The following is a 69587-nucleotide window of genomic DNA, read 5'->3' as shown; positions in this document are numbered from 1 at the left end:
GGGCAGGTCAAGGAAACCAGCTATACCAACCAACACATGAATTGTAAGAGTTCCAGACACAGTATCTTTTCACCTGTGGATATTTTAATATGTATTTCTAAAACATACTGAAACTCTATATCCATAATACCATTAGCACACTTGAAAAAAGTAAAATATCCAGTGTGTTCAAAATGCCAGTTATCTCAACTTATTGTTTTTTTTTCCTTCTTTTTTCCTCCGTGAGTCTGAATCGTCAATTTATTTTTTATACAATAGTTCATTTAACTCCAGATCCAGATAATATCCACATATTGCAATTGGTTACTATCTCCCTTAGTTTCTCTTCATCCTCCATCTATTTTTTTCCTTCCCTCAAAATTTATGTTGATGAAACAGACATAATGCAAAGACAAAAATCTCAGTGTGGAGTTTGCTAATTTCATCACTCTGATGTCCTTTAACATGTTTGTCTGTCTCCTGTATTTTCTGTAAAATGGTAGTTGGATCAAGGGGTTTCATCAGGCCAGGCGCAGACTTCATGCCTGTAGTCCCAGCTACTTAGGAGGCTGAGGCAGGAGGATCTCTTGAACCCAAGAGTTTGAGGTTGCAGTGAGCTATGATGATGCTACTGCACTCCAGCTTGGGCGACAGAGCAAGACTCTGTCTCTAAAAAATAAAAAAATTAAAAAAGGCAAAAGAGGTTTGATCAGATTTTAGTTCAGTTTATTTGGTGGTAGTGTGTTCTGGCATTTTTATTTTCTCTGATATATCACATGTGATAATAGTAGCCCTCTTCTGGTGTACAATTTAATGGTTTTTAATATGTTCACAGGGCCGTGCAACCATCACCGCTCTCTCATTTCAGAGCATTTTCATGTTCTGAATTTCATGCCCATTTCAGCCCCAACCTTGTACCCGTTAGTAGTCACTCTTCATCCTCCCCCGGCCCCACCGCGATGTAACTACTAATCTGCTTTCTGTGTCTATGGATTTGCCTATTCTGAATATTTCCTATAAATGGAATCATATAACAAGCCTTTTGTGTCTGGCTTCTTCCACTTAGCATAGTGTTTTCAAGGTTCATCCGGGCGGTAGCATGTACCAGCAGTTTATAACTTTTTAATTTATTTTTATTTATATTTTATTTTTTAGAGACAGGGTCTTGTTCTGTTGCCCAGACTAGAGTGCAGTGGCATCATCATAGGTCACTCCAGGAGGGCTCCAGCTATCCTCCTGCCTCAGCCTCCCACATAGCTGGGACCGCAGATGTGCACCACCACGCCTGGCTACTTTTTATTGATGGATTGATTGTAGATACCAGGGTCTCACTATGTTGCCCGGGCTGATCTTGAACTCCTGGCCTCAAGCCATCCTTCTGCCTTGGGCCCCCAAAGTGCTGGGATTTTAGGCATAAGCCACTGTGCCCGGCCAATGGCAACTATTTATTGAATGCTTATTGCAGGGGCTGTGCTAAGCACGTTATAAATAAATCCAATGAGTGAGGTTTTATTATCTCATTTACAGAAAAGGAAACTGAACAGGCCCAGAGAGGTCAGGTTATTTGTACAAGTCACTGAACATCTTTAGCTAGTAAATTTGCACAGTCTGATTTTCAAATCAGTGCTTGGATAGCTCCTATATGTACCAGGCTCTGTTCTAAGTATTTTGCCCATTTTAACTTAGTTAATCCTCATAAAAATCCTGGACAACTTTCTGACCCCAAAACCATTTTGAAGAAAAACTTTTAAGGGAAAACATATACACCAGGACGTCAAATAATATTGTTTCATTTAACATGATTTTGTGAGAAAGAAAAGTCGCTGCCTGGTTGGGGCCACTGTGATGTTTGGATGTTCTCCCCACGACCGTGCGGTTTTCTCTGGGTGCTCCGTTTTCTCCCACAGCCCAAAGATGTGCACGTTAGATTCACTGGTGCGTCTACATGGCCCCAGTGTGAGTGAGTGTGGGCGTGTGTGAGCGCCCTGAGATGGGGTGGCGTCTGTCCAGGGCTGGTCCCTGCCTGAGCCGCTGGGTTGCTCCAGCCACCTGCAACCCTGAACTGGAATAATTGGTTAAGAAATTATCTTGTTTTTCTTACTCTTTCTTAAATGTATGGATAGCTCCCATTTATTTCCATGTTTAACGTTAGAACTGTTTTGGTCTTTATTTAGAAGTTTGGTGATATTTTTGTGATCAGAAACATGCCGTAGGAATTCTTGTTTCTATCAATTAGCCTGTCGTAAAATTGGTTTCTTCAGACAACGTTTGAAAAAACGTTGCACTTTCCAAGAGCCTGTCACTGACGTGAAGTGAGGACGTACTGTACCTGCTTAAAAAAGCAAATACGCAAAAGGATAGACGGTGAACATAAGGTGTTGCCAGGCAAAAGCCATCGTTTCACTCTCCCCCTACCGCACAAAGGTGACGTGTATACAATGACAAACCGTACATGTCAATGCTGTATCCAACTTGAAGCCAAACTGTGTCGCACAGTCAGTGGCTTCCTGGGGGAGCAGGAGCCAGAGGTGCAGACAGGAGAAGAGAGGCTACAGCCACGTGTGCGTGAGTCAGCAGACTGAGCCCCTGGTGGCCGCAGTGGTGGCGGGGTGGGGGGGGGGCGGGGGGAGCAGAGGGAAAAGGAGCTGGAGAGGGAACCAGAAATGGACCGTGCGGCCAAGTTCACATTAGCTGTGGTAGGAATGTCGTCTGACCTCAGGCACATCACGGAATCTTTCTTTGTCTCAGTCCTTTCCTTGGTAAAATGGGAACAATCTCAACCATACCTACCTCCAGGACTTTTGCGGAGATTAAATGCGTTAAAATACGGAAAGTGTTTATAACACAGGCTAGCACAGACTAAGAGCTATGTCGATGTCAGCTATGGCTATTGTTATTATTGTCACGACGCTTACACTTGCTGTGATTGTTCCCACTGATTTGTTTCATTCAGAACAATGACATCATGGACTTAACGCCTGTGTCTGCTTGGTAACACGGAACAACTATTTAAAGACTATGGGCTTACTGAAATATTTATGAATAAAATAATATAATGTTTGGGAATTGCTTTAAAATAGTCCACTGGGAAGGTGGGATGGTTGGGATTATAGATGAAATGGACTAGCCATTTTGTTAATAATTGTTGAAGCTGGGTGAAGGGTGCTTGGAGGTTTGTTATACTATTTTCCCTCTTCTGTAATATTTGAAAATTTTCACAGTACAAAGAGGTTTTTTTGGTTTGTTTTAATAAAAACTATGGGCTTGAAGGCGTGGTAAAGTATTGGCGTGCCTGCGATGACCACAAGCCTTGCTTCAGCCACAGGTAAAAGAAGAGAGATTTGATGTCACCAAAAGAAATAGAAGAAAAAAAAATAAAATAAAATAAAAAAAGAAATAGAAGATTTGGAGAAAGGACAAGCTCTTGGGGAGAGTGTAGGGAGAGGACTCTCAGGACTGGGTGCCAGGGACAACCACGGTTAGGGTAGGAGGAAGAGCTGTGGGCAGATGACAGACGGTTCCTCACTTGGGCAAGGCACGTGGCAGAGAGAAGCAGTGATTCTGTGGAAGGAGAAGTCACTGCTTCCTGGAAAATCAGGCCACAGGGGCCTGAGAAACCACACTGGGGCTACAAAGGCGACTTCAGGGCACTCGAGTGTAGCTGGCCTGCGCTGCCACCAGTGAACTTTTTCACGAGCAGCAACATTTTCAGGAGCCTGAGCAGTCACCAGCCGAGCTCTGCCTCACCTGTGCTGTCCCTCAGGCGAGATCCCCAGGTCTGACAACCTGAAACAGCCTCGCACCCAAATACTCCTCGACCCACGCCGCTCTCGCAACTTTCTGTGGTTGTTGTTGTGACTTCTCATTTCTCCTCCCCCATCTCCCCCTGCTTCTCCTCTTCCTCCTCCAGTATCACAGACCTGAGGTGGTAACGGATCATTTTGGTGCCATCATTGTATCTTTACACACCAGGAATGTCCCTCAAGACTCATGTTCTGCTCTGCACTCACTTCTGCTTGATAGTACCCACTTGTACCAAGGGCACTGAGAGAGGATCAGCCTTCCCATCGGGAAACAAGAAGATCAAACCTCAGCAGCAGGAGTTTAACCGCATCGGGCACAATCTCTGAATTTCAATGTCAGTTTCTTCCTGAAGAGAAGCATTTGCCCACCTGCAAATGCCAGGTCTGTGCAGGTTTTCCATTACAGCTGCGTGAACCTGGCACTGCCTCTCTGCTGCAAGATTCTCATCCACTTAATGGTTGGGCGCTTCATTAAAAAAAAAATGTTTAGAGAAAAATGTTAAAAAAGCAAAAAGTCACCCATTGCCTTTGGGTTCCCTAGAAAACAGAGCCGGAGGTAAAGTCTATGAGCTCAGGCCTCCCTGGAGAGCAGAGTACTGGAGGAGCTGGCCTCAGGGAAGAAGGGAAGTGAGGCGGGGAAGGAGGGGGAACAAGTTCAAGGTGGGATATTACCAACGTGGCTCAGCTTTGCATGAACTCAGCTGGTTGCTCGGTTTTATGGGATGTCTCTGTAGAGGACATATGAAACCAAAGAATCTCATAATATTCTGGAAGGGGCCACTGGAAAAATGGGGAGGGGGTACGTGGGGGAATGTGAGCGATGGGTCTGCCACTCCTTCATTAGTCCTCCCCCCATTTCCAGATGAACCCTTCTGGTTCTAGATGGTTCCCGGGTGCTGAGGCGGCTGCGGTCCTTTGCCCTGTGGTCTTCTGAGACAATCAGAAATGCTGGGAGCTGAAATGACCCTGGCCCTGGGCAGGGCTTTCCAACCTTGGGAACAGTGTGAGCTGTCGCTGTTCATGCAGAAGCAAGGCAAGACCCTGAGGCCGGGGTGGGGGGTGGCGTGCAGGTGGGATGATTGAATCCAGGTCTGCCATTCCCATAATCCGACTGCTTGAAAATTATGTATTTAAAAGAAACCCCTCCCGCCTCATTTCAACCCCCAGGTAACTACTGTTGACAGTTTGGGCCGTGCGCTTCCTGATCTTTTTTCCTGAGAATATGGGTATTTATCTGCATGTACGTAGTGTATATCTAAACATACATTTGTTTTTTTAATGAAAACAGGACACACATATGAGTATGCAATTTGCTTATTTCACGTAATAATACCCTATAATCATTTTTCCAACTCAGCACGTATAGACCCACTTGTTCTTTTCTAAAAATAGATAATACCTGCCTTATTCTTTTAAATGATTGTAGAGCTTTCTGTTTTATGAATGTGCTGTAATTTACCTGATCACTGCTCCCTTGGTGTTCATTCAGGCTGTTTCCTGGTTCGGACTTTTTAAAAAAATTATTATTTTTAGAGACAGGGTCTAACTCTGTCACCTAGGCTGGAGTGCAGTGGTGTCATCATAGCCCACTGTAACCTTGAATTCCTGGGCTCTAGTGATCCTCCTGCCTCAGCCTCCCAAGTAGCTGGGACTGCAGGCATGCACCACTACGCCCAGCTAATTTTTCTACCTTTTATAGAGACGGGGTCTTGTTGTGTTTCTCAGCCTGGTCTGGAACTTCTGTTCTCAATCAATCTTCCCACCCCAACCTCCCCAAATGCTGACAGCTACTGTCTCTGGCCTTATGAGCTATTTTAAACAATGTTGTTGTGCAAATCAACACAATTTTTGGTTCTCACAACTTTATGAAAAGTAGCCAAAACATGTTCCATCCTCATCTGCCCAGTACCTCCGTTCCTGCCTATAAATTAGGCAAAAAGGCGGAAGGCAGAAGGCCGCAGCCCACCACTGCCGAGAGCAGGGCCCGGGAGCGTGCTGGTGCGTGCTGGAGGCGCCGCCCTGCAGCCGTGCATCTTTCTAAAATGCACTTTTGCCCATGTCAGTTTCTGACTTAAATCTTTCCCATGATTCCCATTGCTCGTTAGGGGCTGGGGCTGGGGAGGGATCTGGCCCTTCTTCTTCTTCAGCCTCATCGTCTCTTGTTCCCCACATGTCAACCACACTAGCCCTTTTTCAGTTTTCAAAAAAAATCTGACAAATAGAGCCCAGGGAAGCCCAGGAAGAGAGGGTCTTATACACAAATGCCTGATAAAAACTATCCCTAAAGACCCTGCAAAAACCACAACCTTGCACAAAGGCCCTTGCAACCTTACCCAAGAAAATAATCCTGCAAGAACATCTGCCTAGCAACTGCCTGTCAAACCTTGCACTGGCGGCATCCTTGTTTTTGATCTTTGTAGCCAAGGATCATTATTTCCAAACCGTCATGTAATCCTCCTCATTTTCCTTTAAAAACCTTTGTCTTCCTTTACCTCCCTGAATATGCACATAGTTTACTGTGGTATGCCTATTCCCAGTGCAGTGCCTATTCCGAAATAAAATACCATTTTCTTTTAGAGGGCCCCTCTCTGCTATTTACGCTGACACTGGCAGTATTTACTAAATCTAAACTTACACCTCTCCTATGACCCAGCAATTTTACCCCTAGATTTAAACCCAACAGAAAGGAGAGAAAAATGTCCATAGCATCTTTACTCAAAAATCATCCGGAACAAGAAATAAGCTGAATATCCATCGGCAGTGGAATGGAGAAATAAACTCATACGGTGAAATGCTATGCAGCCATGAAAAATAACAAATGATTCCTATATGCAACAGCATGAATGACTCTCATAGGCATACTATGGTGAGAAATAATCCGGTCCGGACACAAGGGAGTACACGCTGTAAGGCTCCTTTTGTATGAAATTTTTGAACACGCAAAACTAAGCTACAGGGGCTGAGTGCAGAGCAGCAGTTGCCTGGGGCAGGAGGTGGGAGTAGGACTGAGTGCAAAGGGGCACAAGGAAACTTTTCCAGAGCCAATATATTCCTTTTATTTATGCTAGTTTAGGTGAAGTTCGCAACCAAAGGTCTTAACTGTCAAATGCCTGTCTCACCATCTATTAGACTGTTAGCTCAAGGGCAGGGTCCTTGCCTGTCTTGTTCACCACTGTTTTCCCTTCCTGCTAGAACAGGGTCTGGTGAATAATTTTACTACTTTAAATATTTCCTCCAACAGGTACATATTATTAATGGCGTCAGCTAATTCAGGTTTTATTCAGATTACTGGTAAATTTATCACCAGATGAGGAACTCTACATAGTACTCTTAGAATTGCCCTCGGGGCCCCCAAGTTTGAGTTGTCTTGCAGACTTAGCTATAACAAGCAGCCGTGATCCTAGCAGGAATTAGTGCCTAACAAGTTAACAAGTTGAGGTCATGGAGAATACTACTGATAGGGGCTGATGGAGAGGTAGTGGATTGGCTGGGTCTCAGCCTGTGGAATTTGGAGCTTGACTCCTTGAATTCACATCCTTCCTCACCTTATCAACTTCTCTAGGTCTCATTTCCTCATCTGTAAAATGGGAACCATGACAGTGCTGGCGTCAAGGGCTATTGTTCAGTGTAAATGAATGAATATATGCAAAACAGCACCCAGCACATATTAAATGCTATAAGAGTGTTAGTTAATATCAGCTAACATACACTAAACAGTCACATTTATCACAAGCACTGTGATAAATGCTTTGCATGAATTATCTCATCAATTTTCCCAATAACCCTATCAGGTTGGTACTAGTTATTCATTAAACAAATATTTACTGAAGACCTACCATGTGCCAGGCCCTGTTCTGGGCACTGGGAACATAATCTCTGTCTTTGAAGAATTTTTATTCAGGAGGGTTGACCGGGTGCTGTGGCTCACACCTGTAATCCCAGCACTCTGGGAGGCCGAGGTGGGAGGTTTTCTTGAGCCCAGGAGTTTGAGGTTGCAGTGAGTTATGAGGCCCAAAGGGTTGAGGACTAGAAAGGAAACAGGAGAGGAGTGGGACAGGAAAGGAACCCTGTCCAGACACTCAGAACTGAGATGTGGAGACCCTCAGTTTAGAAAGACATTGGTTATTTTTTACTTATTTTACTTTACCCTTTCATGAAGTTATAACTTAGATACAATAAAATGCACACATCTTAAGTTACAGCTCAATGAACTTTTACATACGCACAAATCCTTCAATCCACTACCCAGACTAAGATATAAAAGATTTGCAGAACTTCCAGAAGGTTCCACCTGCGCATTCACAGGTGGCGCAATCAATTGCCACCTCTCACACAAAGTAACCACTGCTCTGACTACTATCACTAGACTGGTTTGCATGTTTTTAAAATATCAACTTCATTGAGGTATACCTTACATATAATAAAATGCACCCATTTGAAATGTACAGTATAACGCATTTTAGCAGATAGGTACGTGCATAATCACAATTCCAATCAAAATAGGAACTTTTCCTTCACTCTGGAAAAGTTTCCTTGTGCCCCTTTGCACTCAGTCCTACTCCCAACTCCTGCCCCAGGCAACTGCTGCTCTGCACTCAGCCCCTGTAGCTTAGTTTTGCGTGTTCAAAAATTTCACACAAAAGGAGCCTTACAGCGTGTACTCCCTTGTGTCCGGACCGGATTATTTCTCACCATATTGTGCCTATGAGAGTCATTCATGCTGTTGCATATAGGAATCATTTGTTATTTTTCATGGCTGCATAGCATTTCACCGTATGAGTTTATTTCTCCATTCCACTGCCGATGGACATTCAGCTTATTTCTTGTTCCGGATGATTTTTGAGTAAAGATGCTACGGACATTTTTCTCTCCTTTCTGTTGGGTTTAAATCTAGGGGTAAAATTGCTAGGTCATAGGAGAAGTGTAAGTTTAGATTTAGTAAATACTGCCAGTGTCAGCCTAAATAGCAGAGAGGGACCCTCTAAAAGAAAATGGTATATTATTTGGGAATAGGCACATGCTAGACTACATTTCCCAGCCTCCTTTGCTGCCACATAAAATCATGTGACCGAGTTCTCACCAATGGAATGTGGGCAGAGGTGATGTGCACCACTTCTGGGTTTGGCCCTGGAACCTCCTACGTGATCCTCCACCCTCTTCCATCCTTTGCTTGCGGAAGGGATGCAGTGGCTCCAATGGAGGACCCTGAAATGATAGGGAATGGTGGAGTTACTAGATGGGAGACTCTTGAGTCACTGTGAGGAAGGCTTACACTGGGCTGTGCATGGGACTGTGACTCAAGCAGGAAATAAACTTTAATTGTGCTGAGCAACTGAAATGTTAAGGTCATGGTTACAGCAGCTGGCCTAAGTATTAGGCTATGCTAGAATAGTTGCGGTAACAGCCTACCCCCAAAATCTGAAAACAAGATTTACTACTTTATTACATCGGTGTTCTTCATGGTTATTCAGAAACCCAAGCTGAGCAAAGCTCAACTTTTTTTTTTTTTTTTAAGAGACAGAGTCTCACTCTGTTGCCCAGGCTGCAGTGCCGTGGCATCATCACAGCTCACTGCAGCCTCCAACTCCTGGGCTCAAGTGATCCTCCTGCCTCAGCCTCCCGAGTAGCTGGGACTACAGGTATGCCACCACGCCAGCTAATTTTTAAATTTTTGTCGACACGGCATCTTGCTATATTGCCTAGGCTGGTCTCAAGTACAGCTTCTGATTCTAAACAGAAATATTTTGTCCACTCTAGGTATATATGCAAGAGAATTGAAGACATACGTCCATACAGAAAATGTGTGCATGAGTGTTTATAACAGCATTATTCATAATGGTGGAAACCTAGAAACAACCCAAATGTCATCAACAGGTGAATGGATAAACAAAATGTGGTGTATAGATACAATAGAATATTATTTAGCCATAAAAAGAAATGAAGTACTGACACATGCTACAATTTAGATGGATCTTGAAAATAGTAACAGAAAACAGTTACAAGAGGCCACATATTGTAAAATTCCATTCCTATTCCATGGAGACAGGAAGTAGATAGTGGCGCCCAGGGCTGGGCAGAGGGGAGTGGGTTTAAGGCTTCTATTTGGGGTGATGAGATGTTTTGGAATTAGGTAGTGGGGATGTTTGAACAACTCTGTGAATGTACTAAAAACCACTGAAGAATACATTATTAAAGGATGAATTTTATGGCATGTGCACTGTATCTCAATAATGAAGTAAGTTCTTCTACTTTGGCGACCTTGAAAAAAAAATAATAATGAAGTAAGAAAAGAAGGGAGGGAAGGAGAGACAGCCCATTTTGTGTTGCACTTGAGTGACCACGGTTGGTTCTGGGCCAGACCCCAGTTGAAAGGTTTGTTCACCATCCATCAGATATTAAGTATCCAACATGTGCCAACTGTTTGTCATGTTGGATGTATTCATGCACATGATGGCACATGACCTCATGTCAATCAATCTGTGTCGATAACCTTAAATGTGCATGTTTCCTGTGGGTGACCTGTCAAGTCCTGAGAGCCTGTGATCCTTTAGATTAATTTGATGTCCAATCCTGAAATAGCAATGTTGAAAGACACCTGATTAAAAAGTTATAGCTACAACAAGGCTACCAAAAAACCCCCAAACCAAACAAACTGAAAAGAAATATATCAAGTGGTTGATAATGATTATTTTATAGTACTGTGATTAGTTACCTTTGTCTCTTTTCCAATTTTAGACATCATAGTTAATTACTTTTATAATATAAAACATAAAGTTACAGATGGTTTCTGGCTGCATCTTCGGTTTGACCACCAGTGTGTTTTCAAAAATTGGAATTGAATGTATTTAGCTATGGCATCTATGCTCCAGTTTGCCACAGTCCTCCCTCTTCCCTATTGTCTAAGCTAGTGCCGTCTCTCATTCACATAAACTGCCTGATCACTGAAGGCATTTGAATGTGGGTCCCCTGATTTATATAATAAAACCCTACAATATACACTTCATTGTGTTCCATTAAGATGCTAAATGCCCACATTTCAATCCCTGACAGGTGGAGTTATTATATTATTCAGTTCAAAAATGAGAATTAACTTTGAATTTCTAGATAAAAACAAAATTGTTCTTGGCATTTTTCTATAGTTGGGTTTCTTGGGAAGTCAGAAGGGCTGTATCAAAAAAAAAAGTGGGCCAGGCATGGTGGCCCACATTTGTAATGCCAGCACTTTGTGAGGCCGAGGCAGGAGGATTGCTGAGGCCAGGAGTTCGAGGTTGTGGTGAACTATGATTGTGCCACTGCACTCTAGGCTTGATGACAGAGACAGAGACCCTGTCTCTTTAAAAAAAAGTGGGGGGCTGTATCCATTAATTTAATAGGAAACCTCTGTAGGTATTATCAACAGAAAGGGATTCATTATGGAGAAATAGAGGCTTATAAATGTGTTGGAAAGGCTGGAGGAGCAGGCTCTCGGCTGAGTCTCCCTCCAGTGATGGCACCCAGAGTAATACTACAGAACTGACCTGCCAAGGAAGGCAGGACCCCTGCCAGTCTGGAAGATGGGGAAGGAGGGGACCACTACCAGAACTCTTGAGCTCAATAATACAGTTGACTCTTGAACAGCACAGGTTTGAACTGTGAGGTTCCACTTACATGTGGATTCTTTTTAATAAAAGTTACACTGAGTCTCTTGCCTCTCCTGCCTCCCCTTTGATGACCTCCACCTCTTCTGCCCCTGTCACCCCTGAGGCAGCAAGACCAACCGCTCCTCGCCCTTGTCCTCTCAGCCTGCTCAATGTGAAGACGAGGGTGAAGACCTTTATGATGATCCACTTCCACTTAATGAACAGTAAATATATTTTCTCTTCCTTAAGATTTCTTTTTTTTTTTTGAGACAGAGTGTCACTTTGTTGCCCAGGCTAGAGTGAGTGCCATGGTGTCAGCCTAGCTCACAGCAACCTCAAACTCCTGGGCTTAAGCGATCCTACTGCCTCAGCCTCCCGGGTAGCTGGGACTACAGGCATGCGCCACCATGCCCGGCTAATTTTTTCTATATATATTTTAGTTAGCCAGATAATTTCTTTCTATTTTTAGTAGAGACGGGGGTCTCGCTCTTGCTCAGGCTGGTCTCGAACTCCTGACCTTGAGCAATCCACCCGCCTCTGCCTCCCAGAGTGCTAAGATTACAGGCATGAGCCACCGCGCCCGGCCTCTTAGGATTTCTTAATAGCATTTTTGTTTTTCTAGCTTACTTTATTGTAAGAGTACAGTATATAACATACATGACATACAAAATATGTGTGAATCCACTGTTTATGTCATCAGTCAGCTGTAGGCTACTAGCAGTTATGTTTTTGGGCAGTCAAAAATTATAAGCAGATTTTTGACTGCGCAGGGGTCAGCGCCCCCATTGCCTGCATTGTTCAGGGGTCCAGTGTACATTGTCATAACCAGGAAGCCTTCATCACCGCAGCTGCACCTGGTTCTGGAAACCTGCGGCAGGAAACTGGATATTGGGCCACTACTGCCCCCTATTGCCGATTGGTCTCTGAAGAAATAATCGCTTAGACTTGTAAGGCATGTGGTGTCACTCCCCTTTTGCAGATGAGGAAAGTGAGGCCAGAGAGGTGACGGAAAATAATCAAGGTCACACAGCTATGTGCAAAAGTGGAGTAGCAACCCAGGGCCCTCAGTCTCAGATGGGTTCAATGAACCCAATTACCACGTAATGAGTGGGGTCTTTTGTGGCCTTGTGGTAGGGCCTGAGAGGACAGTGTACGTGTGACAAGGCTGGTGCCTTATGAGTGAGGCAGACTAGTAAATAACTATAATTCAGGAGGAACAAGTCTGCACTGTAAGCACAGAGGAAGAGACCAGTATTTGGCAGAAGGATGTCTAGGAACATTTTAGAGATGTAAGAAGTGACATTTGAGTTTTGAGGGATGAGTAGGAGTATGCCAGGAGGCAAAGGGTGAAAAGACAGTCTTAGCAGTTGGCAAGGGGATAAGGGATATGGACAGGCAACAAGACTTCGGGGAACTGGGAGAATTCAAATTTTGAGGAATTTGAACAGGTAATTTTTTTTTTTTGTAGTTAGGGTAGGTATTACATATATACAGTAAAATAAGGTGCATTAGTCTTACGTATATAGCATCTTCATTTTCAAAAAACATGTCAACACCGCATGTATCCATCACTCAGGTGAAGACAGAAGGCATTTCCAGCACCCCAGGTGGTTTCCTCACGCTCCTCCCCAGTCTGGGACACCAGAAGGGTAGGGAGAAGCCAACATAAAACCTCAAAACCCTTGGCTTCGGCCCCCACCTCTCAGTCCCCCACTCCTATGCTGCCTCCAGATCTTTCGCCATCTTCCTGGACAATCCTAAGAGGGCATTACGCTGGGTGGGGGAGGCTTCTGGACATCGTCACTTTCTTGGGAGGGCCACGTGAACTTTAGTTTGAAAACGAAAGCGCTGGGGACAAGGATTTTTGTTCCTTTGGAGCCACCGTCCAGGCTCGGGCCGCGCGTAGCCGTCATGTCCCTCGGCGGCCGCCGTGCGTCCGTTACGTGGCAGCTGCCGGCGCCCGCCAATCCGCGGCGCCCGCATCAGCCCCCTCGGGTGGCGCAGCCGGAAGGGGCGGAGCTGAAGCGGTGGCGGCTGAGAAAGCTGCGGGGCGGCAGCGGCGGCGGTGGCTCCTCTGGTGGCCGCAGTCTGGGTCCTGGCTTCGGCCCCAGCCCCACCATGGTGACGCTAGCTGAACTGTTGGTGCTTTTGGCCGCTCTTCTGGCCACGGCCTCGGGCTACTTTGTCAGCATCGACGCGCATGCCGAGGAATGCTTCTTTGAGCGGGTCACCTCGGGCACCAAGATGGGCCTCATCTTCGAGGTGGCCGAGGGCGGCTTCCTGGACATCGACGTGGAGGTGCGGGCGCGCTGCCCGCGGCCGAGGCGGGGTCGCGCGGCCGCTCGGGGGTTGGTGGCGCGCGGGGCCTTCCGGGGGAGAGGGCCTGGAGGCCGCTGTCCGAGTCCTGGAGGAGCCCAGGCCGCCACCCTCCTCCCGTCCCGGCGACCCCCTAACGGCCCTTTTTCCCGCTGCTTGTCCGTATTCCAGGCTTCAGAATCCGTTCGGGATACGGAGCCATTGCTCAGTTGCCTTGGGTTCTCGTCTTGAACGACGGGTTCCCATTGGAACCTCTCGCCGAGCTTTGTCAACCAGGCGACGCGCGTGTCAGCTCCGGGGTCCGAAGGCGCTTCTCAGTCGCGGTTAGCTGGTGGCAGATCTCGATCCAGTCAGCGGCCGCTTTCCTTCGTGTTACGGATTAATGTTGGAACGTGGCATGGAAACTTTTGGAAAAGTAGATGGAAAGCTATTGAGAAATGCTAGGCTGACTTTTGCGTTGTGATTATTTTTCGGGAAAAGAACCTTGATGTTTACCCACTTTTACACAAGGGTCATCATTTAGTCCTCTCTGCTTAGGAGACACGTGGAGTTGGGTCATGCACTTTAGAAAGGATTGCAGTGAAATCTGGAGAAACAGGAAATTATGAAACAGTCCCTTGATCTCCACCCATATCTTTTTTCAAACCAAAAAAATGATTTGTTGCTATTTTTTTTTTTTTTGGAAACCAAATGAAATATTTTAGCTCACCTGCTAGCCTGACTAATTGAGTCTAACGATTTTCCATTTGGCAAGCGTATGTCAGTAGAGCTGGGCACAATCTACACACTACAAGTGAAATGCAAAAATAAGGGGATGATGGATCGGAGAGAGTTAGAATTAGCTGAGAACTTAGATATCACCTATTCCAGTCTTCAAGTTTTACAGGTGACAAGGCTTTGAAAGGGAAACTTGACCACAGCCTAACATCTGATTTGTAGCAGACTGGGATGAGAATTTGAGTCTCCTAATTTCCAGTCTAGTCCTTTCCCGTAAGCCTTCAGGCATCTCAGATAAAGCAGATTCCGTCACTGTTTGGCAGTAATCGGGAAATCCTTGAAATGTGACTTTATAAAAAATTCTTTGTTTTTCCTTAAGGTTTGATATCAGCCATGTTTGCATGTTTGTTGTTTATATTAGGCCAGTTGGAGACCACGTGTAAGATGCGGTTTCAGTTTTCAAGGGGTTTATGTTTAAATTGAACAAATAAGACATAAAAGTAGTCAGAACTGAAAGGTGCTTTAGAGAGCCATCTAGTCCACCCTTGTTTCGTTATGTGGAAGAATTGCAGTCCAGCGTGGTCACTGTTACTTACTGAAGTGGAGCTAAGTGAAAGGTTACATATTCTTAGTGAATTTCCTATTGCCAATGAACAGAAAGTTTACGATACTAAATCCTTCATGACATTTTTCTGTATTTCTCTTCTGCCTCCAGATTACAGGACCTGATAATAAAGGAATTTATAAAGGAGACCGAGAGTCCAGTGGGAAATACACATTTGCTGCTCACATGGATGGAATATATAAGTTTTGTTTTAGTAACAGGATGTCCACCATGACTCCAAAGATAGTGATGTTCACCATTGATATTGGGGAGGCTCCGAAAGGACAAGACATGGAAACAGAAGGTGAGCTGACCGTTCAGAAGATTTATATCACATTCAAAGAGCTAATTTTAATTCTGTACATTTTTACACATCTGAATAGAGTACTTACTTTTTTCTTATTCCAGGTTCATTCACTGTCCTTAAAACCAAAAACCTTTTGTGGAATATGCTTTTTATTATGCAAGTCTCCTAATTAACAAAAAAGTTTCTGGAAGTTAATGTTTATTTTTTCATTCTTTATGGTTTCCCGTTTGGACAGATTTTCTTAGTCCTTTTGTGGACTTGTGAGCATCAAGATTACATGTATCTTAGTGTGGTGGTTCTGTTTATTTGCTAGTCGTGGTATATACATCTTTATTTGCTCCTTTGTGTACATGACTAGTTTAGCTAAACTTTTTGTTGTTATTTTGTGTTTATATCTTGTGCTTTTCTGTAGGTGGTGGAGATACCTGGGATGGTATGTGAATTGCTTTTTGACAGTATCCTGTCTTTTTGCATCTTTTTGTTTGCTAATGTCTAATTTCTGCTTTTCTTTTTTCTAACCTCAGCTTATTGGCACAAGAGTGTTTTTTGTCTTAAGAAAACCCTACAGTTAATTACATTATTTTTTGGTGGTTTTTAATTTGGTTTACAGGAGATACAGGTTATTTAATTTCATTTTTGAGCCTGGGCTAGAGTGCAGTTGGCATCTTCATAGCTCACAGCAACCTAAAACTCCTGGGCTCAAGCGATCCTCCTGCTTCAGCCTCGCAAGTAGCTGGAACTACAGGTGTGTGCCAGCACACCCAGCTAATTTTTCTATTTTGTTGTAGAGATGGGATCTCACTATTGCTGAGGCTGATCTCAAACTCCTGGCCTCAAGCGATCCTCCTGCCTCAGACTTGCAGAGTGTTAGCATTACCATCATGAGCCACTGTGCCCAGCTTAGATTATTTTAAATTAATAGTACTGAGAACACAGTGATTGACATTTTGGTGTAATGGTAACATCTTTGTTCTTTAAAATGCATACCGAAGGATGGAGAGATTCAATTATAAGTGGGCAAGTAAAAGTTGTAATTAAACATAGCTAATAGCAAATAGTGCCTTTGACTTTGTAGAAACTATTTTGTAGGCTTGTTTTACCATTATTAAATTTTCTATCCTAGAAAAGCCTCCTAGAGAAAAGAAAGTTTCTAACTTGAAGCTTGGTTGGGTATGGAATGCAGTTCTAGGAGCCATGGATAGATACAATGACAAAAATTCTTTTGGCCATATGTTACAATTAGATTTTTTATGGCTCAGGTGACCAGTAATGAACCCTAATTGGTTCTTACCAGGAGCCAGTGCATTTGGTGTTTTGTTGGTTTTTTTTTTTTTTTTTTTTTTTTTGCCACAGTGCATGCCAGGAGTTTGGGAAGGTAGCTGTTGTTTAACACATTCCATAGTATTTTATTAGCATGATAATGTTTGTCCCAGATATTCAGCAGTTAGTAGAGTGCTCACATAAAGAAGGGGAAATGTTTGGTTATATCCTGAAAGCTTTATAGTTTAGAGAACCATACTACTTAGTAATTTCTGTGCTCATTTTTTAGGCCATTTACAGGGTAGGACTTGGCAAATTCTCAAGAGAATAAGGAGTTTTGAAGGGCTTTTTCTTGTTGATTTTCTGGAAATTGGTCCTGTTTAAATAGTTAGAAAATGTTGGCTGATGAATGTGAATGTTAAACTTCTTAATCCTTTAACACATCATCTAAAATTCTTGTTTTTGCTTGTTTAATGTCAATGAATGGGACCTGTCAAATCAAGCTATCCTCTAAAGCAGTGGTTCTCAAGTTGGGATGATCTTTGCCCCCCAGGGGACATTTGGCAATATCTGGAGACATTTTGGATTCTCAAGACTGGGTGGGTAGGTGCTACTGGCATGTAGGGACTGGAGGCCATGGATTCTGCTAAATGTCCTTCAATACTTCACATAGCTCCCCACAACACACACACAGCAACATTTGGTCCAAAATGTCAGCAGTGCCACTCCTCAGAAACCCTGCTCTAAAGTTTCCAGGTAGTGCATGGGGCTTCCAAAGGGAAACTGGTAAGGGATGACTTGTGATTCAGCTACCTTCAGTGATAAGGTCCCTTGGCTTCTCCTAAGAAATTGAGGATTATTTGTGGTAATCTAGAAGCCCAGATGAGGTCCAGCCTTGGGTAGAGATGAAGAGATTACCCCACCCCACTCCACCCCTGGGAATTTTCCCTTGTGCTGCTTGTTTGTTCGTTGTCATAATATAGCACCACCTAGAAACATATGCTTACTCTTCAGAGCAGTACCTTGTACTTATTTTTGGTTAAAGAGGATACCTGGTTGAAAACCTTGTGCAGCTGTGAGCTTGTCTCTTTACTTACAATGCCTGCTGTTCCTCACTGCAGTGAAGCCCTTGCTATGACTGTCACAGAAGAATGTTCGAATTGCTGTGGCTTTTCCCAAGAGTGTCTTAATGGTTTTCCCTGCTTGGCTTCATAGAGTTTAAAAGTCAGTTTAGGTGCTGCTCCTAAATTAACATTAAAGTTATGTGACTCTTAAGGGTAGATTTTTATTATTTGTAGGATTAGGTTTTTAAAAATAAATATTTATTTCGTGCTGTTTTTTTACCCCTCAATGTTTTACTACTTCTGTGTAGTTAGTAATCAGTACAGTGAACAGCAGCAGTTCATGAGAAATTTCTTAGGGTTCATTGTTTTCTTTTGGTTAGTAAGCACTGTATAGTTTCTTAGTCTGAAAGGAGTTTCTGGAATACTGGAATGGACTTTAAAAAAATGTTTTGAGAATTAAATTGTCATCAGTGGTTCACATCAATGGTCCAAATTGATGTCTGAGCCATTTCTAAAAATAGCTTGTTTTGTATGCCTTCCCTGAGGAATTTTGTTCTAATTTAATAAATAGTTTTCAAAAAGGGATAGCCAGATTTGTGCTAATCTGTTTTCAAATCCTTCTGTAGCTCACCAGAACAAGCTAGAAGAAATGATCAATGAGCTAGCAGTGGCAATGACGGCAGTAAAGCACGAACAGGAGTACATGGAAGTCCGGGAGAGGATACACAGAGCCAGTAAGTTGACGCTTTAACTTTGCAGCAGTGTCTGGTGGCGAAGGTGGGATTACCCGACAGCTTGTGTTTTCCTCATTTGGAAATTTTGTAAACACCATGCTAAAGCATTGACTTTAAAAATGCACTTACACAAAGATATTTTTTGAGTATGTCCATTTGTAAAGCTTTGTAGTTTATTACTGGGATGTTCTTTCCAAACCAAATATGCTATTAAGAGTCAGCACAAGCTTTTAAGAGGTTTTTCTTTTCTTTTTTTTTTTTTTTTTTTTTGAGACAGAGTCTCGCTTTGTTGCCCAGGCTAGAGTGAGTGCCGTGGCATCAGCCTAGCTCACAGCAACCTCACACTCCTGGGCTTAAACGATCCTACTGCCTCAGCCTCCCAAGTAGCTGGGACTACAGGCATGCACCACCATGCCCGGCTATTTTTTTCTATATATATTTTTTAGTTGGCCAGATAATTTCTTTCTATTTTTAGTAGAGACGGGGTCTCGCTCTTGCTCAGGCTGATCTCGAACTCCTGAGCTCAAACAATCCACCAGCCTCGGCCTCCCAGAGTGCTAGGATTACAGGCGTGAGCCACCACGCCCGGCCCCTTTTTTTTTTTTTTTTTTTTTTGAGACAGAGTCTCACCATGTTGCCCAGGCTAGAGTGAGTGCCGTGGCGTCAGCCTAGCTCACAGCAACCTCAAACTCCTGAGCTCAAGCGATCCTCCTGTCTCAGCCTCCCGAGTAGCTGGGACTACAGGCATGCGCCACCATGCCCGGCTAATTTTTTCTATATATATTTTTAGCTGTCCATATAATTTCTTTCTATTTTTAGTAGAGCTGGGGTCTCGCTCTTGCTCAGGCTGGTCTCGAACTCCTGAGCTCAAACGATCCGCCCACCTCGGCCTCCCAGAGTGGTAGGATTACAGGCATGAGCCACCGCGCCCGGCCTCTTTTTTAAATATATGGTCAGCTAAGGAATAAGCTAATAGTTTTCTTAAACCAGAAGGGGAAAACATTGTAAATGGGTTTTATGGTGGTTTTTAGTCACATCTCTGAAACTTATATGCCAGTGTGATTAATATTAACATATTTGCTGAGATGTAACCTTTTTTCTAAAATGGAATAGAAAACACCAAAACATATAGGCAAGTCACCAGGTGAAGATCAGTTTGGGTTCTCAAATTTGTAAGTTGGGAACTTGTAAAGTATTTTTCTGTGTAAATAATGATTATTGGAATCTTGTAGGATGCAAAAGTGTATTTAGTACATGATAGAGCATTAAATACTATGCTTTTGCATTTTAAATTAAGAAGTACGATATTGACATGTAGACCAAATACCATTTCTTAGGTCCAGGCCCACATTGGTTGTTGATTGTCTTTAATCCTCCAAGTAGCTCTTGGGGGTAGATCTCACTGGAAACAAGCTCTTGTCTATAAGTGCAGGTTGATTTTATATCAGGAATCTTTGTTCTGAGCTGGAATAGGGAGTGGAGAGAAGAGTGACTCAAGGAGATAAACACACTTGAATTCTTAAAGTTGTGTTTTCTGTTCTTGGCACTCTCTTACATCTATTTTTTCTACTCTGAGCCTTCAGGACCTAGAATACAGGGGTTACCCGCCCTTGGCAGGATGAGGTATGCGGGTAACAGACTGGAGAACCCCCTTGCCAGCACCACTTTTGTGGGAGCGGAGTATGAGATGGACTTAACTACACACACACCAGCCTCTCCCTCACGATCCCTTCTCCTTGCCTCCACTCGTAACCTCCTCCCCCTCTGGGATCTCCACCTTCTCTCTCTCACCTTGTAGGGACCCATTTGTTGGTTACCTTGCTCCCACGTGGGGTCAGGCCATTCTGGGGTTAGAAGCGTACTGAACTAAGAGGGTTAAGGGCTTCCATTGCTTTGCAGTTTTAGCTAGTTCAGACCAGATGGCTTTAAAGTTACAGGAAGTTCTTGGAAACACATCAGCCAGAGGAAGCACATCTTCCAGCCTGTAGGGACTTCCAGCCTTGTTTTCTCACCCTTAATTTGTTTGGAGATACTCTCATATTTGTTTCACAAATAGTGGGCTTAGTATGTATTTATGTTTAATAAAAGTGTTAACAGTTTCTAGAACTGCATTTTCAGGTATTCAGTTTAATTTTGCAAATTAAATCGTTCCCACAATGTTGTTTGGTTTTTCCTACAGCACCCACTCCTCAGACATAGACATAATGAGAGACTTTCTCTTTACTACAGTGTTGTAATAATACCGTGTTGCTTCTAGATCAGGCTAATATGTGAGTGGCACGAGCACAGGCTTATATACCCGCTTTCCTCTGTGGCTACATTCCTGTGTCACTATGCTTCAGCGTGTTCTGTTTTAACTTAAAGACACATTTTCCTACAAGTACAAGATGAGAAATATTTTTCATATGCACAAGTAAGAGAGCATGTGGCAGATGATATTTCTCAAGTATAATAAACTTTTATAATTAGGGAAAAAAGGGTTACCATATTCAGTAAGAAAATTTGGAAAATACACCTTAAAGAAATAGAAATCACTCATAGTCTGCCATTTAAGATAATCACTGTCAACATTTAAGTCTGTTTTCTTTCAGCCTGTTTTTTTCCTGACAAATAGGAATTTTAACATAAATGAGTAAAGCTGCGTGTGTGTGTGTGTGTGTGTGTGTGTATATACATATTTTTTTTTTTTTTTTGAAGAGATGAAGGATTTTGCTATTTTGCTCAGGCTGGAGTACAGAGGCTATTCACAGTCGTGATCATAGCGAACTGTAGCCTTGAACTCCTGGGCTCAAGCAATCCTCCCACCTCAGCTTCCTGAGTAGCTCTGTCACTTCAAGAAAAGCATTTTTCCATGTCTCTAAAGTATGTTTTAATGGTTTCTTACTATTTTGAAGTATTTATTCCACCAGTCCCCTTTCAGACACAACCTTAAAATGATAGTCATTCACATTATGCTAGAAATTTGTTAGTAAGTCTTTAGCAGAAGAAAAGTTCATGTCATGGAATTAGTACTAAAATTTTGGTGATTTTGGTGGTTTCTGGAGTTCTAGTTAATGTTTTTTTTTTTCCAGCATGTGTCTACTCTTACTCTGGAAAAAAATCACACAGGTTTTAAGTAATTTTAAGTTATTCTCTTGGAAACCTGTTAATTGCTTTTCACTTCTTACTGAGTGATCATTAGTATAGTAGCTATTACATTTCTAGTTAATCTTTTTTGTTTTGTCTATTTTTTTTTTTTTAAATAGAGACAGAGTTTCACTCTGTTGCCTAGGCTGGAATGCAGTGACATGATCACAGTTCACTGTAACCTCAAACTCCTGGGCTTAAGCAGTCCTCCTGCTTCAGCCTCCTGAGTAGCTAGGACTAAAGTCACGTGCCCCTGCTACTGGCTAATTTATTTTTATTTCTTCTATAAAGATATGGGGTGTTGCTATGTTGCCCAGGCTGGTCTCAAACTCCTGGCCTCAAGCAATCCTCTGACCTTGGCCTCCCAAAGTGCTGGGATTATGGGTGTGAGCCGCCGTGCCCAGCCTAATTGATTTTTTTATAAATGATATACATACATCTAAAAATATAGCAGTCACTTATTCAGCTGATTAATACTGTTATTATATTGCTAATTATAATTGTTTTAATATTGACCATTTGCATAAAAATAAAAAACTACATAGTAATTTTAAGAAGTTAAGGGTTTTTAAGAGTTTGACCAGAAACTTGAGTGTGACAAATTGAACAGAGTAGATAGATAGAGTAGTCATAGCCTTTATTTTAAGGATCAAATCCTTAGCTGGAGAGTGGGATAAATGTCTTGTGTTTTAACAGTCTGGTAGTAACTGCCAGTATTGGTCCACGTAACTGAGAAACCTCTCCCATCTAGAACAAATGCCAAGTACATATTAGATGCTCAATAAATATTTGTTGAATAAATATTTAGACTGCCATATTTTGACTTAGTAAATATTGCTTTTTGGATAACTGTGATGTTGAAATAATCCCTTAATTTTTTTTTAAAGTAGTTTTCTGACTTGGCCAAAAGGATTATAATGTGGGACATCATAGTAGTGAGGGGAGAAAGAAGGCTGGATTGGGTTTTAACCCTAGAAGTGTGACCTTAAGCAAGTTACTTTCTTTCTCAGTTCCCCATGTATAAGCAGAATGGGTTTGGCTATATTCAGCTAATTTTTAAGCTCCCTTTTAAATCTAAAAATCTCTACTTCTGAATATGTTGAGTTGCTTGGGGACAAAACACAAAATTATTTAGAGTACAGATGGACTGCAACTTACCATGTTTCAACTTAAAAATTTTTTGACTTTATGATGATGCAAAAATGATACCCGTTCAGTAGAAACTGTGCTTCAAGTACCCATACAACCATTATCTTTTTTACCTTCAGTACAGTGTTCAGTAGATTACATGAGATATTCAACACTTTATTATAGCCTTCGTTAGACGCTTTTGCCCAACTGTAGGCTAATGTAAGTGTTCTGAGCACGTTTAAGGTAGGCTAGGCTAAGCTATGATGTTCAGTAGGTTAGGTGTATTAAATGCCTTTTTGACTTTATATTCAACTTATGATGGGTTTTTAGGGAAGTAATTCCATTGGAAGTTGAGTAGCATTTATACTGTAAATGGTGTGCAAGATATTACTTTGACACAGAGTAAAGACGAGGAGATAATTTATGATGCCTATGCTTTTTTTGGGGGGGTTGTTAAAATTTGTTTGTTTGTTTGTTTGTCCTCAACAGTCAATGACAACACAAACAGCAGAGTGGTCCTTTGGTCCTTCTTTGAAGCTCTTGTTCTAGTTGCCATGACATTGGGACAGATCTACTACCTGAAGAGATTTTTTGAAGTCCGGAGGGTTGTTTAAAAAGCCTTTTCCTGATGATCCCAAACTCACAATTCACTGTTTACCAAACACCTTGGTCACAATAATGTCGTTAGTTTCTACATTTTTATTTTCTGAACTGTACATTCACAGCTTATGTTTCTTTGTGATTAATAGATTTTGGGGGAAAATACCTTTTTAGGAAAGTTACAGTGAAAATTTGACATTTGATTGGCATAATTTCTTATTTGAATGCTGCCTCCATTATCCAGGTCCTTCCAGAACTCAAACACTGTAAATGAAATATAGGAGTATAGTCTTTATTATGTCTCTTTTTCCTTTTGTTTTTATAATAAAATGCAGTTTGTTCAGGAAGTCAGTGCAAAGCCTGATAGTACTTTACTAAAATGACTGCGTTCTTTGGATTCCCTCATCCTGTGGTTCAAATCATTAAAGATTCATTGTGTCAAGTCCTTATAAGAAGCAACAGTCTGAATCTAAACGTTTTCTACCCATCCTAATGACAGAGCTCTCTGACTGGAGTATGATACCAGGTTGGGTACTTTTATACTTTGTTAGCTTGTTTTTCCTTTAAAGGTAAGGCTTGCCCCAGTATACATTTTCCCCCATAAATTTTTACATTGAACCTTAGGACTCAATCACCTCCACTTAAATTGAAGACACAAGCAGCTAATAACCATTTTTTGTTTTGTTTTTGCCTAACCTTCCGAGAAGCCTCTGTTAAAGCCAGTTCTCTGGGTGTTCCAGCGAATGGTAGCTTGTTTTCTTTCCACGCTGGCACATCCACTCTCCCGACTCTTGGCACGTAGGAAGTGTGCATTCACAGAATTGGAAAAATCTGGATTTCTGATACCAAAGGGTTAAAGCCTCTTGGATTTCATTGCAGTGATACACAGCCACTATTTTATTTTTGATCAGTGGCATTTGAGCCACTGACTAGGGCACTGAACATCCGTGTCAGCACTAGGGTTTTTGTTTTTGTTTCTCTTGGATCTTTTTTTTTTTTTTTGGCACATGTGAATTTTGTTTTGTATAAAGTGAAATGACTTTCTCTTGGTCTCTGATGATGGGTTTAAAATTAAAGGAGCCTCTGGTTTTGGTGTGGGGATGATCCAGGATTATGTTGTGACTGATGTATATTAGTTACTTGTACATTTTTTTTTGGATCTTTGGAAGGGGAAAATGAAAAGTAATGAGTTTTATATAATTAATTTAAATTTGTTACAGGTTTTCATGTTCAGGTTAAACAATTTTTCAACCTTGGGTAAAAATACTTGCAACAGATTATTGATAAGGTGACTGTTTCACCTTAGGATAACTGTTGCATGCCAATTTGTGTGTGTGTGAAAACATTTGAAAATTGAATTAAAAGATGTAAATTTAAAATTGGTTGTATATCTAATATGCCCCAGGTTCAGTAAATAAACGGTTTTTAAAAACAGTCAGTACTCTGTGTTTTATATATTGATGTTTAATTCACATTTGTTAAATAGCAACTTTCTGTTCTTACTTGAAATGAGACATGTCCATGTTTTCTGAGTAATTATGCCTGTTACTTTTTATTTTTATAAACTTGAGGATAGGAAACAGAAACCAAATTTTAGTTTCCACACAGGAAACTCAGATGGGTTGGTGTTAAAACCTTATGCATTTTTTTTTTATTTGGGGGAAAAAAAAGTTTGAATTATTTTCACGTCAGCCACCTGGTTTATGGATGTGGGAAATAGGTTTAAGAGAGATTAATGATTTGCCCAAGGCCCCCACATAGAGTGAAAGTGAAACCAGAGACGAGATCTCTGCCTATCTAAATTGTTTCTCTTCTGCTGCTTCATTAAGGGCATGCTAGTAACAAAAGTAGCTACTGTTAATTGAGCACTGTGTAATGTCCCGAGTTGGTGCCAAGCACTTTACATGGTCTATCTTATTTATGCCTCAAAACGGCTATTACCTTGGATGAAATCATTTTATAATTGAGGAAACAGGCTTGGAAAGGGTCCCAAGCTCAGAAGACTAATAAAAGTAGGAGAGCCCAAAAGGCAGACACAACTATGCAGTTTCCCTATGCCTTTACTTTTAGAACTGTCTGTCCCGTTTTATTTTATTTTTTGAGACAGAGTCTGGGTAGAGTGCAGTGGTGCTATCATAACTCACAGAAACCTCAAACTCCTGGGCTCCAGCGATCCTCCTGCCTTGGCCTCCCCTGTAGCTGGGACTACAGGTGCATGCCATCATGTCTGGCTAGTTTTTTCTATTTTTGGTAGAGATGGGATCTCGCTCTTGCTCAGGCTGGTCTAAAAACTCCTGAGCTCAAGCAGTTCTCCTGCCTTGTCCTTCCATAGTGCTAGTATTGCAGGCACGAACCACTGCACCTGGCCCTCTCTGTCCCACTTTAGATAACAATTGTCAAAGGTGTTTTGAGGATGTGATGGTTATTTCAGTGAAAATGTTTCCTCAGGTTTTTATCTTTTTGTTTTTTTTTCCTTTATTCTCAGGACTCAGGCTTTTATCTTAATTTAGTTTGAGATGACTAGGGTCTGCATGAGTACTATTTGTTCTTGTTTATTCATCCCGCAAATATTTGAGTGACCGTTGTGTGCTACAGTACAGTCACTGGGATAAAGAAAATACAGAAAAGACCCCATTGTGGGTTTTATCTTTTAGTGGAGGAGATGAATGTAATAAATATGTAAATTATATGGCATATTATTGGTAAGTGCTAAGGAGGGAAATGAAGCGGGCTAGGGGTTTTAGTGATTAGGAAAGGAAGGCACCACTGAGAAAGTGACATTTCAGAAGTTCTGGGGGATGTAAGGGAGTGTAGGGATGAAGGGAAAACGTCCCCTTTGCCCTCTGAAGTTTGCTGAAAAATCAACCGACAAAAGGCAGATTAATAGGAGAAAAGGCATACAAGTTTATTTGATCATGGTTTTACGTGACACAGGAACCTTCAGAATGAATACCTAAAAACACAGGGAAAAGTATTCATTTTATGCTTAAGTTCAACGAAGCATGGACATCTGTGTAGACAAAAAAGGGTGTGATCTAATGCTATCAGACTGGGGAAACCCAGCAAGGCCTGTCCAAATGCTTCTTGGCCTCTGTGTGCAGCATTCCTTCCTTCTGGGTATGTGCCAGGATCCTATCTGGAATGGGGATCTTATGACCTACAATCCTAACAAGGTGGGTTAGGTAATTTCTTTATGGCCAGTTTTTACACAGAAGGGTGAGGGAAAGTTATAGAGCAATATTTTTAGGTTTTAATGGCTGGCTTAGGAGAAAAGGAGGTTCCGGTTTCTATGACCCTCCTTGGGTAAGAGGGATTCTAATTTCTATGGCTAGCCTTAGCATGAGGGGGAAGACACAGGAGGGCAGGAAACGGTCAGAGAGAAACTTTTGCTTCTGAGGCCTCCATTTTGGGGAATCATTTTCTGAGCCCCAACAGGAGCAAGCTCTGCACATAGCTGGGGGGAGGGTTATGTCCTCAGAACTCAGCCCATAATGAGTGGTCAATAGAAGCTTGCCGAATGAATGCATGCGTGGACAAATGAATGGCCCAAGAGCCAATGGTGAACACAGGAATGGGAAGACAGTGTTCTCGTTTAGGACGTTGATCATAACTTCCTGGAGAGTAAACCAACATTTATTATGTACCAGCCATTGGATCCCCACTATCAGCCCTATTTTGCACGCCTGCTAAACTGCGGCTCTGCGGCTGGGGTACGTTTCGCTGCCCAGTCCAGCCAGCTCTGCTGTCCTTTGGCCTGGACGCGGTGTTGTGCTGCCACCTGCCTCTGACTGGCGGAGAAAGTTGGGGAGCCGGGCAAGAATCCTTCCCGCCAAAATTCCTGCTTGGTGTGGAAAGGCGCCGAGAGCCAAAGAGGCTGCGCAAGGCGGGTGGAACTACTCGGGCCTGGCCCCCGCCGCCGGCTTTCACGCTCCCGCGGTCGACTTTTCTTCCCTCCAGCGGTGAGGCCGCCTTCCGAGCCCTCCGGAACTTTGCCGCTGCAGTGCGGTTTCCGGCGGGCGAGGGGACCTGCCGGAAGCGGAAGTGCTCGCTGGCAGTGCACTGGAAGCGTCCGGGTGGCGGCGGCTTCGCAGACAGTGGAGTAGCGAGCCATGGAACACGTGACGGAGGGTTCCTGGGAGTCGCTGCCAGTGCCGCTGGACCCACGGGTGCTGGGCGCGCTGCGGGAGCTGGGCTTCCCGTACATGACGCCGGTGCAGGTATCCGTCCCCAGGGCCCAGTTGTGAAAGTGAGGCTGGGAGCGGGGCAGGCACCCGCTTGTCGGACGCGGCCTGTAGGTGGTCGGACTAGGACTCGAGCCCTGGGGTTCTCGTCCCTCCAGCTGGGACTCTGCCCCGTCGCCAGGCTGCCCATACTCCCGCGATGAGAAGCGGGATAGTGACCCGGCGGCCGCGCACCCACGCCGGGATCTCGCCTCCACCGCACCCCACCTCGCCTTTGGGTGCTGGGAACTTAGTGCCTGGTTCATATCCTGGCCCTGCCCGCTCTAGCTGTGAGACCTCGGGCAAATGACTTAACCTCTCTGTGTTTCATTTTCCTTCTCTGTGAAGCGATGAAAATAACATTACCTGTCTCGTAGGGTGGTTGTGTAGATGAACTAAACCAATGACGGCACATTATAGGCGCTCAATAAAAACGTTATTGTTACTGTGTCGCGAAGTGAAGCACCCTGACCCAATTAATTCATTTGTTCAAGAAATATTTCTTGAGGACCTGCTATGCGTCAGGTCCTTCTGGGCCTTAGGCAGTGTTGGTTCCTGTTCATGGGCTTATTTTCTAGTGCAGGAGCTACAGAAAGAAGTAAAAGAATAAGATAATTTCAGCTGATGTCATTATAAAGGAATAAAACAGACTGATGTGGTTGTGTGTTAGGGGAGGCCTCTCTGAGGAGCTGTCATTGAGCTGAGACCTGAGTGATCGAGAAGGAGCTGGCTGTGGGGTGACTGGGGGCAGGTGATACCAGCTTTAGCCAGTGCATATGCCATGGGGTGGTCTGGAAATGAGCTTTGAGCAACAGAAAGACCTTTGTGGCGTGGAGAGTAGTGTAAGAGCTGAGCAAAGCAGGGGCTGCACTGTGCGGGGTCTTGGAGGAGTTTGGATTTTATTCTCAGTGTAGTGGGAAGCCATCTTATATGGGTTTGAAACGTACAAGAAGGGAAGAGCTGTGATCTCCGTGTAGAGAATGGCCTTCAAAGGGGTAGGAGGAGAAGGAGGCAGGTCGGTTTGGAGGCCATTGTGAGGGGAGAGATGGTGGAGTGGAAGCAGTGGACATGGAGAAATCAGGTTCAGGGTAGCGTTAGGGTTGCTGAGAGACTGGAAGAGGTGGAGTCATGAAAGAGGAATCTAGAGGGACCTGAAGGTTTTGCTCTTAGTAGCTGGGTGTTTGGTGTTACCGTTTCCTGAGGTGAGGAAATCTGGGAGGGGTGACAGGTTTTGGAGGGAAAACCCAGGCTTCTGTTTTAAACTGTTGAGTTGGAGCTGTCCGTAAGAGTCCCAGGAAGGATGTGCTGCAGAGAAAACTGGGGGTGTCGTGTGCCCTGCCTTGGGAATAGTAGTGCAAACAAGACCCAATCTCTGCCCTGGGAGTTCACTGCTTAGAGCTCTCCCTCCGCTACCGTGGTCACCACACACACATGTGGCTACTGAGCATGTGAAACACAGTCCAAATTCAGATATACTCTAATTATAAAAGAATACACTGGATTTTGAAGAGTTCATATGGAAAAAGAATAGAAAATAGCTCCTTAGTTTTTTAAATAATATTGATTAAATTTTGGAGTGGCAATACTTTGGATGTATTGTATTAAAATTTATTTCACTTGTTTCTTTTTACTTTTCTTACTGTGGCTATTAGAAAATTTAAAATGATGTATGTGGTTCACATTATGTTTCTGTTGGACAGCAGTGGTCTAGAGCAGGGTCCTCAACCTTGCCACTTTTGACATTTGGGGCTGGAAAACTTTTTGTTGTGGGAGCTGTCCTGGGCATTATAGGATGTAGCAGCACCCCTGGAATCTACCCACCAGATGACAGCATCCCCCTACCGGGGTGTTGACCACTAAAAATGTCTCCAGACATTGCAGTGTTCCCTGGGTTGTTGGGAGGTTAGAAATCACCCAGGGTGAGAACCACTGGTGTAGAGGCAGTTGGAAAGGGATGACATCTGCTGTGATGCAGGTGAGCTCAGGCTTTGGGGACCAAGAGCAACCTTGAGACCAAGACCTGAGACCAAATGGCCAGGCTTCTCAAAATCTGGAGGCACTTCACAATGCTTAAAATGACAGGGTTTATTTGAATCATTCTTCTGTGATACTAGAGCTACAAGGGACCTTAGCATGCAATGTCTTCAACCGCTTCCTGGTCCAGAGTGGAAAAGCAGGAGAGACGGGACTAGAATCCAGGACTCCCAGCTAGCTCCCAGCTCAGGTTGCTGTCCCCACCACACCATCCGTGTTGCACGTTTGATTCAACTTCTCAGTGGTGCCTTGGTTACTCAGAGCCCTCTTTGTGGCGGGGTCTGCTGTGACTTAGACACCCAATATGTGCCCAGGGCTTTGGGTCTCGCCTGTGAGTTCACAGCAGTTTTTAACCGGTGCTTTGCAATCTCTCTCCAGTCTGCAACCATCCCTCTCTTCATGAAAAACAAAGATGTCGCCGCAGAAGCGGTGAGTACCTCCTGTACATCAGCCTGTCCTCATGTTTTCCCTCGAATGAACTGTGAGAACAAAATGCAAACGAAAACTTCCTCTCCCTTTGCAGGTGACAGGTAGTGGCAAAACACTCGCTTTTGTCATTCCCATTCTGGAAATTCTCCTGAGAAGGGAAGAGAAGTTAAAAAAGAGTCAGGTGAGGAATTGCAAAAGTGATTTATTTTCACTTAGTCATCAGTCCGTTCACAGCCGGGTAGGAAGCTGGTTAAAATCTTGAATAACTAAAAGGCAGTCAACATCATTATTTGTGGATTCTGCATTTGTAAATTTGCCTGCTCTTTAAAACGTGTAACCCCCAATCTGATGCTTGGGGTGCTTTCACGGTCATTCGGTCATTCGTGGGTGCGGCCAGAGCTGCCTTTCGTTTCAGCTCTCAGACTGTACAAGGTGTCCTTCTTGTGGTCAATTTAGTGCCATGTTTTTCACATTTTTGTGCTTTTTCTTGATGATCTTGCTGTTTAAAATGGCCCTGTAGTACTGTAGTGCTGAGGTGCAAGATAGTGTTTGTGAGTCCAAGGAGGTTATGATGTGCAGACGAAGTGCGTGTGTTAGATAAGCTTCGTTCAGGCTTGAGTTATGGAGCTCTTGGCCACGGGTTCAATGTGAATGAATCAATACGTGTAAAACACGGTGTCTTTAAACAAAACATACAGCGAGGTTATGTATTGATCAGTTAACAAAAATGTTATGCCCAGAGATTGGCAGGAACCTAACCCTGTATTTCCCCTAGGAGCAATGTCTCAGTATTCGCCAAGTCAGTGTTTGCAGTGACTTTACAAAGCATAACTGCAGTGAATAATGACCAGTGACTGTAATTCAAAGTAGTTGGCATATGCTATGAACAGATGGTGCAGCTAAAGCCCGGGAAGGGCTGTTTCTCTGGGAACTTTCCTCCGTGAGGTGGCAGGAGCGGGGCTTGTGTGTTCAGCTCTGGGAGTCCCTTGTGCGGCTAACCATGTCCGTTCCCTCCACGTGGGTAGGTTGGAGCCATAATCATCACCCCCACTCGAGAGCTGGCCATTCAAATAGACGAGGTCCTGGCACATTTCACGAAGCACTTCCCACAGTTCAGGTGAATTGGATGGGGTATTGCTGTCAGCCGTGGCTATTGTTTTGCCCAACTTGCTCAAAGACCTGTTTCTTGTCTCAGCCAGATTCTTTGGATTGGTGGCAGGAATCCTGGGGAAGACGTTGAGAGGTTTAAGCAACAAGGGTAAGTTTACTTGCTTCCGCTTCTTTCTTTGCTTGTTCTTGGCACTGAACCCAAGAGAAATCGTTGTGTGATTTAGGCCTACCTGTGAGTGTAAGGGGGGGGCAGCTTGTGCGGAACCGGCCAGCAGGTGCCCTCAATACTCACCTCCAGTTTGTAGTTACCTGGCTGGACTCTGGGCTCAGAATTGCCAGGTTTGGAGTTTTCTGAAAAGAAGATTGGATTCCAGGTTTGTACATGTAATCCCCTGATTTATTCTGTTGGCATCTGATCCACATCTTAAAGAAATTTCTTGCAGGTCAGCCAGTCTGTGGGGCCACGTCTGGCCCTCGGTCTGCCAGTTTGTGGCTCTCTAATTCTGTCAGCCTTTCATTTTATTATACAGATGAGTTACCCAGGACCCAAAGCGGTCGAGTAACTTACTGTAGGTCAGAGGTTGGCAAGCTTTTTCTGTAAAGGAGCAGATAGATGGTAAATATTTTAGGCTTTGTGGACCATATGGTCTCTGTCACAATTACTCAGCTGCTGTTGCAGTGTGAAGGCAGCGACAGACAACATGTGCAGGGCTGGGCGTGGTTGTGTGCCAAGGAAACGCTTGTCAAAGACAGGCGGCAGGCTGGGTTTGGACTGGGGGCGGAGTTTGCCTGTGGGTCCTGGATCGTAGCCCGGAACCCAGTCTCGACTCCTCATGGCGCTTGCTGTCTCTACCCTGCAGCACTGTCTCCCAGCCTCCTGGTCATCTTTCTCTTCACTGGGACTGAGATGACTTTTAGGGGTATGAAACCTGGTATATTGGTAACCATCACCAGTATTCCCAAGATCTTTCTTTTCATAGCGGGAACATCATTGTGGCCACGCCAGGCCGCTTGGAGGACATGTTCCGAAGGAAGGCCGAAGGCTTGGATCTGGCCAGCTGTGTGCGCTCCCTGGATGTCCTGGTGCTGGATGAAGCAGACAGACTTCTGGACATGGGATTTGAGGCAAGGTAACTGGATTTTGGACTTCACTGGCTTTGGGTGGGTGGGTGATTCCGGTAGAAAAGTGGAACGAAATAGGATTCCGTTACCACTTCCTGATTAAGTGTTTCTGTTAACCACATTGGAGTTTCAAACTATTGTGTAGTTTGATCCTTCAGATTCTACCACACAAATTTAATTCCAGTCCCTCTATTTTCGATATTCTTAAAGTGCATGACTTCATGGTTTTGTTTTGCCTTTGGTGCTGGTGTTCTTAATAAACAGCTTTATTGGGTTATAATTTACATACCACACAATTCACCTAGTTAAAGTATTGGCCAGGTGTGGTGGCTCACACCTGTAATCCCAGCACTTTGGGAGGCTGAGGTGGGAGGATGGCTTGAGCCCAGAGTTCGAGGCTTCAGGCAGCTATAATCAGGCCACTGTACTCCAGCCTGGCAATAGAATGAGACCCCATCTCTTAAAAAAAATATATATCTATATTCAGTGGATTTTAGTCTCAAAAAGTTTTGTCTTAATTTCACTCTCTTCTTTTAATTGTCTCCCAAGATATAAATTTATGTTTACATTGGAGAAACCTAGGAAAAATGAAAGTATGAAGAAGAAACAAAAATCACCCATAACCTCACTTCCTAGTAATATCTGCTGGAAATTTTTTTTTTTTTTGCTTTGAGACAGAGTCTTACTCTGTCGCCCTGGCTAGAGGGGAGTGGCATCATCGTTGCTCACTGCAACCTCAAACTCTTGGGCTCAAGCAATCCTCCTGCCTCAGCCTCCTGAGTAGCTGGGACTACAGGTACGCACCACCATGCCTAGCTAATTTTTTCTATTTTTTGGTAGAGATGGGGTCTCACTCTTGCTCAGGCTGGTCTCAAACTCCTGACCTCAAGCTATCCTCCCATCTCAGCTTCCCAGAGTGCTAGGATTACAAGTGTGAGCTACCATGCCCAGCCTATTGTAAATGTTTTGGTGATTTCTTCTTCAGTCTTTTTAAATACCTGTTAGTATCATGAAGCACTGTTTGTTGATTATTCTGGTAAATGAGGGGTTAAGTGTGAGCCTTCTTTTCTCAGCATAAACACCATCCTGGAGTTTTTGCCAAAGCAGAGGCGAACGGGCCTTTTCTCGGCCACTCAGACGCAGGAGGTGGAGAACCTGGTGAGAGCAGGCCTCCGGAACCCTGTCCGGGTCTCGGTGAAGGAGAAGGGCGCGGCAGCCAGCAGCACCCAGAAGACCCCCTCCCGCCTGGAGAACTACTACATGGTGCGCACCTGGGCTGGCTTCGTGCTCAGGCCTGTGGCTCAGTAGTGATGGGACGTGCTCTCGGGGTTCACTTGTGGTTTACAGGAAAGTGAATTTATATAATGAGATCCTGTGGCACATTTAAAAAGCATTTGAGGACAGAGATAGGACAAATAGTCTGGGTGGTCCCACTTGTTGAATGAATGAATAAGGAAGTTATCTTGGCCATAAATGTATTTTAAGCACAATTTCCAAGGCCAGTGTCTCTGGCCCTCCTACCCTCAAGTGACCAGTGACCAAGTGTTTGGGGTTTCTTTTTTTTTTTTTTTTTGAGATAGGGTCTTGCTCTGTCACCCAGGCTAGAGTGCAGTAGCCTCAGAAGGCTGAGGCAGGAGGATTGCTTGAGCCCAGGAGTTTGAGGTTGCTGTGAGCTAGGCTGACATGGTGCTCTAGCCTGGGCACCAGAGCCAGACTCTGTCTCAAAAAAAAAAAAAAAAAAATTTGGTTTTGGTAAAAATGGGGGGGTGCATTCAGGTAAATTTAATGGCACCAGTTTGGGGGTTTGAATGGAGGACTTGATTGCATTTTTAAGAGAAACAGTGGGGTCTATCTTCATGGAGGCCTTTCAGATAATTATGTACATTACTTTCTGGAAATCTGTATTTACCTTAGAGTAGTGACTTCCGAACTTGGCACCAGAATTTCCTGGGGAACTCTTAAATCATAGATTCTTGGGTCTAATCCCAGATCTGAATAAGAATCCGTATGCTGTGCCCAGGAATCTGCATTGTGAAAACCTGCGCTGGAGCTGGTGTTACAGCTGCCGTGTATATTGGGATTGGGATTTGGAAACTGTTGCATTAGGTGACTATATTTCTCCGAGTTCCATGATTTTGTGACTTAAAAATTAACCGTTAGAGTAGCACATATTAACGTTTATTCTGAACTAGGTAGATTAACATTCTGACTAAAGTCTGCCCTATTCATGGAAAAAATTAGATCCCTTAAAATTTAAGACCGAAACTAAAAATAGCCATGGAGATTATTATTGCCAATAAATGTTTTTGTTTTAGTAGTTTCCCTTTTCATTTTGCAGGTATGCAAGGCAGATGAGAAATTTAATCAGCTGGTACATTTCCTTCGAAATCATAAGCAGGAAAAGCACCTGGTCTTCTTCAGGTAATCCTGTGGTCTCTGGCATGGGAGTCGGGTTCAGCCACACCCAGAATGCACAGGTGCGTGTGGCCCTTGGGTTTGGATTCCATGCAGGATGGTTCTCTCATGAATGCTTTTGGGTGCAAGTAACTAAAAACCCAACTTGTGTGGCTCAAACAGGAAGAGTTTATTTTCCTCCCATAAAAAGAAGTTCAAAGGTAGGCAGTTTCTGACATTGGTTTGATGTCTCAGTAATTTCAAGATCAATGTTTATGTGATTGTCTTGGTCCTTTCCCTCCTGTGTGTCACCTCATGGTTTCCAGGTGTCCACTATAACACCCTGTCACGTGTGCGCTGGTGGTAGGTAGAGGAGGAAAGGCAGAGAGAGTGGAAGGCAGTGTTAGCTATACCCATCCCTTTGGACCAAAAAAGCAAAAAAGGTTCTCAGAAACCCCTTCGTCCCAGCTGACTTCAGCTATGAATTCATCTTAGAGCCCAAAAGTGGGTCACACAGAACCCTTCACCTCAGGAGCGGCAGAGAAAATGAGTGTGGAGCTTCCCTGCCTCTGGAGAGAAATGTTCGGGAATGGCATTTGATCAGCCACCCACGGAGTCTGCCACAGTGGGGTTTTGTCTTGTGGTTGGAAGGCAAGATGGGAACAGATGTGTGTATTCTTTGGGCTGCTGGTTTGTTTTTTGTTCCTTCTCCTCCAAATATGAAAGTGTTGATCTTTGGCAATACCAAGAGCATTTTATGTTTCTTTTCTGTCATTCTACAAACAAAATACATTATCTGTATTGACTCACCCACAGTGCACACACAAATACACACAAACAAAACAAAGGTTTCACAAAACTGTGCACTCTACTCGGGATGCATTCTGATGTTTTCTGTTCTGTTCTACTCGTTTAACTTTCAGACATGCTGGTTGAGACCCACCAAATCGCTTTTAGGATCTGTGGGGTTGTGACCCTTACTGTGTGACACAGCACTGTATTATATACTTGTGTGACTCGTGGCAGAAAACAATGGCAAATCTGGTAGCAGCCACTTAGCACAGTGGAGGTGTTTACGTAGACGAGAGTTAGTCCAGCTTGGGGTACTGCAGCTGGGCGGGACAGCAGAGAGGAGTCCGACCTCGGTTCTGGCTCTGCCACTTGCTCTTTGCCCTGGGAAAGCCTCAGTTCCCTCATCTGCAAAAGGACGGGAGTCGCTTTGGAATCCTTCTGAGTAAGAAAAAAAGGTGTTCTGGGTGAACTTTATTAGAAGGCTGCTGGGTGAGGAGCTCACAGACCGAAAGGGAAAGTTGAGTGCCCAGTCCCCAGGGAGGACAGGATCCGGGGCGCCCCAGAGAGTTCCTGGGCAGGAGTTCCTGGGCCATCTCTTTAGGGCACAGACTCTTTGGGGTGACCCTGCTCTAGCCCCCTTTAGTCTTTGGATGTCACCCCCAAGTCCCAAATATCTAGGAGAAGGGATCTCAGTGGTCTAACTTGGGTATTTTGCTGAGCCCTTGGAAATCCTGCTAATTAGGGCAGAAGTTCCCCAAAGGAAAAGCAGGAGTGTTGTAAAATTTTACAAGACTGTTTGTGTCTAAGATGTCATTGTTTTGTTCTGAATGACTGCTTCAGTTTAATTCCTTTCTCAGGGGCCCAGGGAGAGTCCACTTGCTAGAACGTCTTTAGACAGTAGAATATATCTTTGGTGTTTAACTCATGTTTGAGGGATTTTTGTCAAAAGATTGACCTTTCATTGGCTGAAAGGATTTCAGGCCTGGAGCTTAGTGGTGGCTGATAGTCGCAGCCATTCCCCTCTTCATTCCCCCAAGAGGGGCTCATAGCTAGGTCACGTCTGCTGCACCTGTCATTCGCTGCTTGCTCCCCCTAATTGTAGAAGGACCTAGATGGCCAATGACACTGAGGCCTCTGTCCCTTCTGACAGCACCTGTGCCTGTGTGGAGTACTACGGGAAGGCTCTGGAGGCCCTGGTGAAGGGTGTGAAGATTATGTGCATTCATGGAAAGATGAAATATAAGCGCAATAAGATCTTCATGGAGTTCCGCAAATTGCAGAGGTGGGTTGGCTTCGTTGGAGATGTGGACCTCCAGCTGCACTACACTTTTCAGGTCCCCAAACTTACCCTGTTCCCCCTTGTCCTTATCCCTCCACATGTGTTGTCTTTCCTGACTCGAATCTGCTTATCACATCTCCTTGGCATAAACACCCGAAGCACCCTTTCCTCAGCCCTCACCCGCCGTACGCTTTGCTGTGTCGCTGCCTTAGTTGTGGGGCCTCCCTGTTGGAGTGTAGGCTCCGTGAAGACAGGAGTCTTGGGTATTGCGTTCCTTCCCGGGTTTCCCTGCGCCTGGCCCAGTGGAGGGTTGTGATGACTATTTGTCAGTTGGATGATTGAGCAGAAACGAGCAATCTGTTAGTCTTGTTGGGATGGAAACTGTCTGTCAGTTGTCAGGCTTGAGACTACATGGCAGGGAACTTGTCGTCTCTTAGGCGACCATAACTTGTTTCTGTTTGTACACATAAATAATAATTTTCTGTTTTTCTTAATCATTGAGCATCCTGGCTATATTAAAAGTACTCTTGGCTGGGCACAGTGGCTCATACCTGTAATCCCAGCACTTTGAGAGGCTGACGCAGGAGACTCCCTTGAGGCCAGGAGTTCAGGACCTGCCTAGGCAATATAGTGAGACCCCATCTCTACAAAATATTAAAAAATTAGCCAGGCATAGTGGCGCATGCTTGTAGTCCCAGCTACTCAGGAGGCTGAGGCAGGAGGATCACTTGAGCCCAATAGTTTGAGGCTGCAGTGAGCTGTGACGACGCCACTGCACTCTAGCCCCAGCAACAGAGCAAAACCCTGCCTCAACCAAAACAAACAAACAAAAAGACCGATGGTGATGAAGAAGACTGTGACCTCCTTACTCAGAATGCTGTTTTCTCATTTTCTAGTGGGATTTTAGTGTGCACTGATGTGATGGCCCGGGGGATAGATATTCCTGAAGTAAACTGGGTTTTGCAGTACGACCCTCCCAGCAATGCAAGGTACAGTGTGGTACACTGCTGCTGCCCTTTCTCTGTCTGGGAATGTAGCTTACCACAGTGGGAATTCTGAGAAGATAAACGTGTAGTGGTACTCTTCAGAACATTACTTTAGCTACTTGGGAGGCTGAGGTGGGAGGATTGCTTGAGGCCAGGAGTTCAAGACCAGCCTGGGCAACATAGTGAGACCCTGTCTCTAAAAAAATTAAAAAGTTAACTAGGCGTGGCTACAGTGAGCTGTGATTACACCACTGTACTCCAGCCTGGGTGACAGAGTGAGACCTTGTCTCTTAAAAAATAAAAATAGCAAAAATAGGCAAATGAATGAATAAGCCACTCATTTCCCTGGGTTATTCCCTGGGTGAAAGTGATATGATATTGCAGCAATTAAAGGTATTTTCAAATACTGAAATTTCTTACAGAAAATGCACGATAGAATGTTTAAATGAAAAAAGCAATACTTAAAACCATATATGAAAATTGTAATTATTTTTTCCAAAGTAAATATATATTCCTAATATATGCTTCCAAACGTAGCAAAATGCCTATAAATATAACCCCCCAAATGAAAATAATGGTGACTTCTGAGATTATAGATCATTTTTATTTTATCCTTTATACTTTTGTTTCCCAAACTTTCTACTCTTACAGAATCTTATCTGTTTGCGAAGTCTTTTTAATTTGCCAGCTATTCTGTTTCTCACACCAGTAGGTGGCTGAGTCCACACTGAGCTGTGGTGTCTGGTGGCTCCTCATAGCATTTGAGCCGTGTGGCTGGAGCCTGAGCTCTGCTCAGCCGTCTTCACCTGGGCGCCTGTTCCCATCCTGTGTCCTCACAGTGCCTTCGTGCATCGCTGTGGCCGCACAGCCCGCATTGGCCACAGTGGCAGTGCCCTGGTGTTCCTCCTGCCCATGGAAGAGTCATACATCAATTTCCTTGCAATTAACCAAAAAGTAAGCTGTCTTCCCTTTTTACCTAGAACACCAGGGACAGAGTAGCTGCAGAGTTCTCTGGCATATGGTCAGAAACTTAGATTAGGGATTGCAGACTCACAGGGGCTGGGCTGGTGATGTCAGTGTGGGACCCTGGCAGCCTTAAGGCTGTGGGGGCAGCTCAGTTGTGGGGTGACTGAGTCTCTCTTATGGGGTTGCAGCCACTGCTGGGCCCCAGGCATAGTTTCTACTTGAGAAGAAGGACCCAGTGTTGCCATACTTTCCTACCAGATCAGAAAGATTTATCATACAAAATCTTCTTTTGAAATTTTCTTTTAGAAATTTAAAATACTTTTTGGACCAAGTAAAATAGTTGGGTTGGATTTGGGCTCCAGACTTCTGATCTAAGATTAAAATGAACTGTTTTGCTTTTCAAGACTGGGGAGCACTGGGGTGGCTGTGATGGGGAGCACTGGGGTGAGGTGATGCCAGCCAGAGGTGAGGATGTGGTCTCTGTGCAGTGCCCCCTGCAGGAGATGAAGCTCCAGAAAAGCACAGCTGACCTTCTGCCAAAGCTCAAGTCCATGGCCCTGGCTGACAGAGCTGTATTTGAAAAGGGCATGAAAGCTTTTGTGTCGTATGTCCAGGCTTATGCGAAGCATGAATGCAACCTCATTTTCAGATTAAAGGGTAAGTTGTACTTTTTCTTCACATAATTGTGTCTTTAACTACCCGATGCTCTTTCAAAGATGAAGTTGCTTTGTCTTATAAAAATGTTAGGCATTAATATTTTCTAAACATTTAAAAGGGAGTGTTTCTAAACTTTGAGTAGACACAGGATATACCAGCCACTGGCTGCTGAATATTCGCTTTTACCTTCTAAACATGTAATCATTTTAATTCTAATTAAAGTGAATCCGTTAAATCTTTTTGTAGAAAAATTATATTGTGAGGCTGAGTGTGGAAGCTCACACCTGTAATCCTAGCACTTTGGGAGGCCAAGGCAGGAGGATCACTTGAGGTCAGGAGTTTGAGAGCAGCCTGGGCAACATAGCAAGACCCCATCTCTAAAAAAAAAAAAAAATTTAAAAAATTAGCTGGGCGTGGTGGTGCACACCTGTAGTCCTAGCTACTCGGGAGGCTGAGGCAGGAGGATGGCTTGAGCCCAGGAGCTGGAGGCTGCCGTGAGCTATGATCACACCACTGCACTCTGCTAACTCTTATGTTTTGATTTAATTAGACCTTGATCTTGCCAGTCTTGCTCGAGGTTTTGCCCTGTTGAGGATGCCTAAGATGCCAGAACTGAGAGGAAAGCAGTTTCCAGACTTTGTGCCCGTGGATGTTAATACAGACACCATTCCATTTAAAGATAAAATTAGAGAAAAGCAGAGGCAGAAACTACTGGAGCAACAAAGAAAAGAGAAAACAGAAAATGAAGGGAGAAGAAAATTCATAAAAAATAAAGCATGGTCAAAGCAGAAGGCCAAAAAAGAAAAGAAGAAAAAAATGAATGAGAAAAGGAAAAGAGAAGAGGTGAAGTTTGCAATTTTCTTTATTTACATTTTAACTTGGAATTCTGAACACATTTTATTGTAATGGAATCTTCAAATAGGAATTGTGTGGGGCTCTCAGATTTCTTTATTATGTTAGCAACAAGGGCAGGGAACTTGCTGTATTTGTGGAAACTTATAGATCAGAGAGCTTATAGTTCCCGATTAAAAATTGCTGGTTTGCGCCAGGCACGGTAGCTCATGCACAGGCCAAGGTGGGAGGGTCAGTTGAGGCCAGGAGTTTGAGAGCCACCCTGAGCAACATAGCAAGACCCCATCACTACTCCAAAAAAAAAAAAAATTAGCTGGGCATGGTGGCTTGTGCCTGTAGTCCCAGCTATGTGGGAGGCTGAGGTGGGAGGGTCACTTGAGCCCAGGAGTTCATGGTTACAATGAGCTATAATTGTGCCACTACTGTCAAGCCTGGGCAACAGATTCTCTGCCTCATAAAAAAATTTTTTTGATTTCACTAGAACACTGTTGCTAAGAAATTCAGTAGTTTGCTGGTTTCTTCTGCACTTAGGGTTCTGATATCGAAGATGAGGACATGGAGGAACTACTTAATGACACAAGGCTCTTGAAAAGGTTTAAAAAAGGCAAAATTACTGAAGAAGAATTTGAGAAGGGATTGTTGACAGGTGGCAAAAGAACAATCAAGACAGCAGCTTTAGGGATCTCAGATTTGGAAGATGACGGCTGATGCCAGCACCACAGATAAGGCCACCAGGGCACAGCTGGCCCCAGACTTGGCAGGTGGCTCCCGTTTGCCTTTACTGCTAATGAGAACTGCAGGAGACATCTGAGAAGAACCCTTCCAGACCAGGGAAATGAGAGATCTCACACTCGTGAGTATTTTACTAAAAACATAGCAGTCTTAAAGAATTCCAACAGAAGAAAATGTAAAATTATTTGAGTATAAATAATAGATGTCAATATTTATTTATCTTGATGGATCACTTAAAATTAAAGAGCTCATTTTTCCTGAGGTTATATTATAATTTTTTTACACATAGATACTGAAACATACTTGATTTTAGGCTTTTTAAAGTTCCTTAGTACTTTTAGGCACTGACCCCAGGGTGTCCCTGCCCGCCCCCAGGCTTCAGCTACCTTGCCACGCCCTGCACAGAGCACCTGCAGAGGTGGCCGAGGTGCTGGGGTCTTCTAAGAATAGTCCACGTACTGTTTACTGGGGAGTGGCTGCAAAACAGGAAGCAAGTGATTTTCTGGGAAAGAAAGTTACTGTAATTTTTATGCCTTCTGTTGAATAAACTGTGTAATCTTCTAATTGGCTGCATCTTAAGTGTGTGGATGTGGCTGCGTGGTGTTGTCACGAAGATGGCCAATACACTGTAGGGGTCAGCTTGCAAATTGATACAACACTGTATCAAAAATCTTTCATATAATTTATTTGAAAAGATGCTGAATTTGTTCCCAAGTATAATTTTAAAAAGCTGTTTAGGTCCCAAACATGTTTAAAGTTAAGTGCACATCTTTTACAGATACAGAATTTCAGTTGACATATTCTGGAAGGCATCTCCATTAGTGCTGAGCCATGCAGGTTACGACTGCTGAATGCTGTTTCTGCTTTCCTCGTGTTCTCTCAGTTCCCGGTTTTTCCGTTTGGCTTGATCCTGTTGGGACGTGTTCACCACTGGAAGCCAGATGCAAATTCAGCAGTTGCTGCTTGCCTTTCTTTAAGGCACCAGGTGTAACGTGTCCTGGCCAGCCATTAGCCATTTATTGCAGAGGATGTGGCTGTAGTTAGGGACACCTGCTTTTTGGCCTGTATCTCTTTTATGGATGCTTTTGGCAAATCAGTCTGGAGTGCAGGGCAGCTTGAAGGGAGGTGGTCTGGGGCACACCTTTCATTAAGTAGCCAATAATCTAACTTGTATTTTTGGAAACTGAAAATGGAAGTTTCTGGAAACCGTAAGCACAATTTAGGTTGGGTTATAGAACCACGGCCACGGCCACATTTCAGATGGGACTGAAATAAGTAAGAAAGATTCTCCAAGTCTTCACAAAAACCAATTCAGTTTGGCCTGGCTCATTGGGAGGTCACGTGGCTACCCACTCTGCCTCAACTACATTAGGTGTACGGTGGCAGGAAAGTTTCCGGTGGTTATAGATAGAGCTTGATGAGTTCGTCACTGACTGCCGAGGGGGTCAGCACGCCCAGGTCTGTAAACAGCAGGGTGATTAGGGAAGGGGCGGTGTAGTCGACCCATGGATGCTCCTCTTTGAGATCCTGGCCAGTCTGCACAGACTTGAGAGTATCTGCCTTATACTGAGGAGAGAAGAACCACGCGTTAGCCTGCCTGGAATCTTCCTGGCTCTGAACCAGCGGGGCCTTGGCTTGAGCAGTCAGCGTGCTACTGCCTGCGACTGCTCTCTGAAAACAGGGGAAGCTGGTGGTGTAGCACGCTGGTGGGGAGGGCAGGGTCACCCCTGCAAGCCAGATCATGGTGGCTACTCGCCAAGAGCTGTAGTTTAACAAAAAGTGTAAGTCACATGTCCCCTCATTCATGTGCCGGATTAACTTCTCCAGACCTCTCAAGGTAACTAGTTAGAGTCTGCTTATAGAGCAGTTGCCACGTGCCAGGCTCTGTGCTGAGCCCTTGCTTGGGTTATCTCAGAATCCTCACAACCCTATGAGATGCCACCATCCCTTTGTACAGATAAGGAAACGAACTCAGAGGTTACCATGAAAGGACTTGTGCAAAGTCACATGGTTTGTAAGTGGTGAAGATGGGAGTGACCCCAGACAGTGGATTCCAAAGCTGGGACCCAACCACCAGCTTCCCACCTTTTAGCCCACGTAGTGCTGCTTGAATGAACGAGAGACTGAAAGACGGACATTCTAGGGGAAATGTATTTGTCCAATCACCAACTTATCTCTGTATCCCAAATGTTGGGGGAAATAGCAGTGGGAAGTGAAAAACTTACTGGAACACTCCTAGCACTGCAGTTTTTCAAAGCTTTCAGTTTAGACTTCAGTATCCCTTCAAATATGTAAAACTCTTGCCTTAAACTTATCTGGGACGTCTTGCTGGTTTAGTGGAAAGAGCCGTACAAACTTGAAACTTTCTGCAACCACATAAAAAGGCTTGTTCTGTGCTTTGGCACACACAGCCATCTGGTTGGTTCCAATCTGGGAAGTCAGAGAGAATGGAGAATGTTGAGTTCTTCAGCACAGTTCAAGTAGAAACAACAGAAAGCATATGAACATAATATATGTAATTCTGGCTTTGGAGTCAAAGAGGACCTTTTTAAAAAGACGACGATAGACATTTCTCCAAGGATATACAAATGGCCATTAGGCGTGTGAAAAGATGCTTAACATCATTAGTCATTAGAGCACTGTAAATCAAAACCACAGTGAGATGCCAATTCACACCTACTAAGATAGCTATAATTTAAAAAATAGAAAATAACAAGTGTTGGCAAGAATGTAGAGAAATTGGAACCCTTCTGCATTGCTGGTGGGAATATAAAATGGTACCGCTACTGTGAAAATTCCTCAAAAAGCTAAACATACAGTTACTATGTAACTCAGCAATTCTACTCCTCAGTATGTATACCCAAAGGAATTGAAAATAGACACTCAGAAACTTGTACACCAGTGTTCACAGCAGCATTATTTACAATGCCCAAAAGGTAGAGACAAGCCAAGTATCCATCAACAGATAAGTAGATAAACAAAATGTGACATATCCAAAGATGTACTATTATTCAACCATGAAAAGAAGTAAAGTTCTGACCCGTGCCACAACCTGGATGAACCTTGAAAACATCATGCTAAGTGAAATAAGTAAACTCAAAAAAGACAAATATTATATGATTCCACTTATTTGAAGTACCTAGAATAGGCATAATCAGAGATAGAAAGTAAAATAGAGGTCACTGGGGATAAGGGAGGGAGAATTAGTGTTTAATGGGTAGAGTTTCTCTTTGGGAAGAAACTGAAAAGTTTTCAAAACAGCCAGGAATGGTGGCTCACACCTATAATCCCAGCTAACGGGGAGGCCGAGGTAGGAGGATTGTTCCCTCAAGGCCAAGAGTTGAGACCAGCCTGGGGAACACAATGAGATGCTGTCTCTACAAAATATAAAAAAATTAGCTGGGTGTGGTGGCACACATCTGTAGTCCCAGCTACTCAGGAGGCTGAGGCAGGAGGATCGAGCCTGCAGTGAGCTATGATTGTGCCACTGCACTCTAGCCTGGGTAACAGAGTGAGACCGCGTCCCCAAAATAAATAAATAAATAGAGAGCGGTAGGAAAGTTTTCAAAACAGTGCTGATGGTAGCATAATAATGTGAATGCATTTAATGCCACTGAAATGTACACGTAAAAATGGTTAAAATGGAAAATTTTTAATTTTATATATATTTTGCCATTAAAAAACCTAAAAGAAAAACTTTCATGAAACCTTTCCAAGTTAAGCAATGGATAAAGAAATTGGAATAAAATATTATGTGGAGGTTGAATATGCTCAATTAAAATGAAAACAAAAACCAGGCAAACCCCAGTTCCAATTGAAGCTCATTTTGTATAAATATAAATGACATTGTCTTAATTTACGATTAATCGTCAAAGAAGGAGATCTGACCACTGCAGTGGCTCATGGGAACTGGTCAACAGTTCAATTCCACGATGAAGTCCTAAAGCTAAGCAGGATCAGGCGAGGAATGAACCACAACGCACAATCCTGTTGTGGCGTCCTGGGTCAGCAAGACATCTCCAAGTCCTGAGCAAGGAACTGGGAAGAGCTGAGGCTCCTACCTTGTTAATAATTCCTCCGTTTTCAACAACTCCTTCAGCACCAACTATGACAAGATCTGCTTTCTCCATGATATAGCTAAGGAAATTAAAAAAAAAAACAAAAAACTTTTCATGCTTACTTTTCTTGGCTCATTAGTAGCACCACTGTCTGAGAAGGTCAGTATTCCATTTTCATCATGCTAAGTTCATCCCATTACTACCTTTTTTCAAAAGAGGACTTAAAACATGAGACGATTGGCCCTTGGAGTTGTTATCAGGGACATTAAAACCCTTTTTGATCATGACCCCACAATAAGACACACTCCACACTGCCCCCCCCCCCCCCGGCATGTGCACACATATGTAATTGTGTAACTGAAGCAAGAATTTCATGATACAGTACTTGTCCTTACTAGTGTGGTATTCTGGAGTTTCTGTTCTACTTCATTAAAAACAAAATGAAAATTTAAAAAGCTGATGTGAACTCAAGTTGGAACAAAGTGTTAGGCAATCTTTCTAGTAGGGTGAAAGCCAATTCACCTTTTAAAGACAGCAGTTAGAATTCCTCAAAATGCCTGCTCTTGAACACATTCCTAATTTCCTTCATCATCTAGCTTATGTGTTTTCTTCCCAAGAGGTTATTACTCCTGTTTTCTCTTGTGAAATATACTGATAATCCCAGGAAGACGTGGCCTTGGTTTTTTTTTTTTTTTTGCCCCCAAATGTATTCACAGTGACCTTGGTTTAAGAAGAGAAGTTGCCAGGGTGAGACAAAGCAGCTCAGTGTGCCACTGAGACAGCCCGGGTCTTCAAATGAAGAGAAAGCACCAATTATCCCAAGTGCTGATCCTGACTGACCTTGGCATCTTGCTCTTAAAATGTACTAACACTTGGATCCATAAAACTATGGACACAAACTCCCACTCTCCCCAATGTCCTACAGCCCTGTCTTTTGTGTACACTATCAAGATCTTATAATGAGCATGCTGACTTAGAGCAGCTATTAATTAAGAGGTGGGATGCTGCCCAGTGCAGTTTTATGAATGGGACTCAAACCTTGAATCTGAAAACGCTGCTCTGAGCCAACCCTGGGGCTGGGCAAGGGAAGGTATCGATGCTCAGGGAAGACGGGCACTTACCCAACAGCAGCATCCAGCACCACAGTGACAGGGACATTGAGGTGGCAGAGGGCACTGGCCATTTTCTTACTGAAGATGACATTTTGAAAACATTAGAAAAAGTCCAAGAAAGTCCCATAGTAATATATGATAAGTCACTTAATTTGGACAGTGATAAGTCATGTTAACTTGAAACTCAGTTAATAGATTAAGGGGCAGATTCCAAGACTCTGGACTAAGGAAACAAGAATGTGGATTCCTTAGAAAAATTTATGTATTTCGGAAAACTATTCTCTTAGGGACTCTGGGTAAGAGGTATAAATTCAGGAAAAAGGAGAAAGATTTTTACCTTCTGGAGAGATGGATACATGAATTACCTATTCCTTTTTTTTTAAGTTTTATTATATTTTTTAGAGACAAGGTCTTATTCTATCGCCTAGGCTGGAGTGCAGTGGCCCAATCATAGCTCACTGCAACCTCGAACTCCTGGGCTCAAGTGATCCCTCCCACCTCAGCCTCCTATGTAAATGGGACTACAGGCACTTGCCACCACACTTGGCTAATTTTTAAAAATTTTTTAGAGACAGGGTCTTGCTCTGTTGCCCAGGCTGATCTTGAACTCCTGACCTCAAGTGATCCTCCTGCCTCAGCCTCCTGAGTTGCTGAGATTACAAGCACGAGCCACTGTGCCCAGCTATCACCTATTCCTTGATAAACACTTTTCATCAACACAATCCCTTGCTGTTCCTCTGATTAGAACCCCCAGATCCCACACCGTGACCTACTGCAAATCCACAGCCATTCTTCTCCCAGGGCCAGGAACAGGCACAGTCAAAGGCAGTGCTGACGCTGACAAATGGGAGGGGAGAGGGCATGTTCTGGTTCCTGTTATGATGGACTCTCAGCCTCAGTTTGCTGTTCAAAATGACTGCTGGCAAATAATTGAACAGAAAGGTACTTGCCCCGATAAATCAGGCCGCGACTCTGTGATGTATACACTGAATCGCTTCTTGGCTGCCACGGCTGCTTCCAGGACTCTGAGGACCACTCTGGAGTAGGCATGAGTCAGTATTTTCTGTGGATTGAGAAAACTTGTCAAAGAGGCTGACTCCCCAGTGATCACCTATACCGTCTGCACCGTAATGCCTGTGCCTGGCACCCTAAGCTTCTCTGTGTGCTTCCTCACAAACCAACTATCATATAATCAGAAAGGAGACTTGATAGTACACTGAGTTTCTGGCCCATTTACGAGCTGAAAGAGTTTCTGCCAGAGGACTACAGCATGGGTCCCGCTTCCCACAGCAGACGTAGAAGTGGAAGCCCCATGCAGTGTTACGAGACATAAAAACCTGGATATCGGAAGGCGCCATGAGGTTCCTTTGGGTTGGTTTCCCTATTTCTGAGGTTTTCGCACTTGGGCTTACAAACATAAATCACTGCAGTAGGTTGGGTGGGGCCGGCAGCAAAAAAGACTAAGGAGAGCCAGGACTCCTCAGCTCGGTCAAGTGGCTGTTGTTATGTGGTCATCATCACATGGTCCTGCTGCTGCCAGACCATCTGATTTTTCCAGAGGGGCCGAAAATCCAACATTGAAATGTTGAGAAACTAGTTTTAAAAAATTTATAAGCACTGTTTGGGGTACACGCAACCTATGTGAGGCATGGATACAATGTGCAGACACTGACGTGAAACTTCTGTTCTATGGAAGAGTGCAAAGGATCTTGTAGTGCAAGATGGTGGACACAGCTCTCTGCTCCTTTCTGGGCCTCACCTGAGAGCTTGTTAGAAATGCAGAGTCTCATGCCCTGCCCCAGACCTGCTGAGCCCAGATCTGCATTTAATAAGACCCCCAGGTGATTCATCTACATGTTCAAATTGGAGCAGCTCTGCTCTGAGTCTAGTCTCAGTGCCCTGCAGGTGATGGATGCACAGATTACACTACGCTGGAGCCAGCGGAACCTGCAGACACCGACAGCACGGTGAGTCTTCAGAAGGAGAAGGCCTCAGCGAGAGGCAGTCACAACCCTGCCTCCACTCGGCCAAAAAAGGCTTTGTTTACAGCTGGCTTTTGTACAAGTTCCAGTCACATCAATTACATCATTTAATAACATACTTCAAAGGTTGGGACAAGATTTAAGAGTCAAATGCAAGTAAATAATTTTATGGTCAGTGGAGGCTTAGGTAGCAAAAGGATGTGATGCCAGTGGGAGAGACATTACAAAAGTTTTATTACCCCTCTGCTGGGAGACTAGCTTAACCTGCAGCTCCTGTCTTTCCTCACTTATAAATACTCGGCGGCTTTGCATCTCCGTAATAGCATCTACAATGAAGTTAAAAAGAAAATCTCCAATGCTAACTTGTATCAGGAAGATGCTCAGTATTAACCAGTGACAAGAGCTGTTCTGTGTTGATTTAATTCAGACTAATTTACTACATATATAACCATAAAAATACTTCTTTAGTAAAACATCTTACTATAATAAATCAAGAATCATCCATGCTGTCCCAGTGTCTTTCCCTGTGTGTTTGTGTTTACAACGGCAACGATTTGGAATAACAACATCTACATTTATATAGCACTTACTCTGGGCCAGACATAGTGCCGAGCCCTTGCGCATACCATCTTATTTAATACTCACAACAACCCTATAAGGTAGGTACTGTTGTCACCCTTATTTAGCAGACGAGAAAACTGCACAGAGAGGTTAAATAACTTGTCCAAGGCTACACAGCAAGTAAGTGGCAGAGCCAGGATTTTACCCCAGGCAGTCTGACTCAAAGCCCCTGCTCCTATTAATAGTTACCACACATAGTGGATATCTACTCACCGCCCCATCTTTGATGAAAGTATGGCACAGGTCTGCAATTTTACTTCTCGACAGTGATATTCTCCTGAGAAAAAGTTCTCCCCGCTCAATCATGATCTTTTTACATTTGGAGTAATCCTGGGAAGAAAAGAGCAAAATGAGAGGGCAGCGTCGATCCAGGTAAAGCTGAGAACATGTGTAGCCAAACAGAGAAGAGGAAAGGTAACCTGAGGGAGGGCAGGGGCTTACAGAGTATTCCAGGGAGGTAAGGCTGATGAAGCGAAGGAAGAGCTCCCCGCCAGAGGACACGGCCACAGAGGAGTCCACGCCACACAGGGTCTCTATGGCACTGGTGAGGTTCGCTCTCAGACCCTGGATTGTCTCCCCTGGAATGACCAAATGAGGAATGTGATGTTCATTTTAGTATCACAGGCCCTAGCTGGGCCTGCGATTCATCCATTCATTTAGCGAATATTTACTGGGAGCATACTGTATGTCAGGCACTGTTTTAGATGCTAGGGATATATCAGTGAATAAAACAAGCCAGGCACTGTGCCTCACACCTGTAATCCCAGCTACTCAGGAGGCTGAGGCAGGAGGATTGCTTGAGGCCAGGAGTTTGAGACCAGCCTGGGCAACATAGTGAGACACCATCTCTTGAGGGAAAAAAAAAAAAAGACAGGTTCTGCTCTGATGGAGAGGAAGCACACAATAAGCAAGCACACAAAGAAATAAACAAGTAAAATATAGATATATGTAAGGAAGAACAAAAAAAGCAGAGTGATATGCAATGTGGGGCTACTTAACAGGGATGGCCTCTTGGAGTAGGGGCCATTTAAACTGAAACCTGAGTAAGAAAGGATCCAGCCACATAGCCAGTGGGAAGAGTTCCAGGTACAGATTATAACAACACAAAGGCTCTGAGATGGGAATAAACCTGGCATGAGAAACAGAGAGGCCAACAGGGCTGAAGCATAGTTTAGTGAGGGACAGCACGGAAGGACACTAAGCAGCAGCAGCAGATGAGGTCTGCAAGGTGGTGTAGGTGAGGCGAAGGTGTTTGGATGTTACTGTAAGTACCATCCCATGGGTGGGATGGTGGGAAGACCCATGTCTCCAGGCCAGCAGTTCAGATTAAAGAAGGCCTTATTATTATTACTATTTTGCTTATACAAGTGTCATGCTGTGCCCAGATGCTTACATTTAGGATGCTGAATTAGTATGACATCACAATTAATAATATTAATAGAATTTATTCTGGTATATTCTCTGTAGTGTTTGCACAGAATCTGGCGCAAGGTGAAAGCCCCATAAACATCTGTAAAGCTGAACTATTGCTGTAATTTAAGCTTCATGGCTAACTTGATATAAAATGGTCACTTGACTAAAAATATATTTCATTTATGGAAGGAGATCCTTCTAGTGATAACTTGAGGGCTCTCTTCATATTAAAAGGCATGAAATGAAGGCAGAAGCTGAGCCTGGGGCTGCATTACCTTATGCAGGTAAACATCCATCTCTCACCTTCTACGTTTTTAAGAGTCATTAGAAGACTCTCCTAAGGCCCAGAATATTCACACATGATCCTCTTTACCTTTATCTCTCTTTAAGAACTCCAGCAAAGTCCGGATGGCCGCCACTGCCGAGGCCATGTCAGGATCTTCTTTCATCTGTGACTTAAAGTATTCAATTAACTCTGGGAAAAGAGAAAAAAATGATTCATCAAATTCATTTAGCAGGATGTCAGGCCAGAGAGCTTATTAATGATTGTTGACCTTAAGGAGCAAAATAATTTAAGAAATGTTTTCTTTTCGGGTTATTTGGTTTCAGGGACATGATAAAAGTATCAACTTTTAGGAATAGAGAAGACACCACTTTACTGTTTGCAAGATCTCTTTCTTATTTGGAAAAAGTTATTGGTGTGCAAGGCATAAAATTTAAGCCCTACCAAAAGATGAACAGTCATTCTTCCCCCTATCCTTGGGGGACCTAAGTTCTGAGAGGATCTGAGTCAGCCACCTTACCAGTTTTTCCTGCATCCCTCCTGACATATGCTAATGCAAGTCTATTCACACACACATATATGTACATATGTGTAAATAAGAGTTCCACCCCACCCCCTTTATTCCTTTACATGAAAGGTATTGTATTAGTTTGCCCTTGTTTTTCACTTAATAAAACACTTTAATAACCATAGTAGATGAGCACATTAAATATGCCTTATTCTTTTGATTTTGAGTCATAGATCCAACAAGGCAGGAACTCTTACTCCTACTTCACATAGGAGGAAATCAACATTGGGAAGGCCTTTTTGGAGGAGGGCCCTAGGAAGCAGCGTGTGTACGGGAAGGTGTCTGCGGATACTCTCAGGGTCCATCCCCGGATACAAGACCAGCAAAGGGGGGTTAGTTATGACTGGAGGAATCGCATGCACACGAGCAGCCTGAACTTCGAAATCGACCTCCCCGGGAGCCCAGCTTGGGTGTGAGGGGTATGGAGCACCCCTGCGCAGCTCCGTTGTAGGCCCAGCAGTCCCACCTCACCCTGATTTACCCTTGTCGTCCATGGTGCCCCTCTGAGTGAGGAGCCCGAGGGTCCCAGAGCCGCCCGCGCCACTTCAGGTGCGTCCGGCGACCACGCCGGCCGCGAGCCACAGAGATTGACAGCGCGCGGCGCGCCTCCGCACTCCACTTCCGGCGCTTTGGGGGCGGGGCCGTGGGTACGGCGCGCGGCCCGGGCCAAACCACCCTGCGCGTCGCTTGCCGGCGCCGGAAGTCGGGGTGCGAAGGATTCCCGGACGCTGGCGGACCGCTGCCTGCTCTAAACTGAGGTGCTGGGCCGCCATGGTCTCAGACGGTGAGGGCCGCGCAGGGCGGGACCCCGGACCCCAGGGCTGGGCGGACTCGGCTTGGCCAGGACCTGCCAAATGGAGCGTATCTTTTGGGCTGGGTGGAACTCGTTTGGTCTTTAGAGGAGTAGCCAATGTATCCAGCCATTCATTCAGTGAATATTTTTGGATCGCCTCCCGTGTGCCGGGGGTTATTTTCTGCGCTGGAGCAGAGATGATGAGAGACAGGGGCCCTCGTGGAGGTTCCGGCCCAGTGGGCAAGGCAGACAATCGGCAAGTGTATAAAAATAATTCCAAAGGGTGACAAGAGCTGTGAAGACAACGTAATAGGATGGTGTGGTAGATTATGCCTAGGGTCGAGGAGGAAAGCTACTGTACATAGGAGTCCAAGGGAGAGCGGGATATTGAAACTAAGACTTGAATGACTATTCGAAGTCCCCGGAAAGTGCCTTTTAAATGCAAAGGCGCTGTGGCTGGTCGAGCCACCCGGTCACACTGAGAAGAAAGAAATGGAGAGCCTGGGGGTAGAGGAAGGTGGGAGACTTTCATTCATACATTAAACTACCAGTTACAGAGCCTGATGAGTCTTGAAGGAAAGGCCAGAGGGATGAGATCAGAAAACTAGCTAGTTACGAGTCATATAGGGCCTTGTGGGCCATGATAAAGTGGCTGAGCTTTATTTTTTAGTGTAATACAAAGCTGTTGTAGAGTTTTCAGCAAGGAAGTGTTATGATCTGATTTACAATTTTAAAAGGTGACTTGTACTGCAGTGTGGAAAATGGATTGTAGGGAGCAAGAATAGAAATGGAGATCCTTTCAGAGCCGGGCGTGGTGGCTCACGCCTGTAACCCCCCAGCACTCTCGGAGGCAGAGGTGGGAGGATTGCTTGAGCTCAGGCGTTGAAGACCAGCCTGAGCAAGAGCAAGACCCCAGTCTCTACTAAAAATAGAAAAAATTAGCCGGGCATGGTGGTGCACGCTTGTAGTCCCAGCTACTTGGGAGGCTGAGGCAAGAGGATCGCTTCAAGACCAGCCTAAGCAACATAGCGAGACCCCTTTGTCAAAAAAAAAGTTCAAAAGGATGATTAATGTGTTAAGGTAGCCTGGTTAGTTGTGTTTGTCACTTTTGAGAGTAGCCTAATTCCTTTTCACAATAAATGATTTACATAGGAATTGCTTTACATTCTGGATTTTATCTTTTAACAATTAGCTCCTAACCACGGTTGGCCTTGCTGCTAGGTGATTGGATGGAACAGGCCACATTGACTCCGATGTCTCCCTTTAATTCTTCATGCCTGAAATTCGACCACTGGGGTTCCTGTTAGTGGCTAATCAGTGCCTTCTGTCCTTGACCAGGCAAAATGCAAATATCTCCGGGTGCATTCAGTAGCCACTCATTGAGCATCTGCTATGTGCTAGGCACTATGCTAGGAGCTGAGGATAAGCCGTGAACAAAACAGACAAAAATCCCTGCCCTCACGGAGTTTACGTTCTCTACAGGAAGCAGGCAAGAGCTTGCTAAGGGCCCACTTCAATCTCTGAAAGAACTGGGTCCTCTGTCAGTCTCGATTGTAGGATGATAAACATTTAAAGGCACGTAGTGGTACTTGCTCTGGATTTAATCTGTGAATTGGGAATGTTAGCTTTGATTCATTTTCATGAGGCTAATGTTTTTAATTTTGTTTCTTGTTAATTTTCAGAAGATGAATTGAATCTTCTAGTTATCATAGTTGATACCAACCCAATTTGGTGGGGAAAACAAGCATTGAAGGAATCTCAGGTAAAACTGCTTGAGGAGGCCTTTGGATAGTTCTGGTTTAACTGAGTATTTATATTGCTTTTTTTAAAAAAATGTCTTTATTAAGGTGTAATTTGCATACCACTAAATCCACCCATTATACTGTACACTGAACTGTAGTCAGTGATTTTTTTTTTTTCTTTAGTAAATTTGTGACGTTGTATAACCAATACTGCAATTCCATTTTAGAACATTTCTTTTACTGAGTAAAGTTCCCTCATTCTTCATGCCTATTTGCAGGCAATTCCTGCTTCTACCCACAAGCTCCTGGCAACCACTGATGTGCCTTCTGTCTTTATATAGCCTTTTCTGAACATTTCATGTATTAATCCCATACGACATATAGTCTTTAAAAGAATACTTTCTATTTTGAAATACTTTATTATGTAATGATTATAGACTCACAGGAAACTGTAAAAAATGGTACAATAATATCCCATGTACCCTTCACTCAGCTTCCCCCAGTGGTAACATCTTATATAGCTATAGTACAATATTGAACCCATCAGTGCAATCTACAGACCTTACTCAAATTGCAAGTTTTACATGCTCTAATTTGTGTGTGCATGTGTGGGGGGGTGTGTAGTTCTATACAATTTTTCTCATATGCACAGGTTTGTGTAGCCACCACTGCAGTCAAGATGTTGAACTGTTCCTTTACTACAAAGGAGCTCACTTGGAGCTCACCTTTCTAGTCTCTATCCCTAACCTCTGGTAAATGGTAATATGCCAACCTGTTCTCCATCTCTATAATTTTGTTTTATAAATAGATCATACGGTAGGTATCCTTTGCAATTGGCTTTTGTTCATTCAACATAATGCCCTTGAGATCCATCCAAGTCATTATCAATAACGATTTCCTTTTTTTCTCCTTTTTTTTTCTTTTTTGTGTGTCTAATTCCAGGTTAAATTCACATTATTTTCTTTTTATGCTGAGTAATATTCCATGGTCTGATGTACCAAATTTTGTTTAATCATTCTCCTATTGAAGGACATTTGGGTTGTTTCCAGTTTGGAACTACTACACAAAAAGCTGCTCTGAAAATTTGTACACAGGGTTTTGTGTGGACACAAATTTTCATTTCCCTGGGATAAATGCCCAAGAGTGCAATTCCTAGGTCATATGGTAATTATATGTTTGGGGTTTTTTTTTTGTAAGAAACTGCCATACTGTTTTCCAGAGTGGCTGTACCATTTTACATTCCCAACAGCAATGTGTGAGAAATCCAGTTTCTCTGCATCTCACCAGCATTTGGTGTTGTCATTTTTTTTTTTTTTTTGCCCGCTGTTTTATTAGATGTGTAATGGTATCTCATTGTGGTCTTAGTTTGCCTTTCTGTAATGCCAGCTGATGTTGGACATCTTCCCATGTGCTCATTTGCCAGCTGTGTGGCCTTTGTGGTGAAATGGCTTTTTATATCATTTGTTCATTTTCTAATTGTATCGTTTGTTTGCTTTTTTAACTGTTGAGCTTTGAGATTTCTTTGTATATTCTAGATGCAAGTCCTTTGTCAGATACATGGTTTATAACTATTCTTTCACAATTTCTACATCACTGAATGGTTTCCCTTTTCTCCTGAGTATATAAACTACTTTATAAATTGCTTCAGTGGCAGTGTTTCCAGGTCTTATTGCTGCTTGAAAGAATTGTCTTTGCTTTTGCTTTTCATATTTTAATTTTTACAATACAATCTTTTATGCCTTTGCCTCTAATTTAAAATATTTGTGGTCCTTATGAGTGTTATAGTGCTGATGAGCATTGAATTTCTTGAATGTTGATACTACAGCATCACAAAGCAAGCAAATCATTTTATCTTTAGCAGAAACAAGATAATATTGCAATTCCCAATCCTCATTAAAAAAATCTGTTTTCTTCAGCGTTCTCTTGGTCTTCTTTGACATGATGGTCTGTTAAGCAGACAGAATTAAAATATACTGTGGAGTTGTGCAACTATTCACAAATTCCCCTTCAAACAGAAACACAGTGCACTGTTGTCAAAAGCTGATAACAGACTGGCGTACCCGACCCCCATAAACTCGCCAGCCAGCCTCGTGTGGTGGTCGCACCAGTCAGGCTGGGGAAGTTAGAACTAAGAGCATAGCAGCCGTCAGTTTAGCCCTTGTGGCTTACTGATGTTCTAATTGTGCCAGTCAATCTAGGAGGATTATTCTGTGGTAACTTATTTTATCCTTTGGTATTTTAAATACATTCATTTTAAAAACTAAATAAAACTGTAAAAGATGAACAAAAATGTATTAATGAAAATAAAAAGATTTGTTCTGTAAAATTTGGATTCAGTCAAAAGGCTGCACTTAAGGACCTAGAAGGCCACATGTGGCCTGGTATAAGCCCCCTGGTTTATACCAAGTGTAATTGTTTCACTTTCCTCTTACTCCATGACATACAACAAACATCACACAGTATTCGTGTCAGAACTATACTGCTGCAGTTGAAACCATGAATTTACTATGAATACATGAATTCAGAAAAAGTCAACATAGGCATTCTATGAGAATCAACTGGCTACATGGAATTTACCATAAAGAGTATTGTGTATTTCATTATTATTTGTAAAGTATGTTTTACAAACCTTTGTATCAGTAATATTTGAACTAAACATATGTACTTGTGTGTATGTATACCTAGTTGTTTAGGGAGCCAGTGGTTAAACGTTGAGCAGCACATTGCTGATGTTGGCCTGTTACTCTCTAGAAAGGCTTAGTTTGCGCTCTCATCAGTGGTGTGTGAGAATTCCTCTTTTCTTGTACCAAGATGGTCTCTCTCCTTGTCTTACCTTTTGTCAATATAATGTGCAAAACACAATACACTCTCAATTTGCTTTTAGTGTATTTGATGGCCATTTTTACTTCTCCCTTGGGGCATTGCCCATTTTTTTTCTTTGGTGTTTTTTTTCTTTTAATTACTGATTTGTGGATACTCTATATTAAAGGGTTAACCCATTGCTTGTCATATGTTGCAAGTATTTTTCTCCAGTTTTCAACTTGCCTTTCACTTTGGTTTATAGTGTCATGTTTTCTCATATGGAAATTTTAATAGATTTCAGTTTTTTTCCAGTAGGCTGAAATTTACCAATGTTTTGTTTTCTACCTGAAATATTTATTTCTTGAAGAGAAACAGGTCTTATTCCAGGATTATAAAAATATCTGCTTATGTTTCTTAGTATTGTTAATACTGTTAGTACCTGTGAGAATGTGAGCTCCATGAGAGATGGGGTCTTTGCCTGGCATATAGCAGGCAATCTGCATACTTAGTGAATAAATGAATCGAAAACTCTTAAAAATCTCCAGTTTATTCAGTTTGCATTAAGTATCCATTCCACAGGTAGCATAGTTTGCTTGTGATTTTATCACAGAAGATGTGACATGTTTGTTATTCTCTAAATGTTATGCAAAAAATATTTGTGGAATATTGTACTGATGAAGGAATGATGTCATAAAAGTAAAATTAGAAAACTGTAGTTTTCGAGTGTTTTTGTTTATGCTCCTGAATAAATTTTTAGCAGTGAATATTTATCTAAAATTTAAATGAAGTCTTAATTTTAAGACCTGACAGTTACTTGGATAGCTAATTTGTTTTTCCGATGTCTTTTATTTTGTCAACAGTTTACTTTATCCAAATGCATAGATGCCGTGATGGTGCTGGGAAATTCCCATTTGTTCATGAATCGTTCCAACAAACTTGCTGTGATAGCAAGTCACATTCAAGAAAGGTATGACCATTATGATTATTTTTTCTGTTCAGTGCTGAACCTTCATGAGTTTTCTGTGCCAGCTGGCATGTATTGTTCCCTGTCCATGTTGTAAAAGGAAAATTTTTTCTATACCGGTGAACAACAGGTACAGCATCAAGAACCAGTACAGGCCGGGCGCGGTGGCTCACGCCTGTAATCCTAGCACTCTGGGAGGCCGAGGTGGGCGGATCGTTTGAGCTCAGGAGTTCGAGACCAGCCTGAGCAAGAGTGAGACCCCACCTCTACTAAAAATAGAAAGAAATTATATGGACAGCTAAAAATATATATAGAAAAAATTAGCCGGGCATGGTGGCGCATGCCTGTAGTCCCAGCTACTCGGGAGGCTGAGACAGGAGGATCGCTTGAGCTCAGGAGTTTGAGGTTGCTGTGAGCTAGGCTGACGCCACGGCACTCACTCTAGCCTGGGCAACAGAGTGAGACTCTGTCTCAAAAAAAAAAAAAAAAAAAAAAAAAAAGAACCAGTACATGTACGTTGTGATTCTACGAATACTGAAAACTTTGTTAGTTGATAGATAGTAGAGTTGCACAGTGGCACGAGTCATTTACACAGATTGAACTATATTGTCTGGGCAAAACAGGAAAAAGAACTATCAAATCGGGCAGGTACTTCCTCATGCCTGTCTTTTCAATATGTGTCTCCCCCAGAGGGCAGGTAAGATGGGAGGTGTGATTCTGTTTTCCCTTCAGCCAGTCTGGGCTCTGCTTACCTTTCAGGGCCTGACTATTTCACTGCTCTAAGGGTCATTCTGGTGTTTAGAAATAAGGATTTTTCTTAGAACATTGGCTTTAAAACCCAAGCCAACTATTCCATCTGGTGCTTGACTGAAGAAACAGTGATCTTTTCTAATATTGGGGTAGAAACTGGCTGTGTTAGACTCACTGCAAGATGGTGCCATTAGCCTGCAGCTGCTGTGTAAATACGGCCACATATACGGCGAGAGTTTTCATGAATAATTTTGACCATATTTACTTGTCACGTTATGCACCAAATGTAGAATTGAATCGTCATGTACAATACAGTTCTTCCATCTCTTAACTGTCACATCACAATAGAAGTGACTCTTGCTTACCAACATATTTTATCTGAGATTAGTGGCTGCTTCTCAAATTTTCTTGGTTCTTAGGGCTACTTCCTCTGGTGAGTGCAAGAGCCACGGGCCACCAAGCATACGCACCTACTCCCATCCGCACTCTACATTTTTCTCAGAATTGGGTGAAAAAGATGATGCTAGTTTGGTTAAGACACCAGTAAAAGCTATAACAGCCAGAATTTTCTTTCTTCTTTCTTTTTCCTTAAATCAAAAGTGTCCTCTGTGTGATTACCTTAAGAGTCATGAAGCACAAGAGAATCTTTTCAGGGACCCTTGGACCAGATTTTTATTACTAGAATAGATAATATGTACCTCAGGTAATAAACTAGTAGTAAATTAGAATTTGGTAGGAATCTCTTCTGATTGTTGTCTGAGAAAGGAAAGTATGGGGACCACCCTGAAGCATTTCAGAAGACTATAACCCAGTACCCTCTTTACTCCACTCATTGTTCAGAAAACACTGGAACCATTAAGCACTGGAACCATTAAAATGTGTGGTGGTAGGCGAATGTTTGCCAATTTGCCTATTTTATACATTTTTTAAAAATGAAATTTATTGTAGAATCTTATGAGTCCAAAAGTGGCGTGATTTTGTTTTCTTTGCTTAAATTTCATTCTGATCCTGAGTAAGAGCACAGGCAGTACATCCTGGTGTAACTAGATTTTTTTTCCTCTGCTGTTTCAGTCGATTTTTATATCCTGGAAAGAATGGCAGACTTGGAGACTTCTTTGGAGACCTTGGCAACCCTCCTCCTGAATTTAATCCCTCAGGGAGTAAAGATGGAAAATATGAGCTGTTAACAGCAGCAAATGAAGTTATTGTTGAAGAGATTAAAGATCTAATGACCAAGGGTAACAGCTTTTTAAAAAATTACTGTTATTTTGCAAATGAAGTTGATTTTGGAGGTCTTTGACGCATAAAGTTCATAAAGTAAAAAGATTCGCATCTCTTTATACTATCTACTTGCACTCTTTCTCTTTGCTTTTTAAGAATCATTTTCATCAAAGTCTGTATAATTTGCCTCACCTCTACAGCATTTGACACAGTTGACCAGCCTTTACTCCTCTTTTTTGGTGTTTTTGGTTTTTGTTTTTGAGACAGGGTCTTTTGCTTTGTCGCCCACACCGGAGTACAATGGCCTGACAACATAGCTCACAGCATCTTCAAACTCCTGGGCTCAAAGGATCATCCTGCCTCAGCCTCCCAAGTAGTTGGGGACCACTGGTGCTCACCACCACAGCCAGCTAATTTTTTTTTTACTTTTTTCTTAGAGATAGGATCTCACTATGTTGTCCAGGCTGGTCTCGAACTCCTAGGCTCAAATGATCCTCCTGCCTCAACTTCCTGAGTAGCTGGAACTATAGGTGCAAGCCACTGTGCCTGGCTACTTCTTTTGTGTGTATGTGTGTGTGTGTGTGTGTGTGTGACAGGTCTTGCTTTGTTGCCTGGGCTAGAGTACAGTGTTATCAGCATAGCTCACTGAAACCTCAAACTCCTGGGCTAAAGCAATCTTCCTGCCTTAGCCTCTTGAGTAACTGGGACTCAAGGCATGTGCTTCTATGCCTGGCTAATTTTTCTATTTTTTATAGGGACAGGGTCTTGCTATGTTGCTCAGGCTGGTCTCTAATTCCTGGCCTCAAGGAATCCTCCCTCCTAGGCCTCCCAAAGTGTTGGGATTACAAGTGTGAGCCAGCCTTTACTTCCTGAAAGATATTTTTTGGCTTCTAAGAATATCCTGTTGACCTGTTTTTCTTCTTTTTTGAACCATTTCTTAGTCTCCATTTCTAACTTTTCCTTTATCTTGTCCCTTAAAATATTTATTTTTATTTTCTTCTTTTCTCTCTATGTTTTCATCTCCTTTTGTCTTTAACACTCATTTATATATAAATACTTCCCAATTTTTGTCTCTAACCCAGGATTTTTTTTAAGCTCAAACCTCTCCATTTAAGTGCCCCATTGTTTCCTTAACATGGCCCAGACCAGCTTCATTATCTTTGCCTTCAGTTATGCCACAATTTCCATTCCCTGCTTCTCTCACCCTCATCCACCGAGTTTTCGAAATTTAAAGCTTTTGACTATTTTCCTCTCACATCTAACATCTAATTTGATATGAAATCTCAGTAGTTTAGCGTCAGAAGTATCTCCAAAATCTGACCCCTTGCTATCTAAATCAACCTCAGCACTGTTGACATTTGGGGCTAGACGACTCTGCTGTAGGGACTGTCCTATGCATTGTAGAATACTTAGCAGCGTCCCTGGCCTCGACCCACTAGATGCCGTAACCCCAGTCGCAACAAGCAAATGTGCTTTCAGACGTTGCCAAATGTCCCCTGCAGGGCACAATAGCCCAGGTTTGGAGCCCCTGCTCCCGATGATTGCGATGCTTCCTCTAAGAATCTAAGAATGCTTTGGTTCGAAAGCATACTTAGTTCAAGAAAGTACTAAGTGATTTTAGTTCAAGACAGTACTTAAAAATTCCCTTTTTAATGTTTTTTTTGTTATTTGTAGGTGACATAAAGGGTCAACATACAGAAACTCTGCTGGCAGGATCCCTGGCCAAAGCCCTTTGCTGTATCCTTGGTGTCTGAATGATACAGAAGGTGTCTTCTGTAGTAGACATATCTTAACTTGTGACATTTCTTAGAATCTTGAGTGTCCATTAATAGGAGGCATGACTATAATAAAGTGGTAGATAATAAAAAAATAGTTTATCTTGGCTTTGAAATGTTTTTAAGACAGCTGTAAAAACCTGAGGTGGGAAGAATGAGAAAACTCCAGAGTCTGCAGTATGTCCTTTTGCCTGCACCCCGCGCCTCCTGGGGATGCTTCCTTCTTCTCATTTTGACAAATTGGGGATCTATCAAAATAAGAGATGGGAGTTGGGAGCAGTGTTTGATTTTAAAAGCTGTTTACTGGTCCTGAAGCTTAATAAATGAGTGGCTGCTTCTCTACAAGCAAACAGGTTATTTTGTACGTAGCGTAGGGCAGTAACACCTTTCTAAGCATTTTCAATTTTCTCTGTTGTGTTATGTTCTCTCAGTCTTATGTAATCAGAAAATTCTTTTGGACAATATGGAGTGATTCCTTTGTTCCAGACTCTGATTTGGGTCGTCTGATCATCTTTGTATGGTTTTCAAATTTCTTACCGCAGTTGATTGGCTTATTGATTTACTTGTGGTCCTAGTATTCAAATCTGGGACATGGTAGACAATAATAGGACAGTCTGATAGTGGTAATTTTAATCTTCTGAGACGAAGATCATATTTCGATCAGGTTACAAAGCCCGGCTGAGTGCAGAGTTAGTGACTGAAACCCCCGGTCCCTCTGGTGCCAGTGTCACGGTACGTGGAGCGTTTCCTTTTTTAGCTAGGTGGATGCTGGGCTTATCTAACTAAAATTTGAGGTGATTTTTATGTTCGTTATAAATATTTATGAAATAAAATAGTATTTTTGTATTCCTTAATGCTGAGAAATTAAGACATTCACAGAATGAACAAAGACGTCAAAGGTAGGAGCCTATGTTTTTCTATGAGAACTGTAGTCCTGCCTATTTTGCTACTATGTGTGTAGTGGACTGCTTACAAGTTGGTTAGGAAACCATATATGTTTGGTAAGGTTCAGTCATATTGTAATCTGTTTTTATCTTTTTATAGATAATCAGGAAATGAAATCACGGATATTGGTAAGATTTAAAAAATCAATACTATGTTTATATTTAATTATAGACAATTGGAAAACAATGGGAAGTAAGACTCATTTATAATAGACGCAAAAAATGGTAAGTATTCAGAATTAATTTAATAAGCAATGTGTAAAAATGATTAGGAAGAAAAACTAAAATTCTGAGAGAAATAAAAGAACTGAATAAATGGAGGGCCATATTTTGTTCTTGGATGTCAGTTTTTCCAAAGTCACACTGTAAATTCAATGCAATCTCAGTTAGAATATCAATAAGGATTTTTTTTTTTTTTTTTTCCTGGCAGGGTGGAAAGATTTAAGAAAGAAAAGTCAACAGTTTATCTGGAAGAATAAATCAAAGGGAATAGCCAGGAACTTTCTAAAAGGGAATAATAAGTGGGAACTTGCTCTGTTAGTCATTAAAACACATTACGGGCTGGGTGCGGTGGCTCATGCCTGTAATTCTAGCACTTTGGGAGGCCAGAGTGGGAGGAGCGCTTGAGCCCAGGAATTTGAGGCTTCAATGAGCTATGATTGTGCCACTGCACTCCAGCCTGGGCAACAGAGGGAGACCCTGTCTCAAAAAAAAAGAAAAGAAAAGAAAAGAAAAAATGTGTTTAGCCTTACTAGGAATCAGAAAAATGTCAAATAATGAGATTTTCATTGTTTGTTTATTGCTTAGCACAAATGAAAAATCTAGTAGTTCCCGGGGTTGACGATGATGTTAGAAATTGGTTATAGAAAATGGTCCTCCCATATCACTGATGGGAGGATAAGTTGGTAAAATTTTTTGGAGGGCAGTTTGGTAATCTGTATCAAAATTAAATGTGCATACAATTTAGCAATCACCAACTATCTTCGGGAGGTAATTGGAGATTTGTGCAAAGGGTATGTGAGGGTGTCATCACAGCATGGTTTAAAACTGAGAATTGGAAACTGCTTAAATATCCTCTATAGAGAGATAGTGGAAATCTGTAAAGTCAGCAAGAAGCATAATATATATTCTAATTCATTGGCATAAAAAGATTCCCCCCCCCATATATTGTGGACTGAAAAATCAGGTTGCAAAACACTAAGTAGACTGTCATCCAGTTACACCTCTGTGTGTGTGTGTATTTTGGGGGTGAGTGTATATACTTGTCCATATAGATACTCTATAATAGAAGGATGTTCATCCTCTGGGCAGTAGGATTTGGGGAGAAATTTTGCTGTCATCTTTGTACTTTAGGTATTATTTAATAATGATGGCCGGGCGCGGTGGCTCACGCCTGTAATCCTAGCATTCTGGGAGGCCGAGGCGGGTAGATCGCTCAAGGTCAGGAGTTCGAGACCAGCCTGAGCAAGAGCGAGACCCCGTCTCTACTAAAAATAGAAAGAAATTATATGGACAACTAAAAATATATATATAGAAAAATTTGCTGGGCATAGTGGCGCATGCCCGTAGTCCCAGCTACTCGGGAGGCTGAGGCAGGAGGATCGCTTGAGCCCAGGAGTTTGAGGTTGCTGTGAGCTAGGCTGACGCCACGGCACTCACTCTAGCCTGGGCAACAAAGTGAGACTCTGTCTCAAAAAAAAAAAAAAAAATAATGATAAATGGGAAGACAAATTGGAAAAATAACGTTGGTCATGGTTCACTGTATACTGTGACATTTGAGTGGGAGTATTGAATGAGACATTTGAGAGGGATGTGCCTGAGAGATATTAACATGACTGTAATTTTTAGGTGATCAAGGCTGCAGAAGACAGTGCGTTGCAGTATATGAACTTCATGAATGTCATCTTTGCAGCACAGAAACAGGTGAATTGAGAGCCTGCCTTTTAAAGAATATTTGTTTCATAATGAAGGAAGGAATCAATTTTATTTTTTAAATGGTCTGTTTAGAGAGAGAGTCTGAAAAATTAATGAGCTAGGAATTCAGAATCCATATTGTATACTAGTTATTTCTCTACTTTGGGTCCTGGTTTGCTTGAGAATCTGATGGGTCCCCAGAACAGTGTGGGGACTGCCGGTGCAGTTTTCATATAGTTTCATGGTATTCAGGTGACCCCTTTTAGTTCACCTTTGGACCCCACGCTAAGAATGCCTAGTTTGACAGTTTGCTGCATAAACCTTGCCTCAGTTTCTCTCTCTTTACTTTAGTGAGCTGTGTAAAAATTTAATATTTTTACTTTGCAATAACTGAAATGTTCAGATGGATTATGACTAAATACGCTTTCTTCTTTGATACCTTTAAAAAAAGAAAGAGGCCGGGTACGGTGGCTCACACCTGTAATCCTAGCACTCTGGAAGGCTGAAGCAGGAGGATTGCTCGAGATCAGGAGTTCGAGACCAGCCAGAGCAAGAGCGAGACCCCATCTCTACTTAAAAAAATAGAAAGAAATTAGCCAGATAACTAAAAAAAAAAAAAAAATATATATATATATATAGAAAAAATTAGCTGGGCATGGTGGCTCATGCCTGTAGTCCCAGCTACTCGGGAGGCTGAGGCAGTAGGATTGCCTGAGTCCAGGAGTCTGAGCTAGGCTGATGCCACGGCACTCTAGCCCGGGCAACAGAGTGAGACTCTGTCTCCAAAAAAAAAAAAGAAAGAAAGAAAGAAATCCTTCTAAAAATTTAAGTTTTAATGTAAAGTGCTGCTGTAGCCACGTATAATATTCTCATAGAATGGCAACATGATACAATGAAAAGAGCACAGACTTTGGGGCAGGCAGAGTGGGGTGACCACAGCTCTGCCACCCGCTAGCCCTATGACCACAGCCCACCACATTCTGGGTGTTTTAGCTGCCAGATGCAAATGAAATGTGTGCCAAGCAGAGTCATTATGCATATTAAATGAGCTATTTTCAGAAGAGAGTCTGGGTACATAGTAGGTTCTCAGTATAGGGTACTCATTAATGTTATTATTCCTATAATATTTTCAAAATGTCCCTTTCAGAATATTTTGATCGATGCCTGCGTTTTAGACTCTGATTCAGGGCTCCTACAACAGGTATGTTTTAAAAGAATGCTTGGTGTTAGTTACGAAAATTAATGATTTTTATATTGATTATAATTTTAAATGATAATTCTTTGGATATATTGAATTAAATAAAATATTTAAAAGGAATTTTATCTGTTTCTTTTTTCCTTTTTTATGGAAGTACTACAAAATTATAAATTATATATGTTTCTTGCATTATATTTCTTTTGGGCAGTACTGTTATATGTTGCTTTTTAATCAAAACTAAAAAACTGAATTTCAGCCAGGTGTGGTGGTGGCTCATGCCTATAATCCTAGCACTTTGGGAGGCCAAGGCAGGAGGAGTGCTTGAGGCCAGGAGTTTGAGACCAGCCTGGGCAATATAGTGAGACCCTATCTCTACAAAAAATTTTTTTTAAATTAGCCAGTCATGGTCGTGTGCACCTATAGTCCCAGCTACTTGTGAGGCTGAGGCAGGAGGATGGCTTGAGCCCAGGAATTGGAGGTTGCAGTGAGCTGTGATCATACCACTGCACTCTAGGCTGGGTGACAGAGTGAGACCCTGTCTCTAAAAGAGAAAAAAAGTTGTGCTTCAAAGGACACCATCAAGCAAGTAAAAAATATTTGCAAATCATATCTGATAAAGAGACTTGTATTCATATTATATAAAGAACTCTTAAAACTCACCAATAAGACAAATAACTCATTTAAAAATGTGCAAAGAATTTGAGCAGACATTTCTCAAAGAAGATCTACAAATGGCCAATGAGCACATGAAAAGATGCTCAATATCATTAGCGACTAGGGAAATGCAAATCGAAACCACAGTGAGATCCCACTTCCCACCACTGGGGTAGCTACTGTTGGTGAGCGGATAGAGAAATGGGATCCCTTCTTCACTGCCGCTGGGAATGTAAAATGCTGTAGCCACTTTGGAAAACAGTCTAGAACTTTCTCAAAAAGTTAAACATAGAGTTACCATGTGACCCAGCAATTCCACTCCTAAGTATATATAAACTCAAGAGAAATGCAAACATATGTCCACACAAAAATTTGGAGTTGAATATTTATAGCTCCGGTATTCATGATAGCTCAAAAGTGGAAACAAACCAAATGTCCATTCATTGATGAATAGATAAATAAATTGTGGCATATCTATACAATGGAATGTTTGTTATAAAGAAATGAGGTACTGATATACACTATAGCATGGATAAACTTTAAAAACATTCTTAATGAAAAAAGCCATCAGAGTAGATGACTTTGTGAGAAAAAAAAAGAAAATAAGAGGAAAGAAGCCAGTCCCAAAAGGCCCCATTTTGTGTGATTCCATTCCTATGAAATGCTCAGAATAGGCAAGTCCCTAGAGACAGAAGGCAGAGTGGGCTGCCAGGGGCTGGGGGAGAGGGCATGGGGAGTGATTGATAATGGGTGTGGGGTTTCTTGGTGAAATGATGAAAATGTACTGGAATTAGATAGTGGTGATGGGTGCACAACTCTGAATATACTAAAACCCAGTGGATTGTCCACCTTAGAGTGGTGAATTTTATGGCATAGTGTATCTCAAAGATGTTACTCAGAAAGCATAATGGAAATGAATAAATACGGCAACCATCAAATTGTGTCAGTAGCAAATGGGAAAAAGGGCAAACACTCCTACACCGCCCTCTCCAAAAAGTGAACGGGATCGGTCAAGAGGGAAACATAAGAAATTTTGAACATCTCGAGAACTGGAAGTTTCTGGTCCTCATTTACGCTGGGAAAATGTTCCCTTTTAATTTGGAGTGTCATATCCTCCTCTCCTTTTGCAGACCTGAATAATTACCGGTGAGAGTTCCATCCCTCTGGAAAAACGAAGTAAGTGCTAGTTTGGCAGCGAGCCCTCTGTGTGTCTTGCAGGCTTGTGACATCACAGGAGGCCTGTACTTGAAGGTGCCTCAGATGCCCTCACTTCTGCAGTATTTGCTGGTAAGGAAACAGCGGCAGCGACCCTATTGCCTTGAGTAAAACGTGGCCCCTGGGTGCTGGGGAATGGATGGGAGCGAGCAGGTGGGTGGTCCTAGTAAGCGGGTGGCCTTGGAGTTTCAAAGTTGAGGAGGGCAGGCCTCAGGTCATTTTTTCCCCTTATTTTAAATAAAAGTCCCTTGTTTTTGGTTTTTGTTTTTTTTACAGTGGGTGTTTCTTCCCGATCAAGATCAGAGATCTCAGTTAATCCTCCCACCCCCAGTTCATGTTGACTACAGGGCCGCTTGCTTCTGTCATCGAAATCTCATTGAAATCGGCTATGTTTGTTCTGTGTGTTTGTCAAGTAAGTTCATGTACCTAGTTTTTTTCTTTCTCTTTATCGGGGGGCAGGCAGAAAATAACTCTGTGGTTTTTAAATCACTCTTTTATTTTTTTTTAATTTACAGTATTCTGCAATTTCAGCCCTATCTGCACTACGTGCGAGTAAGTATCTTTGAGTTGTGTGGGTGGCTCACGCTTCAGAGATGTAGAACGTTAAAAAGCGTTTTCTCTGTCGTGTCATTTCAGGACAGCCTTTAAGATCTCTCTGCCTCCAGTACTCAAGGCCAAGAAAAAGAAACTGAAAGTGTCTGCCTGAGAGTGATATATGTGTCCCATCTTTTAGAGCTATTAATAGAAACTGTACGGCAGAGTCTTTGTTGGGCAGGCTCTGAAAAAAATACAGATATGTATAGGGTAATTTTCAATGTAGTGAGATTCTCACAGGACATACTCCCAAAACACCCTTCTCATCCTATGCTTCTGGGGGACCGATTTGTTTGAGGGAGTCATTCTATGCAGTGCGTCCTAAAATCTTCCATGACTGGTTTTTGTCCAGAAAGGGAAAAGAAAGCATTAATTTGTGGCTTTTATTTTTTTAATAAGATGATCATTTGTCAAAGTCAGCCTGTCAAGACTAATTGTAAGTTTTAGAAGCCAAAATATAGGTCTTTACTGTGAATTATATGACATGAGAAATTTGAACACATCTTCGTGAAAAGTGACTATTTATGGAGTAATGGCATTAATCGCGATAGAACATCTTAACAGTTAACTTTAACAATAGTCATATAAATAAAATCCTTATTGTCTAAATTGAGATTTAGCTTCAGATATTATCAGATTTTTTTTTGTCTGATATCAGTACATATTTGGACAATTTTATGCAAATAATAATAGTTTGTCACCAAATACCTACAAAATTTGATTTTAAATGAGTAAGAAGAGCAAGTGCATTAATGTGGTAGCAAATTTTTCTTCACAAACAGTTGGATGAAGAGCTTATTTGTGAGAGCTAATGTCTGGTTCCAAGGGGAATTTACTGGGGAAAATGAACTCTGTGTTAAGTGTTGTTCCCAGATAGAATTCTTCCTTTTTTTTAGTGGGGGAAAAAACACATTAATATTAGAAACTGTTCTCTAGAAGCTTTCGAGTGAATACTGAAAACTTTTATAAGTTAAAAAAAATTTGTAATTTCAACAATAAAAAATTTATTTTTCTATGTAATCTTGAAATTATTAAATGTCATTTTAAGTTCCAGCAGGAAGGGTTTAAGGAATAGTAGCTGGTTTGCCTTGTTTTTATTTTTTATTTTTTATTTTTACTAATAGGAGACAGAGAGAGAGAGATTAATTTATTATCTGCCTTGTTTTTAAAAGTAACTGACAGGACTTAGGGAGGCTGAGGCAGGAGGATCACTTGAGCCCAGGAGTTTGAGACCAGCCTGGGCAGCATAGTGAGACCCCATCTCTACAAAAAAATACTAAAAATAAAAGTAATTAACAAAAACCTATTTGTGTACAAAACTTTGTATGTAAATAGATTTTAATTTTCTCCTTATACAAGCTGAATCTTAAATAATTTGATGTTTGGTTAGATGATTTCAAGTAGATTTTATATTCTATATTTGTGGTTTTAACAAATTGTACAAGGACTTTGGTGATCACTTAGCAAGTATTTGTTAATTCTTGAGTTTGAGAATCTGTCTTTTAAAAATAATACTTAATATTTCATATACTAATTAAGTATGAAAAGTACTATTTTATGTCTAGGAAATCATCATATATGTAAAAGATGAATAATTTCAAACAAGCTAATAAGGTTTCTGTTATTACTTTTTCATATGAAATATTTTATATACTTAATTCTGTTTCAGTTTTATTTTTAACTGATTTAAAACACTGTGACTTAGGAGCTCTTAGATAAGGTGGTAGCACCTGTATTAAAAGGAAGTTTAGGAAATTTTTCCCCCTGGGTAAGCGAGTGATGCAAATCAGAGACAGGAGAAATCTACGCCCAGACCAGACCGTACTTGTCTTGGTGGCCTCATGGGAGGGTCAAATGGGATAAAGGATGCAAAATTGTTTTATAAACTGTAAAGTGCCTTAAAAGGTAAGGCAGGGTATGGCAGCTGTGAGAATGCGCCTCTTAGATCTCCACCTTCTGGGGGTGGAACTGACGGAGGGCCCAGCCACTGACTCTGAAATCCAGAAGCCCGGGGCTGTGTGGGAAGCCAGGCTCCCTCGGGCTGCTCCCAGCAGGGACAGCACCGGAGTGCCAAGGCCCCCCGGCAAGGCCCCCCTGACAGCAACTTCAGTTTGAGAACCGCCCCCACAGCCTGGCCAGACTTCCCTGAGA

The 69587-nt window shown here is 42.6% G+C and overlaps 4 protein-coding genes across 7 annotated transcripts; 3 read left to right on the top strand and 1 right to left on the bottom strand.

Moving 5' to 3' along the window:
• The first annotated feature begins 13437 nt into the window (after nucleotides 1-13437).
• TMED2 (transmembrane p24 trafficking protein 2) lies at nucleotides 13438-25125 on the top strand. Of its 2 annotated transcripts, XM_069497447.1 has the most exons (5): nucleotides 13438-13699; nucleotides 15150-15342; nucleotides 15758-15778; nucleotides 18296-18403; nucleotides 23150-25125. In XM_069497447.1, the coding sequence occupies exons 1-5, from the start codon at nucleotides 13520-13522 to the stop codon at nucleotides 23272-23274; spliced, it is 627 nt and encodes a 208-aa protein (XP_069353548.1). In that variant the 5' UTR covers nucleotides 13438-13519; the 3' UTR covers nucleotides 23275-25125. The 2 variants fall into 2 exon arrangements, with proteins under 2 accessions (XP_069353548.1, XP_069353549.1); XM_069497448.1 differs by lacking the exon at nucleotides 15758-15778.
• A 2227-nt stretch (nucleotides 25126-27352) lies between these two features.
• DDX55 (DEAD-box helicase 55) lies at nucleotides 27353-41009 on the top strand. The gene is made up of 14 exons (XM_069496836.1): nucleotides 27353-27477; nucleotides 29893-29943; nucleotides 30038-30124; nucleotides 30969-31060; nucleotides 31139-31201; nucleotides 32034-32183; nucleotides 33249-33438; nucleotides 34514-34596; nucleotides 36512-36643; nucleotides 37537-37629; nucleotides 38466-38580; nucleotides 39081-39249; nucleotides 39800-40092; nucleotides 40633-41009. The coding sequence occupies exons 1-14, from the start codon at nucleotides 27370-27372 to the stop codon at nucleotides 40807-40809; spliced, it is 1803 nt and encodes a 600-aa protein (XP_069352937.1). The 5' UTR covers nucleotides 27353-27369; the 3' UTR covers nucleotides 40810-41009.
• Nucleotides 41010-41112: 103 nt separating this feature from the next.
• EIF2B1 (eukaryotic translation initiation factor 2B subunit alpha) lies at nucleotides 41113-51462 on the bottom strand. The gene is made up of 9 exons (XM_069496837.1): nucleotides 51352-51462; nucleotides 50393-50494; nucleotides 49048-49184; nucleotides 48820-48936; nucleotides 46950-47066; nucleotides 46013-46077; nucleotides 44895-44970; nucleotides 43138-43263; nucleotides 41113-42399 (listed from the first exon to the last, which is right to left on the bottom strand). Exons 1-9 carry the CDS (start codon nucleotides 51362-51364, stop codon nucleotides 42235-42237), a joined length of 918 nt encoding a protein of 305 aa, XP_069352938.1. The 5' UTR covers nucleotides 51365-51462; the 3' UTR covers nucleotides 41113-42234.
• Nucleotides 51463-51597: 135 nt separating this feature from the next.
• On the top strand, nucleotides 51598-68326 carry GTF2H3 (general transcription factor IIH subunit 3). 3 transcript variants are annotated; one of them, XM_069497087.1, is made up of 13 exons: nucleotides 51598-51654; nucleotides 53346-53425; nucleotides 57068-57174; nucleotides 58993-59159; nucleotides 60817-60879; nucleotides 61787-61816; nucleotides 61962-61990; nucleotides 63710-63784; nucleotides 64923-64976; nucleotides 66846-66914; nucleotides 67119-67254; nucleotides 67358-67394; nucleotides 67479-68326. In XM_069497087.1, the coding sequence occupies exons 1-13, from the start codon at nucleotides 51642-51644 to the stop codon at nucleotides 67546-67548; spliced, it is 930 nt and encodes a 309-aa protein (XP_069353188.1). In that variant the 5' UTR covers nucleotides 51598-51641; the 3' UTR covers nucleotides 67549-68326. The 3 variants fall into 3 exon arrangements, with proteins under 3 accessions (XP_069353188.1, XP_069353190.1, XP_069353189.1); XM_069497088.1 differs by lacking the exon at nucleotides 51598-51654 and having other exon boundaries at nucleotides 53366-53425; nucleotides 57090-57174; XM_069497089.1 differs by lacking the exons at nucleotides 63710-63784; nucleotides 64923-64976.
• Nucleotides 68327-69587: the final 1261 nt, after the last annotated feature.

This window comes from Eulemur rufifrons, chromosome 21 (genome assembly GCF_041146395.1).
Source record: "Eulemur rufifrons isolate Redbay chromosome 21, OSU_ERuf_1, whole genome shotgun sequence".
NCBI classification, from domain to species: Eukaryota; Metazoa; Chordata; class Mammalia; order Primates; family Lemuridae; genus Eulemur; species Eulemur rufifrons.
The sequence above is the reverse complement of the archived record's forward strand: the minus strand, read 5'-3'. Positions and strand labels throughout refer to the sequence as shown.

What these genes read in the sequence shown, in the direction of transcription:
- GTF2H3 (XM_069497087.1), top strand. An exon ending in GCAAGTCACATTCAAGAAAG is followed by an intron (nt 57,175 to 58,992) that starts GTATGACCATTA and finishes CTGCTGTTTCAG; the next exon opens with TCGATTTTTATATCCTGGAA. An exon ending in TTGTTCTGTGTGTTTGTCAA is followed by an intron (nt 67,255 to 67,357) that starts GTAAGTTCATGT and finishes TTTAATTTACAG; the next exon opens with TATTCTGCAATTTCAGCCCT.
- DDX55 (XM_069496836.1), top strand. Translation starts at nt 27,370, where the DNA reads ATGGAACACGTGACGGAGGGTTCCTGGGAGTCGCTGCCAGTGCCGCTG. An exon ending in CGTACATGACGCCGGTGCAG is followed by an intron (nt 27,478 to 29,892) that starts GTATCCGTCCCC and finishes ATCTCTCTCCAG; the next exon opens with TCTGCAACCATCCCTCTCTT. An exon ending in AGAAAAGGAAAAGAGAAGAG is followed by an intron (nt 40,093 to 40,632) that starts GTGAAGTTTGCA and finishes TTCTGCACTTAG; the next exon opens with GGTTCTGATATCGAAGATGA.
- EIF2B1 (XM_069496837.1), bottom strand. An exon ending in GTTCTTAAAGAGAGATAAAG is followed by an intron (nt 49,185 to 50,392) that starts GTAAAGAGGATC and finishes TGGTCATTCCAG; the next exon opens with GGGAGACAATCCAGGGTCTG. An exon ending in GTGCTGGATGCTGCTGTTGG is followed by an intron (nt 44,971 to 46,012) that starts GTAAGTGCCCGT and finishes TAATTTCCTTAG; the next exon opens with CTATATCATGGAGAAAGCAG.
- TMED2 (XM_069497447.1), top strand. Translation starts at nt 13,520, where the DNA reads ATGGTGACGCTAGCTGAACTGTTGGTGCTTTTGGCCGCTCTTCTGGCC. An exon ending in ACAAGACATGGAAACAGAAG is followed by an intron (nt 15,343 to 15,757) that starts GTGAGCTGACCG and finishes GCTTTTCTGTAG; the next exon opens with GTGGTGGAGATACCTGGGAT. An exon ending in GGAGAGGATACACAGAGCCA is followed by an intron (nt 18,404 to 23,149) that starts GTAAGTTGACGC and finishes TGTCCTCAACAG; the next exon opens with TCAATGACAACACAAACAGC.